The sequence below is a fragment of the Heptranchias perlo genome, unplaced genomic scaffold, assembly GCF_035084215.1.
Source record: "Heptranchias perlo isolate sHepPer1 unplaced genomic scaffold, sHepPer1.hap1 HAP1_SCAFFOLD_50, whole genome shotgun sequence".
In the NCBI taxonomy this organism is placed as follows: Eukaryota; Metazoa; Chordata; class Chondrichthyes; order Hexanchiformes; family Hexanchidae; genus Heptranchias; species Heptranchias perlo.
This window is the reverse complement of record NW_027139516.1, coordinates 3,055,916-3,128,004: the sequence shown is the minus strand read 5'-3', so window position 1 is coordinate 3,128,004 and position 72,089 is coordinate 3,055,916. Positions and strand designations below refer to the sequence as shown.

The 72,089-nt window shown below is 43.8% G+C and overlaps 7 non-coding genes across 7 annotated transcripts; 5 read left to right on the top strand and 2 right to left on the bottom strand.

Annotated features, from left to right (window-relative positions):
• The first annotated feature begins 47,097 nt into the window (after positions 1-47,097).
• On the top strand, positions 47,098-47,171 carry trnav-uac (transfer RNA valine (anticodon UAC)). The gene has a single exon. It is a non-coding gene; the product is annotated as a tRNA-Val (tRNA).
• Positions 47,172-47,808: 637 nt separating this feature from the next.
• On the top strand, positions 47,809-47,891 carry trnal-cag (transfer RNA leucine (anticodon CAG)). The gene has a single exon. It is a non-coding gene; the product is annotated as a tRNA-Leu (tRNA).
• Positions 47,892-50,386: 2,495 nt separating this feature from the next.
• On the top strand, positions 50,387-50,469 carry trnal-cag (transfer RNA leucine (anticodon CAG)). The gene has a single exon. It is a non-coding gene; the product is annotated as a tRNA-Leu (tRNA).
• A 1,375-nt stretch (positions 50,470-51,844) lies between these two features.
• Positions 51,845-51,917, top strand: trnak-uuu (transfer RNA lysine (anticodon UUU)). The gene has a single exon. It is a non-coding gene; the product is annotated as a tRNA-Lys (tRNA).
• A 2,152-nt stretch (positions 51,918-54,069) lies between these two features.
• On the bottom strand, positions 54,070-54,141 carry trnae-cuc (transfer RNA glutamic acid (anticodon CUC)). The gene has a single exon. It is a non-coding gene; the product is annotated as a tRNA-Glu (tRNA).
• A 2,668-nt stretch (positions 54,142-56,809) lies between these two features.
• On the top strand, positions 56,810-56,892 carry trnal-cag (transfer RNA leucine (anticodon CAG)). The gene has a single exon. It is a non-coding gene; the product is annotated as a tRNA-Leu (tRNA).
• Positions 56,893-59,763: 2,871 nt separating this feature from the next.
• trnan-guu (transfer RNA asparagine (anticodon GUU)) lies at positions 59,764-59,837 on the bottom strand. The gene has a single exon. It is a non-coding gene; the product is annotated as a tRNA-Asn (tRNA).
• Positions 59,838-72,089: the final 12,252 nt, after the last annotated feature.

Below are 72,089 nucleotides of genomic sequence, written 5' to 3'. Positions count from 1 at the left end.
AGACCCTCGGTACAAGATTCTGTGAGATCGTTATCCCATAACCTGGAGATCAGAGAGAGAGAGAGACAGATATGAGCAGAGATAATAGGAATCAGAGTAAATTCTCAGTATTTATTGAATTATTATTGCTTATACTGACATTCATGTATCCTGTTCAGCATCCAGTTATTATAAACACAATCTCACACAGTCTGGTACTCACCACAGTTTCTGTATTTTACAGTCCGGGTTCCTCAGAGCCGCAGACAGTAGTTTCCCTCCGAAATCTCCCAGTTCATTGCCCCCCAGTCTGAATACAAACGGACAGAGAGTGAGAAACAAACTGAATCCAATCCCCGATCTGACAATTTTTCTCTGATATTACAGGAAACACTGAAAAATCTTCAGGAAATCAATATCCAGATTTCCGTGTCACTGACAATGAATCTTACTCTGCCCAACTCCCCATAATTCAGGGACTGTCAGTAAATGTAATCATTAAATAAACTGCTGTTTGTGTGAAGCCTTTAAATGTCCCTCAGTCCGGTCTCATTCCCTGATGATCAGAATTACCCTCCTGGAGGTCAGTGACCTGTCCCTTCATGTTTGGGGAAACTTGTCTCATTTCTGCTGCTCCTTGAATCCCAGATTTGAAGGGAATGGGGCAATTTTCCCTCAATTAAATGATAAAGCGGTGATTACCTTTACTTTATGCAGTATTATATTAATCTGTATAATAACTCGGGGTGAGTTATATTGTGAAACGGCGCTAACGGCTGCTGTAAAGTCCATCCCACAGGATTTCATGTAACAAGGAGAGTTTATTCTGTCCTGTTACAAGTTTTAAATGTCCCTGTACTCCGAGTTTATAGGGGAGGGGAGTCTCTCTCTTTATTCCCATTAAACTGACTCTACATTTATTTCAGGTGTAACGGGCTAGTCAGTTTTTGGGGGATTTTATGAAGTTCCCTCCCCGAGCGGGACCTCACACACAGGGGGCAGATTATGGGAAATTCCCGGGTTCACTGCCCCTGGTTAACCCAGGAGCCTCCCGCTGTGTGTGGGTCCCCACCGCTGGCCGGTGTGTGTCTGTACTCCTGGCTAATACCCCACAACCCGTCAGATTGGAACATTTTTACCGGCAGATTTTCGTTCCCAAATCCCACTGAAATGTCGGCCTGGATTAATGAGCGAGGGGCCTGAATCCACGACCTTCTGACTCAGAGGCACGAGTGCTGCGAGCTGGGTGAAGAGATGGTGGATGTATTGGAGAGTGTGAAGGGCTGTGTCATTGATGAGTTAAGGTAACTTACTGACGTCCTGCGGGGAAAGCTCAGCTCGCCCACTGACGGTTGACTGCCCGAAAGCTGTGTTTTGCTCTTTGTTACTGAATGTTTGGTGTTTCTGCTTCCCTCTCCAACACACATTGACAGTCCGGTGACTGTCACTTGTCCCCACACCTCGGTAAGAGGGTGGGATGCTCCGACACACAGACTGCTGCAGTTAGTGTCGGTCTCCGTGTCAGGAAAAGTGAGAAGGAGTCTCTTCAATGGACATATCTCAGGCAGTGAGAAAAACAGCAATAAATATCATTTATTGCAATTAAATTATCAGACTCTTTCAGTGACCTGTATTTACTGATCCGATAAAGACTGTAAAATCCCCACTTGTTCACAACGATCCATTTTAGATTCTCCAGTCCTCAGGGAATTACTAACCGATCCTCTTATAATTTGTCATATTTGTGTTGAATCTGCTTCTCTCTGGTTTAACTGAACTGTTTGTTTCCCTTCATGACGGAGCAACAATTCAATCCTTGACTATTCCACAATTGGCCGAACAGATAGAGACAAATAAACAGTTACCTCAACACCTGACATTTGTGCAGTGCGGGTCCCAGCCGTTGGAGTCCTTCACTCTGAATGGAGCAGTTCTCCAGATCGAGGACTTTTATTGTATCACAGAGTCCAATGACATGAGACAGGACCGCATTGTCAATCGGGGTCAGTCGCAATCCACTAAATGTAAGTGTTTCCACAGATCCCACTGTGACCCGAGCCAGTGTTTGATTCTGAGACTCAAACAGGTAGTGGAATGTGTTCAGGAGGTTCCTTTTACCAGTTTCACTCCCTGTGTTTCTAATCTCTCCTTCAACCTTCTCCTTAACCCAGTCAATCACTCCGCAGATTATTTGATGAAGAAATGGACCCAGAAACTCCTCCAGAGGCCGAGCTGACTGTGAGGAGGAGAGACCAACAACGAAACGGAGAAATATCTCAAATCGCCCATCTTCCTTGCTGTCGGCTTCACTGACGAGTTTCCGGATGTCCCCTGGATCTGGAGTCAGGAATTGTGCGAGTGCGGCTACAAACTCTTGGATGGTGAGGTGTGGGAATGTGTAAACCACACTCTGGGCAGAATCATCTCTCTCCAATAGTTCCATCATGAACCCAGACAGGAACTGGGAAGGATGCAGATTGTACTTGATCAAATCTCCATTTCTAAACACAATCTTCTTCTCGGAGACTCCAGTGAAGGCCATCTCACCGATCTTCAGTAACACATCACGGGGGGATTCAGTCTCTCGGCCATGGTTTTTCAGAATGTTGTAAATATAGTAGGAATATAGTTGGGTGATGGTCTTGGGAACTTGCTGCTGTTTCCTGTCTCTTTGTGTGAAAAAGGGACCCAGAGACAGACCGAGGATCCAGCAGTAGGAAGGGTTGTAACACATGGTGTACAGGAGCTCGTTCTCCTTCACATGTTTGAAAACAGCTGCTGCCACCGCCTGATCTTCAAAATACTTGTTGAAATATTCCTTCCGTTCTTCACCAACAAATCCCAGGATTTCAGCCCAGACACTGATCTCAGCCTTTTCCAATACATGAAGTGCAGTGGGGCGGCTGGTCACTAGCACTGAACATCCTGGGAGCAGCTTGTGCTGTATTAAACTGTACACAATGTCAGACACTTCACACCAGTCTTCAGGATCTGTGCAGATGTAATCAGCCTCTGTATTTCTCCGATTGTCAGCAAAATCGATACTGTCCTTGAATTCATCCAAACCATCGAATATAAACAGTAATCCCTCTGGGTTCTTCCAGAGCTCTCCCAGAATATTCCCAAAGTAAGAATACAGATCCAGTATCAGATTCCTCAGGTTTATTCTGCAGTTAATCGCGTTCAAATCCCGGAATTTAAAACTGAAAACAAATTGAAAGTGTGGGTATATTTTCCCAGTGGCCCAGTCATAAACAATCTTTTGTACCATTGTTGTTTTTCCAATCCCCGCGACTCCGCTCACTGCTGCTGAACTCCCAGATCTGGATTTTCTCTGGGAAAAACTGCTCTGGAACAATTGATCAGTTCGGATTTTTTCCAGTTCTCTCCGGAGATGTTTCTCTCTCCACTCTTCATGGTCTCGGCCTCTTGCCAGCAGTTCATGTTCGACAAGTTTCCGATCTCGAACAGTAGAAATGACCGTTAGCTCAGTGTATAGAGTGACCAGCTGGAATATCTTAACCTTCTCCTTTATTAGGATCGTGTTCACTCTCAGTGTTTCAGTTTGGACCCGGAGTGTTTCCTTGTGTTTCTGTTGAACATCTTCAATTAGAACAGACAGAAAGTGGTTCTCAATGTCAGTTGCATTGACATAAAAACAAATTCTCAATCTCACTTTACTATTCAGTGAAATGTTCCGAGATTGAATTCCCAGCTACAAACGAGGTGTGAGCAGGAAATTAAACTCAGTTGCTGTAAACCTCGCTTGAAGGTGAACAAGGGCTCGGAGAAGTTTCAAATCCTCACCTGATTCTAATACTTACTGAACATGGAGATTTCTATGAAGGTGATATTTTCCCTCTGATGGTTAATACGATCAGCCCTGCCCTGTACTATAGAAATCTCATTACAAATCATCACATCATCCTGGTTATCCGACAGTGCAGGTTCTAATGGATCAATCATTGAAACTGTCAGTGTTGCTGACCTTTTGTGGAAATGGGAAATGCGGTTTTGGGTATCAGTGGGAGAGGGACAGACTGTGAATGAACAGAAGTTCCACTGTTATTGTATCAGACCTCGGGCAGGTTATCTGGGATATTTTGGGCACTGGGAGAGGGACAGACTGTGAATGGACAGAAGTTCCACTGTTATTGTATCAGACCTCGGGCAGGTTAACTGGGATATTTTGGGCACTGGGAGAGGCATAGACTGTGAATGGACAGAAGTTCCACTGTTATTGTATCAGACCTCGGGCAGTTTATCTGGGCATTGTGGGCACAGGGAGAGGGACAGACTGTGAATGGACAGAAGTCCCAATGTTATTGTATCAGACCTCGGGGAGGTTATCCGGGATATTGTGGGCACTGGGAGAGGGACAGACTGTGAATGGACAGAAGTTCCACTGTTATTGCATCAGACCTCGGGCAGGTTATCTGGGATATTGTGGGCACTGGGAGGAAGACAGACAGTGAATCGACAGAAGTTCCACTGTTACTGTATCAGACCTCGGGCAGGTTATCTGGGATATTGTGGGCACGGGGAGAGGGACAGACTGTGAATGGACAGAAGTTCCACTGTTATTGTATCAGACCTCGGGCAGTTTATCTGGGCATTGTGGGCACAGGGAGAGGGACAGACTGTGAATGGACAGAAGTCCCAATGTTATTGTATAAGACTTCGGGGAGGTTATATGGAATATTGTGGGCACTGGGAGAGGGACAGACTGTGAATGGACAGAAGTTCCACTGTTATTGCATCAGACCTCGGGCAGGTTATCTGGGTTATTTTGGGCACTGGGAGAGGGACAGACTGTGAATGGACAGAAGTTCCACTGTTATTGTATCAGACCTCGGGCAGGTTATCTTGGATATTGTGGGCACGGGGAGAGGGACAGAAAGTGAATGGACAGAAGTCCCACTGTTATTGTATCAGACCTCGGGCAGGTTATCTGGGATATTGTGGGCATTGGGAGATGGAAAGACTGTGAATGGACATAAGTACCATTGATATTGTATCAGACCTCGGGCAGGTTATCTGGGTTATTGTGGGCACTGGGAGAGGAAAAGACTGTTAATGCACAGAAGTTCCACGCTGATTGTATTGGACCTCTGGCAGGTTATCTGGGTTTTTGTGGGCACTGGGAGAGGGACAGACTGCGAATGGGCAGAAGTTCCAATGTTATTGTATCAGACCTCGGTCAGGTTATCTGTGATATTGTGGGCACTGAGAGAGGGACAGACTGTGAATGGACATAAGTTCCACTGTTATTATGTCATACATCGGGCAGGTTATCTGGGATATTGTGGGCACTGGGAGAGGGACAGACTGCGAATGAACAGAAGTTTCACTTCAATTGCATCAGACCTCGGTCAGGTTATCTGGGATATTGTGGGCACTGGGAGAGGGACAGACTGTGAATGGACAGAAGTCCCACTGTTATTGTATCAGACCTCGGGCAGGTTATCTGGGATATTGTGGGCACTGGGAGAAAGACAGACAGTGAATGGACAGAAGTTCCACTGTTATTGTATCAGACCTCGGGCAGGTTATCTTGGATATTGTGGGCACGGGGAGAGGGACAGACTGTGAATGGACAGAAGTTCCACTGTTATTGTATCAGACCTCGGGCAGGTTATCTTGGATATTGTGGGCACGGGGAGAGGGACAGACTGTGAATGGACAGAAGTACCACAGTTATTGTATCAGACCTCGGGCAGGTTATCTTGTATATTGTGGGCACGGGGAGAGGGACAGACTGTGAATGGACAGAAGTTCCACTGTTATTGTATCAGACCTCGGGCAGGTTAACTGGAATATTTTGGGCACTGGGAGAGGCATAGACTGTGAATGGACAGAAATTCCACCGTTATTGTATCAGACTTCGGGCAGTTTATCTGGGCATTGTGGGCACAAGGAGAGGGACAGACTGTGAATGGACAGAAGTCCCAATGTTATTGTATCAGACTTCGGGGAGGTTATCTGGAATATTGTGGGCACTGGGAGAGTGACAGACTGTGCATGGACAGAAGTCCCACTGCTTTGTATCAGACCTCGGGCAGGTTATCTGGGACATTGTGGGCACTGGGAGAGGGACAGACTGTGAATGGACAGAAGTTCCACTGATATTGTATCAGACCTCGGGCAGGTTATCTGGGACATTGTTGGCACTGGGAGAGGGACAGACAGTGAATGGACAGACATTCCACTGTAATTGTATCAGAACTTGGACAGGTTATCTGGGATATTGTGGGCATTGGGAGAGAGACAGACTGTGAATGGACAGAAGTCCCACTGTTATTGTATTAGATCTCGGACAGGTGATCTGGGATATTGTGGGCACTGGGAGATGGACAGACTGTGAATGGACAGAAGTTCCACTGTTATTGTATCAGACCTTTGACAGGTTGTCTGGGATATTGTGGGCTTTGGGAGAGGGACAGACTGTGAATGGAGAGAAGTTCCACTGTTATTGTATCAGACCTCGTGCAGGTTATCTGGGATATTGTGGGCACTGGGAGAGGGACAGACTGCGAATGAACAGAAGTCCCACTGTTATTGTATCAGACCTCGGGCAGGTTATCTGGGATATTGTGGGGACTGGGAGAGGGACAGACTGTGAATGGACAGAAGTTCCACTGATATTGTATCAGACCTTGGACAGGTTATCTTGGATATTGTGGGCATTGGGAGAGGGACAGACTGTGAATGGACAGAAATTCCACTGTTATTGTATCAGACCTTGGACAGGTTATCTTGGATATTGTGGGCATTGGGAGAGGGACAGACTGTGAATGGACAGAAGTTCCACTGCTTTGTATCAGACCTCGGGCAGGTTATCTGCGATATTGTGGGCACTGGGAGAGGGACAGAGTGTGAATGAACAGAAGTCCCACTGTTATTGTATCAGAACTCGGGTAGGTTACGTGGGATATAATGGGCATTGGGAGAGAGACAGACTGTGAATGGACAGAAGTACCACTGTTATTGTCTCACACCTCGGGCAAGTTATCTTGGATATTGTGGGCACTGTGAGAGGAAAAGACTGTTCATGCACAGAAGTTCCACTGTTATTGTATTGTCCGCGGGCAGGTTATCAAGGTTTTTGTGGGCACTGGGAGAGTGATAGACTGTGAATGGACAGAAGTCCCACTGTTTGTGTATGTGACTTTGGTCAGGTTATCTGGGGTATGGTGGGCATTGGGAGACGGACAGACTGTGAATGGACAGAAGTTCCACTGTTGTTGGATCATGATGTGGAGATGCCGGTGATGGACTGGGGTTGTCAATTGTAAACAATTTTACAACACCAACTTATAGTCCAACAAATTTATTTTAAATTTCACAAGCTTTCGGAGGCTTCCTCCTTCCTCAGGTGAATTGTTGTGGAAATGAAGTTTTCGAATCCTTCGCATTTGTGAATCGCAGAACAATGCCTGGTGATTGCTGCCCGTTGCCAAGGCAATCACCGTGAGCAGACAGAGAGGTGGTCACCTAAATGGCCACCGAATATACAAACCCCCCCAAAAAAAAAAGAGAGAGAAAGAAGGAAGGCAGCCAATGACCCGTTATATTATAAACAGATAACATTTGTTCGCTGGTGGGGTTACGTGTCGTGTGACATGAACCCAAGATCCCGGTTATCTGGGATGTTGTTTCCAATGGGAATGGGACAGCCTGTGAATGGACAGAATTCCCACTGTTATTGAATCAGACCTCGGGCTGGTTATCTGGGATATTGTGGGCATTGGGAGAGGGACAGACTGTGAACGGACATATATTAGACTGCTTAACCTCAGCGTTGGGGAAGCTTTTAGAAACGGGACTCGGGTCGGTTATCTGGGGTATGACCGGCAGTTCTTTCGTCACCTAAGCACAGGTAAAGATTACAGCAATTCTGAAGGTACAGAGGGGAATCAGAAAGATGATCCAAATAATTCGATTTCGGATTGAGGGAAGGGAGAAGGGGTTTATGTATTTTTGTTGGGCAAGAAACTTCGGTATTGAAATGTTTCAATGGAATTCCCAACATTCGTGCAGGAAACAGGCTCACAATCAATGAAATAATTGATAACGAAGAAAATTGAAAGTCAGAAATACGAAGGGAATTCAGGGAAGAACACTAAAGGGCAGTGTAAGTTGGGTCAAGAGATAATTGAACGTGTTCCGATGGATACACTGAGAGGAGGGGTCGGTGGGGTCATCTCTCGAACAGGGACAGGTAGAATTGGGCCAAATGGCCTTTTCCTGTCCCTCATCAGTCTCCTGTTATATTGTGTTTCAGAAATTGTGAAAATGTTTTCACCAATTTACATCTCGATTGAATGTGTTTTTAGAACAGCCCTGTCATATCACCGATTAGTATTAGGATTCGAAATACTGCCCACATCACTCAGTTTAAAGTTTCAGCAGAAAACATTCACAGTTCATTTCAACTGTTCTCCCAATAATTATACTCCTTTGTTTTATTTTGGTCTGAATTTCCTCTAATGAAGGTTTGGGAAATTTAAATATATTTCCATTAGTCATTACATCGGGTCTAAAAAGAATCTTGAGTTAAAGGACTATTCTTTGAGTCGATAAGGTTCTCTCTTTCATTGACATTAGGAAGCTAGCCCATTACTTCCTAATTACCCTGAACATTGTCTTTCCCTCACATTTCTCCATGGCACTGCTGTTTACTTGTGAGCGCTGAAAATCTGGGCAGCACGTCGGAGGTGTGTTTGTAGGCTCAAAGTGTCGGGATCCTGCCAGGTGTGTTTGGGGATTCACAGTGCATCCGGATCCTGTCAGGTGTGTATGGGGATTCACAGTGTATCAGGATCCTGTCAGGTGTGTATGGGGATTCGCAGTGTATCAGGATCCTGTCAGGTGTGTATGGGGATTCACAGTGGATCAGGATCCTACCAGGTGTGTATGGGGATTCACAGTATATCAGGATCCTGCCAGGTGTGTGTGGGGATTCACAGTGTATCAGGATCCTGCCAGCTGTGTATGGGGATTCACAGTGTGTCAGGATCCTGCCAGTTGTATTTGGGGTTCTCAGTGCATCAGGATCCTCCCAGGTGTGAACGCTTTTTCACAACTGTTAGCAATCAGCACCTGGATTAGCTGGAGTAATAAAACATCTGCAAATTTACAAATAATTGAGAACAGCGAATAGTAGCGGATCGCGCAGATGATTTGAAGATTATTAGCAAATCAAAATCTAACTTCATTCTGTTTCCTCCACCCTTTGAACTTGATTCCCAGATTCTGACAATCTCTAAATAAAATGCTACAATCAAACATTCTGATTCTCAGAAGTGAAATAAACGGTTTGAAATCTCCATTTCATCACTTACCTTTCAGGTGACTGGGTATTTCAGATAAACCTCGTCCGATGTTCATATAATCAAATGGATCAGGACCTGTTTAAATCAATGAGCTTTCATGAAATCAGATCTGTGTAATATTATAATAAATTCTGCAGTGTTTCAATCTGAAATTGAACTCAGTGTGTGATTTTAACGTACCAAGTTCCTGCATCTCTTTCAGTATTTTGTCCAATTTGGGTAACCTGTGGTGCATTTTCACAAAGGATTCCCACATCACCCTTCGGGCCCGAGAGCCTTTCTCCATCACCAGATTTAGGAGAAGTTTGGAACTGTCCGCCCTGTTTCCCTCCTTCGCGAGCTCAGTGATTTTCTGTAAAGAAAATTAATGAATATATTGAGGATTGGAGTGAAAGACAAAGACTGAGAATGAGAAGGAAAGGAGCTGCTCCGTGATGTGATCTCCCAGTTTATTTTGAGTGGAGTGGAGTGAAAGACAAAGACTGAGAATGAGAAGGATAGGAACTGCTCCGTGATGGGATCTCCCAGATTATATTGAGGAGTGGAGTGAAAGACAAAGACTGAGAATGAGAAGGAAAGGAGCTGCTCCGTGATGGGATCACCCACTTTATATTGAGGATTGGAGTGAAAGACAAAGACTGAGAATGAGACGGAAAGGAGCTGCTCCGTGATGGGATCTCCCAGTTTATATTGAGGAGTGGAGTGAAAGACAAAGACTGAGAATGAGAAGGAAAGGAGCTGCTCTGCGATGGGATCGCCCAGTTTATGTTGAGGAGTGGAGTGAAAGACAAAGACTGAGAATGAGAAGGAAAGGAGCTGCTCCGTGATGGGATCACCCACTTTATATTGAGGATTGGAGTGAAAGACAAAGACTGAGAATGAGACGGAAAGGAGCTGCTCCGTGATGGGATCTCCCAGTTTATATTGAGGAGTGGAGTGAAAGACAAAGACTGAGAATGAGAAGGAAAGGAGCTGCTCTGCGATGGGATCACCCACTTTATATTGAGGATTGGAGTGAAAGACAAAGACTGAGAATGAGACGGAAAGGAGCTGCTCCGTGATGGGATCTCCCAGTTTATATTGAGGAGTGGAGTGAAAGACAAAGACTGAGAATGAGAAGGAAAGGAGCTGCTCTGCGATGGGATCTCCCAGTTTATGTTGAGGAGTGGAGTGAAAGACAAAGACTGAGAATGAGAAGGAAAGGAGCTGCTCTGTGATGGGATCTCACAGTTCATATTGAACACAGAAAGTAATCACTTGGCCGGGTATAGATCCATTCTGTAAACATCTTGCTTCAATCGTTAACTGCAGAAAAAAGTGATGAAATTAAAAGAGAAATCAGCAATATCGCTCTCAGACAGTGAGGAATCACTGAGAATCTATAATAGTTTTAATGGCACTCATTTTCTCTGTCCTTCAGTGTCCAACATGACATGAGATTACTGATTGACAATATGATACTCTTGTTTCTCGCACTTACTTCCTGCTCTCATAATTTGTTGATTTGCCTAAAAATAAAACAGCAGCGAATCAGAACTGAAGTGACAGAGAAGGGACGATCCGAAAGTGAGGGAATCAGCTGGGAAACTGTCTGAGAAATTACCACTCCTGATTTACCAGTGAGGAGAGCCGACCAATAAATCAGTCACTTTTCAGTTCGTAATTAAATGTCTGACACCCAGTTTTCTGCACATCCGCTGTTGGTATGAAACCTCGGGAACCGGGAGCACATATCCAGCAATGGGGCTCGTGTAGTCAGGACTGTCATCAGTAACAACGTATATTTATATAATGCCTTTAATGCAGAAAGATTTCCCAACACTGGACCACTACTGCTTGGATGATGATGAGATGTACAAGATGCGAGAGCCAGAGTAATAAAGAATTCTAGGGGCGCAGGAGGGCTGTAAGGCTGGAGGAGGTTACAGAGATAGGGGGGGACGAGGCTCTGGTGTGGCTTAAACAGGAGGATGGGAATTCAAAACTGAAGGCATTTGAAAACTGTGAAGCAATAGGTGAGCTATCACCGGAGTGGGAGGTGAGCGGGACCTACGGAGGGACAGGGTACAGGCAGCAGCGTTTTGGATGAGCTGAAGTTTTCCGAAGGCAGAGGATGTGAAGCCGGCCAGGAACGCATTGGAATAGTTGAGTCTAGAGGAAATTTCCTCCAATGAAATATTGGAAAGACTAAATCCATCCCTTTGTCACCTGTAAACTCCACTGTTCCAATGCTTTCCTGGCCGGCATCCCATCTTCCACCATCCATAAACTTGAGCTCACCCAAAACTCTGTTGCCTGTATCCTAATTCGCACCACGTCCGATCACCCATCACCCCTGTACTCGCTGACCGACATTGGCTCCCGGTCCGACAAAGCCTCCATTTTAAAATGTCACCGTTGTTTTCAAATCACTCCTTGGCCCTCGCTCCTCCCGATCTCTGTAACCTCCTCCAGCCCCACAACCCTCTGAGATCTCTGCACTTCTCCAATTTTTGCCTTTTGCGCATCTCCAACGGGAATCGCTCCAAAATTGGCAGCCGTGCCTTTAGCTACCTTGCCCAAACTCTGGAAATCCCTCCCTCAACCTCTCTACCTCTCTCTCCTTTCCTTTAAAGACACTCCTTATAACCGACCTCTTTGACCAAGCTCTCCTAATATGTCTTCATGTGGCTTGGTAACAAAATTTATTTGATAATCGCTCCTGTGAAGCGCCTTGGGACGTTTCACTATGTAAAAAGCGCTGAACAAATGCAAGTTGTTGTTCCCCTGTCCGTTCTCTGTACAGATACTGACCGATCCGCTGGGTATTTCCATCTCATCGTATCATTGGTTCAGATTCAAAATATTTGTAGTTTCATCCATTTCTTCCCTATTTGGCCTGTTTCTGTTCTGTAACATTCTATGATTCTAAGATGTGATATTCTGTCAGTTCTGTTATGTTATGTTTAAATAATCCAAACTCATTCGGTGTCTCTCCCACTTACGTGGTACTCTTGTCCACTGAAATGTTTCTCATGCGTCAATACGAAGCTGAGTCCCTCCACCCCCTCTTCAATCGCCTGTTCCAGTCTGTCCCGGTAGAATTTTGTCAACTGGAACAGCTGGTAATCGTCGCACTTTGTCAGGAACTCAGTGATTGCAGTGTTCGGATCTGTGAACAAAAATGGAGAAAACTAAACACATTATCGACATTCTATCCGGGCGGTTACGTTTCCTCTTAAACCAAACGGCTGAAGCCTCCTGTGAGGCACATTATCAAACACCTTCTGAAAACCCATATACACCGCATGTGCTACATTCCATTGATCTGCACAGAAAATTCTTTAAAAAATAATGTTAAAATATGTCAAATACGAATTGTCCACAGCGAATCCGTCCCAGCCTCCCCCGATCATCCCCTGCACCTTTAAATGTTCACTAATTAGACCTGGAATTACAGATTCGAGGAGTTTGCCCACTGCTGACAGAGACTAATTGGTCTCCAGTTACCCGGTTTACCTTCTCTCTTTCTTGAACAGAGACATTACTTTGGCTCTTTTTAATCCATCAGCACAGTTTTTATATCCAAAGCTTCCTCCCTGACTTCATTTAACTGCATTAGTTGTGGGTCCAGACGCTTCTCCAATTTGGCTATTTGCGTCAGATCCAAATCCTTGTCCAGTTATCGAAAACTCTGGTCCCACATCCTCCTCCAGGACACTTACATTCCCACTAACACCATCAATGTAAGAATCTTCATTAATCGCTCATCTCAATGTTATAACCAGGAAGATTTTGCTCTGAGTCCCTCGTAAACCAAAACCATATGGTCTCATAGATACTGGATCATATCTCTTATGCTTCTGAATTTCCAAATGTGTTTGGAATTATTTGCACATTCACAGACATAACATTTAATCACACCTCCGATTTTGTCGGAAATTTAATCATTCTTCGTTTTCATTTCGACACCAATTACTATCTCTTACTACTTCAAAATAATAACTTTATCTCTCACTACATCAAAATAATAACTTTATCTCTCACTACTTCAAAACAATAATTTTATCTCTCACTACTTCAAAACAATAACTTTATCTCTCACTACTTCAAAACAATAACTTTATCTCTCACTACTTCTAAATAATAACATTATCTCTCACTACTTCAAAACAATAACTTTATCTCTCACTACTTCAAAACAATAATTTTATCTCTCACTACTTCAAAATAATAACTTTATCTCTCACTACTTCAAAATAATAACTTTATCTCTCACTAATTCAAAACAATATCTTTATCTCTCACTACTTCAAAACAATAACTTTATCTCTCACTACTTCAAAATAATAACTTTATCTCTCACTACTTCAAAACAATAACTTTATCTCTCACTACTTCAAAACAATAATTTTATCTCTCACTACTTCAAAACAATAACTTTATCTCTCACTACTTCAAAACAATAACTTTATCACTCACTACTTCAAAACAATAACTTTATCTCTCACTGCCTCAAAACAATAACTTTATCTCTCACTGCCTCAAAACAATAACTTTACCTCTCACGACATCAAAATAATAACTTTACCTCTCACTACATGAAAACAATAACTTTTATCTCTCATGACTTCAAAACAATAACTTTATCACCAACTCGGTAAAAACAATAACTTTATCTCTCACTATCTCAATACAACAAACTTATCTCTCACTACTTCAAAACAATAACTTTATCTCTCACTACATCAAAACAATAACTTTATCTCTCACTACTTCAAAACATTAACTTTATCTCTCACTACATCAAAACAATAACTTTATCTCTCACTACTTCAAAACAATAACTTTATCTCTCACTACATCAAAACAATAACTTTATCTCTCACTACTTTAAAACACTAACTTTATCTTTCACTACTTCAAAACAATAACTTTATCTCTCACGACTAAAAAACAATAACTTTATCACTAACTAGATAAAAACAATAACTTTAACTCACTATCTCAATACAACAACCTTATCTCTCACTACTTCAAAACAATAACCTTATCTCTCACTACTTCAAAACAATAACTTTATCTCTCACAACTTCAAAACAATAACTTTATCACTAACTAAATAAAAACAATAACTTTATCTCTCAATAATTCAAAACAATAAATTTATCTCTCAATACTTCAAAACAATAACTTTATCTCTCAATACTTCAAACAATAGATTTATCTCTCATTAATTTAAAACAATAACTTTATCACTCTCTACTTAAAAACAATAACTTTATCTCTCAATACATCAAAACTATAAATTTATCTCTCAATACCTAAAACAATAACTTTATCTGTCACTACTTCAAAACAATAAATGTATCTCTCAATACTTCAAAACAATAATTTTCTCGCTCACTACTTAAAAACAATAACTTTATCTCTCAATAATTCAAAACAATAACTTTATCTCTCATGCTTCAAAACAAAACTATCTCTCACTACTTCAAATCAATAACTTTATATCTCACTGCTTCAAAACAATAACTTTATATCTCAATACTTCAAAACAATAAATTTATCTCTCATTTCATCAAAACAATAACTTTGTCTCTCACTACTTCAAAACAATAACATTATCTCTCAATACTTCAAAAGAATAACTTTAATTCTCAATACTTCAAAACATTAACTTTATCACTCACTACTTAAAAACAATAACTTTAATTCTCAATACTTCAAAACATTAACTTTATCACTCACTACTTCAAAACAATAACTTTATCTCTCAATACTTCAAAACAATAACTTTATCTCCCAATACTTCAAAACAATAACTTTATCTCTCAATACTTCAAAACAATAACTTTATCTCTCAATACTTCAAAACAATAACTTTATCTCTCACTACTTCAGAACAATAACTTTATCTCTCAATACTTCAAAACAATAACTTCATCTCTCAATACTTCAAAACAATAACTTTATCTCTCAATGCTTCAAACCAGTAACTACATCTCTCAATACTTCAAAACGATAACTTTATTTTTCACGACTTCAAATCAATAACTTTATATCTCAATGCTTCGAAACAATAACTTCTTCTCTCACTGTGTCATACAATAACCTTATCTCTCACTACTTCAAAACAATAACTTTATTTCTCACTACTTCAAAACAATAACTTTATCTCTCACTACTTCAAAACAATAACTTTATCTCTCAATACTTCAAAACAATAACTTTATCTCTCACTACTTCAAAACAATAACTTTATCTCTCAATACTTCAAAACAATAACTTTATCTCTCAATACTTCAAAACAATAACTTTATCTCTCACTACTTCAAAACAATAACTTTATCTCTCAATACTTCAAACCAATAACTTTATCTCTCAATACTTCAAACCAATAACTTTATCTCTCACTCCTTCAAAACAATAACTTTATCGCTCACTCCTTCAAAACAATAACTTTATCGCTCACTCCTTCAAAACAATAACTTTATCGCTCACTCCTTCAAACCAATAACTTTATCGCTCACTCCTTCAAAACAATAACTCTATCGCTCACTCCTTCAAAACAATAACTTCATCGCTCACTCCTTCAAAACAATAACTTTATCGCTCACTCCTTCAAAACAATAACTTCATCGCTCACTCCTTCAAAACAATAACTTTATCTCTCACTACTTCAACACCTCCTTCCTTTCTTCTTGCTCATAACTTTTCATTATTTCATAATTCTTCTGTTTCTGCTCCAACAATTTTATTAATTCCACTCTCGCGCCTCTGAATATTCCCCACCCTCCAGTCATATCAGCTGAAACCCTTGCCTCCTGCTCCATTCATCCAGTCTGTAAAACAATTGTTGGTCGGTTCAGATTGTGACCGTCCCTTCCCTTCTCCCTGAACTCACTCAGTCCCCAAAACCGTGAACCCTTCCCTCCTGCTCCATTCACCCATTCTGTAAAACCATTGTTGGTCAGTTCAGACCGTGACCGTCCCTTCCCTTCTCCCTGAACTCACTCAGTCCCCAAAACCGTGAATCCTTCCCTCCTGCTCCATTCACCCAGTCTGTAAAACCATTGTTGGTCGGTTCAGACCGTGACCGTCCCTTCCCTTCTCCCTGAACTCACTCTGTCCTCAAAACCGTGAATCCTTCCCTCCTGCTCCATTCACCCATTCTGTAAAACCATTCTTGGTCGGTTCAGACCGTGACCATCCCTTCCATTCTCCCTGAACTCACTCTAGATCCCCAAGACCGTGAACCCTTCTCTGCTGCTCCATTCACCCAGTCTGTAAAACCATTTTTGGTCGGGTCAGATCGTGACCGTCCCTTCCCTTCTCCCTGAACTCACTCCAGTGTCCTAAAACCGTGAACCCTTCCCTCCTGCTCCAGCCCTGCAGCCACACATTGACCTGTCTCATATTTCCCTCCTTAAGCGGCCCAGTGTAAATCTATCCGTAGTTCACAACCTGGAGGCCTTGTTTTTTAATCTACTGCCTCGGTCTTAATGTTCACTCCATAATCGTATTTCTAAGCTTGTTATTGGTTCCGACCTTGGCTATTCTCTGCTCTCCTTTTCTTCCCAGAGATGGTCCCGACCCGTTCCTGTGAATTCTTCCCTCTGGCACCAGGGAGGCAACTTGCCATTCGGGCCATGTTCAAGACTGCAGAAGAGCCTGTCTATTCCCCTGACGATAGAATCTTGCACCACTATCGCTCTCTTATTCCTGTGCGCACCTGCCTCTCAGCCCCGCCCCACTCGGGTTAGGGTTAGGGTTAGGGTCCCCCTGCTCCCCGGTCTCACACTGTTACTCAGGAAGACCATCCTCTGAGTCACTGCCTCTATCCACCTTACAGTCTCCAACACCAGGAGTCTATTGGACAGTTCCAGTATTCAGGAGATGCCTCCACCTGTGACTGCACTGCCCCATTAGATGGTCACTCACTTCCCTCTATCCACACAGCATTTGTGCTGTTACCTCTTCCTGTCTGAGCTGATGTTTCCTGTTCGTGATCTGAACTCTTTATAAGGACAGAAAGTCAATTTTGAAGAATTTTCTGAACCTACCTGTGTCAATTCTCATTCTTGTTGAAGATGTTGGATCTTCTCCCCTGTTTGGAGCTTCAGCCATGGAGGTGACAGACGTTCCCAGATTATAATACTCTGTATTAAATATAATATTAATCGGAGGCTTAGACAGAAATATTAAAATGAGCAAGAGAACATTGCCTTGTTAAACATGATAGCAATTACCCCCTCTCCCATCAGTACAACAGCTGTTAGCTCTGAGATGGAGCATTTCCCGAGTGTAATGATCAACACTCCACATCAAGTGTGACACAGACAGCTGCCCAGTGAAATCCAGTGAGCCCTTCTGATCTCCACATCCCAGTTCCAGTCGGGCTCCCGTCGGCCGAGACTCTGCACTGGGAGCGCCCATTGGTAAGATTTGCTTACAGTGCAGGCTAGAACCAGCCTTATTCCTGAGGTAGTGAATATTCTGGAGGAAATTCTGGAGCGGGATCAACATTGATGAACTAAATGACTCGTCACTCGGTTTGACACAGTTTGGGGCAATTGTGTTACTTTCATTCACAAAATTGTGTTGAATATTTTAGATTTGTTGGGTTTCGTTATTAAATTCAGATACTTTATGAATATGATATCTATCAACATACACAATATATAGCTGGGTGTGATTCCTCTGGTCTCTATGGGAAGTGACATTGTCCGTCTGTTCATGGAGATATGTCCTGGTTGGTGCATTTATTAGAATATATTTACCACATCGCTCATGGTGTCAGCACCTGACTAATGAGCACTGTGGGAGGTGAGGAAATTTACCATTGATCTAATATTAACACTAATGAGCACTGTAGGAGGTAAGGAGATTTATCACTGTTCTAATATTAACACTATTGTGCACTGTAGGAGTTGAGGAGATTTACCACTGTTCCAATATTAACACTAATGAGCACTGTGGGAGGTGAGGAAATTTACCATTGATCTAATATTAACACTAATGAGCACTGTAGGAGGTAAGGAGATTTATCACTGTTCTAATATTAACACTATTGTGCACTGTAGGAGTTGAGGAGATTTACCACTGTTCCAATATTAACACTAATGAGCACTGTGGGAGGTGAGGAAATTTACCATTGATCTAATATTAACACTAATGAGCACTGTAGGAGGTAAGGAGATTTATCACTGTTCTAATATTAACACTATTGTGCACTGTAGGAGTTGAGGAGATTTACCACTGTTCCAATATTAACACTAATGAGCACTGTGGGAGGTGAGGAAATTTACCATTGATCTAATATTATCACTAATGAGCACTGTAGGAGGTAAGGAGATTTATCACTGTTCTAATATTAACACTATTGTGCACTGTAGGAGTTGAGGAGATTTACCACTGTTCCAATATTAACACTAATGAGCACTGTGGGAGGTGAGGAAATTTACCATTGATCTAATATTAACACTAATGAGCACTGTAGGAGGTAAGGAGATTTATCACTGTTGTAATATTAACACTATTGTGCACTGTAGGAGTTGAGGAGATTTACCACTGTTCCAATATTAACACTAATGAGCACTGTAGGAGGTGAGGAGTGTTGTCAGTGTACATGTGAAAGCTGACCCCTTGTCTTCGAATAATGTCTCCAAGGGGCAGCATGTAGATGAGAAATAGACGGGCGAGGTTAGATCCACGGGGGGATTCCAGAGGTAACAGTGCGGGGGCGGCAAGAAAAGCCATTGATGGAGATTCTCCTGCAATGACTGAACAGGTAAAAGTGGAACCAAGTGAGGGCAGTCCCACTGAGCTGGACAATGGAGGAGAGGCGTTGGAGGAGGATAAAGTGATCGACCGTGTCAAAGACTGCAAAGGTGGTGAAGAATGAGGAGGGATAGTTTACCACGTTCACAGAAGGTGTTATTTGTGACATTGAGCATTGCCATTTCAGTGCTGTGACAGGAGGGGAAACCTGATTGTAGAGATTCAAACATGATGTTTTGAGAAAGATGAGCAGAGATTCGGGAGGCGACAAAACATTGAGAGGAAAGAGAGGCTGGAGCTGGAGATACACGTGTCTAACTATTCACCGACGGGTCAAACTGGGCGCCTCTCTTTGGCCAAACCCTCTCCCTCTGTAATACACAAATATCATTTGTGGTTTCATGTTATAGAACAAGTTAAACTCAGTCCACTTTTACATAACATTCCATGCTCTGGCTGGGAAACTGGAATTTTCCAGTTCCACCGGAGAAGTTCACTTATTGAAGGATAAAGAATTAGAGAAAAGATTCCGATATTCTCATTTTACAAAACTGATTCATAAAATGCAGCCTTGTCACATCCCTTTTCTACATCGAATTACACAGGATGTACAGCACAGAAATAGGCCATTCGGCCCGTCTGGTCCATGTGGAGTTGATGGTCCACTTGAGTCTCCTTCAAACTCTCTTCATGTAATCAGGATACCAGTCTATTCCTTACTCGCTCATGTGTTTATCTCGTTCCGCTAAAATACATCTTTTTTGTTCTGAGGGTCTGTATCCTACAGATTGCCGTCTCGCTGACGTGTTGTTGTTCCTCCGTCCCACAAACAGAATTCTGCGCCGACACCCCACCGACCCGGCCCCGCACCCACAGCCCACCGACCCGGCCCCGGGCCGACACCCCACCGCCACGGCCCCGCGCCGACACCCCACCGACCCGGCCCCGCGCCCACAGCCAACCGACACGGCCCCGCTCCGATACCCCACCGACACGGCCCCGGGCCGACACCCCACCGACACGGCCCCGCGCCGACACCCCACCGACACGGCCCCGGGCCGACACCCCACCGACACGGCCCCGCGCCGACACCCCACCGACCCCGCCCCGCTCCCACAGCCCACCGACCCGGCCCCGCGCCCTTAGCCCACCGACCCGGCCCCGCGCCCACAGCCCACCGACGCAGTCCCACACCGACACCCCACTTACCCAGTCCCACACCCATACCCCACTGACCCAGTCCCACACCCCACTGACCATTCCAACCACTAGATTACTGAACAAAGGCTCCCTACAGGCGGCTCTTTCAATTGACCACTTTCCTTACACAGATGTTCTTTCCTCCCGGTCTTACCGCTATCGCGGGTGCCTGTCTGCAGCCAATTCTGTTCACACCACGTGTGAATTAACAGGAGACAGTGAATACCTTGGGCCCTGACTGCATCTCACCATCGTGCTGAAGAACGAGCCGTCGCTCAAACTCTGGCAGTGCACCAATGTACAAGGTGGACGTGCTGTGTCCAGTGCACAGAATCAGGGTCTAATTGGACCCGGACAATCATCGCCCTATCAGTCACCTCTCAATCATCAGCAAAGTGATGAAGGGAGTTGGTCCATCAAGTAACACTTACTCATCAATAATCTGCTCGCCAGCGCTCACAAACCGATTCCGCCAGAACCACTCGGTTTCAGACTTCTTGAAAGTGTCAAATCACAAATGGATGCGAGAGTGGAGAACCAGGGGAGAAGTGAGGGGAACTCAACAAGCAGCGTTTGACAGGGTGCGGCACCAAAGAGCTCCAGCAAACTGAGGTCAACGGGAGTCAAAGGGAAAACCTCCAGTGGCTGGAATCAGACGGGCCACCACATTGGGTTATGTTGGTGGTTGGGGGCTGTGTTGTATGTTGCAAAGTGTCGACCTCCAACTGTTTGTTCATAAGCGATGTAATAATTCAGAAATATTTTCCAATAATATTTTAAACAATAGGATTTTAGCGGGAGAAAATAGATTGAGGTTTTATTCTCTAAAATGACGCTGCCACGAAGGTTAATTAAGGAAATAATCAACCTTTACACTCTGATCCGTGAGTAACTCCCCGACTTTCAATATAATTGAATTACTTCACAAGTAAACGGTGAAAGCCCCATTGGTCTACTTTAAAACACAATCATTGTGCTCAGTATATTCGGGGTCCTTACATTGTGCTGTGGCTCCTGATTCTGGTTCCACAGTGTACGGGTATGTTAGTGGGGTCTTCAGGTTAATGAACACACCCTGGGTAAAGATCAGTTACAAATCACCGTCATAAACACGACCTTCAGCCTGATCAGTACAATCCCTCCCCGCCCTGTTCTCTGGTGTGGGGCTCGGTCTGAATCAGACACGGCCTCATTCAAATTGAAATGGTCTAATAAATTACTGATATTTTAACCAAAGTCATTAATTCTTTGTGTGTAAATAAATACCAACCCCCCCCCCCCACCCCAACTCTTCGATCTGCGGTTCAGAAGGCCAGGCAGTGAAACTGTATTCTGTAGCCGGATTCAGTTCCATGTCCTCAATTCTATTTTAATACTCACCATAAAATCCTGTTTATTATCGAACCATAAAAGGACACAGATAGCAAGGGGCAAAGCTCGCTGTTAGTTTATTGGGATCAAACACCAGAGGGAAGGACACAGTGAACTCTCTGAGATGAAACGTTAAGTGTTTGGAATTATCTCCCCTTTCGATAATTGACTGTTTCATTGTCCCGATTCTAACTCTGTATAAATGTAACACATTCCGATCCCGGCTCTATTAATCTCAGTATTGGGTCTATTATAATGTTAATCTGATCCTATTGCCCTGAATTTGTACCATTCCTGTCACATGACTGGTTACAGTTTATCTTCCAATCATGTCCATTTGTTAACAACAGAACAATGATTATAATCTCCAGCAGAAAGTCTCCAGTTAATGAGTAACAGTCTCGGCCTTGATCAGGATATTCACACCCTTCAGTATCAGGCTCCAGGTTTCACTCACTGGAACTGAATCAACAAATGTGTGCGGGAAACAAGTGACTTTTCAGTTCATCGGCCTGTTAATCTTTATTGAGGGTGATGGAATTTCACCCTTTCATTTAATATTTGTTACAAAAGTTTAGCAGCGGATTCAATTTATTGTGAGGCTGAGAAACTCTGAACATTAAATTCATTTCCAAATTAGCATTTGTATTTAATAGAAATATTAAAAGTCCATGCTACCCATTGCGTCTCCTCCATGTCTGATTCCCCTTCCTGCTTCTCTGTCCTCCCACTCCATTTACGGCTCCCCCTGCTTCGTGTGTGAAATCCCTGCCTTTTACCTGTTTACTTCCCCCCACCGATTCTGTACCTGACCGCTAATGTTTGCTGCACCCCCTCCACCGGTTCCATATCTGTTTCTCCCCTTGTTTCCATTCCCTCAGCTCTATGTCTGATTCAGTTCTAACTTGCCTTCCCCAGATGCACTTTCCATTCCACACGCTCCGTGACTGAATGCCCCCCTGCACCTGTAACCGCCTCCAGTTCGACGGCCTTCCCCCACTCCTATCTCTCCCCTAACCCTATATTCCATCCCCACCTGCTGCAATCCTAATTCTCCCCTTGCCCTTCCTTTCCTCCTGTTCGGTGCCTGATCTTCCTCACATCATTTCGCCCTCCTGCTCTGCATTTGATTCTCCCCCTCCTTTCCATTCCACCTGCCCCATGCCTGATTACCTTTCCTGCTTCCTTGCCCATCCAGCTGATTTCCCACCCACCACAAAGGATGCATCAAAGCTATTCTAAATACTCCAGCGTCACACTAAGTACGGGCAGAATCCAACATTAACTGCACAGCCCATCCCGTTTTATTTTCACTCAATGCAGTTACAGACTCGGGAAATAATCCCTACAATAATGAATCAACATCACGCTAATGTTTCTCTTCAATATTCTTTTCTGTTTGGTCACACATCTCCATGTAAAAGATTCCACTTGTGGTATTTTGCCTATTTTCTAGTCTCACTGGGTTAAGGCCTCATTCTTAGGTTCAATTATGCTGTTTTTCTCGTTCGCTTCTATTTCCACATTGAATGGACAGTTCACATCTGGATTTTTTAGTGATGCGTTATGTTCCAGGGCAGCAAGTCATCGATTGTCATGAAACATAGGAACAGGAGTAAACCATTCCGAACCTGGAGCCGGCTGCACTATTTTTTGACACCTTTATTTATCACAAAATCAAACGGAACCAGAATCAAATCCAAACCTTATTCTCAGTGTCGATGACGCACTCGAGTCCCTGCGGCGCCCACCGGTGGCGGAAAGCCTCAAGTGCATCCCTGCTCCAATATTGAGTGAGATGATGGCTGGTGTGTGTCTCAACTCCATTCACCCGCCTGAACTCCACATCCATTGAAACACTGACCGAACAAATATCAACCGATCTCAGTATTGAAAGCTCTAATTGTTCGACCTTCCGAAGACTCCGGCGGAAGAGAATTCCAGATTTCTACTACCCTTTGTGTGAAAAAGTGATTCCTGATTTCCCTTCCAAATGGTCTAACTTTAATTTAAGGTTATGTCCCCTCGTTATTGGTTCCACATCAGAGGAAATAGTTTCTCTGCAACTACGCTATCGAACCCTTTTAACATTTTAAACATCCCGATCAGATCATTTCTCAATCTTCCAGACTCAAGGGAATAGAGGCCAATTTGATGCAACCTCTCAATCTGAGAACAGACCATTTATCCCCACGGCCTCCCATCTCCCCAACCTGTCAATCTGAGGACATACGATTTACCCCACGGTCTCCCATCTACCCAACCTGTCAATCTGAGGACATACCATTTATCCCCACTGTATCCCAACTCCCTAACCTGTCAATCTGAGTACATACCATTTATCCCCACTGTCTCCCAACTCCCTAACCTCTCAATCTGAGTACATACCATTTATCCCCACTGTCTCCCAACTCCCTAACCTCTCAATCTGAGAACATACCATTTATCCCCACTGACTCCCATCTCCCTAACCTGTCAATCTGAGGACATACCATTTATCCCCACTGACTCCCATCTCCCTAACCTGTCAATCTGAGGACATACCATTTATTCCCACTGTCTCCCAACTCCCTAACCTGTCAATCTGAGAACATACCATTTATTCCCACTGTATCCCAACTCCCTAACCTCTCAACCTAAGTACATACCATTTATCCCCACTGTCTCCCAACTCCCTAACCTCTCAATCTGAGTACATACCATTTATCCCCACTGTCTCCCAACTCCCTAACCTCTCAATCTGAGAACATACCATTTATCCCCACTGTCTCCCAACTCCCTAAACTGTCAATCTGAGGACATACCATTTATCCCCACTGTCTCCCAACTCCCTAACCTCTCAATCTGAGGACATACCATTTATCCCCACTGTCTCCCAACTCCCTAACCTCTCAATCTGAGGACATACCATTTATCCCCACTGTCTCCCAACTCTCTAACCTGTCAATCTGAGTACATACCATTTATCCCCACTGTCTCTCAACTCCCTAAACTGTCAACCTGAGTACATACCATTTCTTCACACTGTTTCCCAACTCCCTAGCCTGTCAATCTGATTACAGACCATTTAACCCCACTGACTCCCAACTCCCTAAACTGTCAATCTGAGTACATACCATTTCTTCACACTGTTTCCCAACTCCCTAGCCTGTCAATCTGATTACAGACCATTTATCCCCACTGTCTCCCAACTCCCTAACCTCTCAATCTGAGGACATACCATTTATCCCCACTGTCTCCCAACTCCATAACCTCTCAATCAGAGAATATACCATTTATCCCCACTGTCTCCCAACTCCCTAACCTGTCAATCTGAGAACATACCATTTATTCCCACTGTATCCCAACTCCCTAACCTCTCAACCTGAGTACATACCATTTATCCCCACTGTCTCCCAACTCCCTAACCTCTCAATCTGAGTACATATCATTTATCCCCACTGTCTCCCAACTCCCTAACCTCTCAATCTGAGAACATACCATTTAACCCCACTGACTCCCAACTCCCTAAACTGTCAATCTGAGTACATACCATTTCTTCACACTGTTTCCCAACTCCCTAGCCTGTCAATCTGATTACAGACCATTTAACCCCACTGACTCCCAACACCCTAACAATTTCTAACACAAGTCGAAAGACTGCGTCCAATTCCAAGCCCTCTCGTTTTTGCCAATTATCTTTTGTGTGGAACCTTATCGAATGCCTCCTGGAAGTCCACATAGATAAAATCTATAGACACTCTTTTTCTACCTTATTAGTGATATCCCCAAAAAATTCAACTGAATCAGTCAGACATGAGATCGCTTTAACAGAGCCATGCGATCGCTCTCTGATCAGCTCATATTTGCTCAAGTGCTCAGTCACACTCTCATTAATCACCAATTCTGGTAACATCCCCGCAAACCGACGTTAAACTGACAGGCCTACAGTTACGTGGTTTCTCTATCTCACCCTAAATAATGCAATGACAACAGCAATTTTGCGGCACAGTCTAGCGGCACAATTCCCGAATCAAGAGAACTTTGTAAGATTATGACTGACACTTCTGCAATTTCAACACCTCCTTGTTTTAATACCCTGGGCTGGATACCATTCGCCTTTATATTACTTGCAAGTCTTGTTTCCGGATTCCCTTTTTGCATCTCTTAATATTTTCTTCGTGTCCCTTTGTTGTTTCCTATATTTCTCCCAGTCCCCTGGATTGCTGCTTTACTTGGCATGTGTGCAAGTCACTTCCTTCATCCCCTCCCCTTCCCCCCGCCCTTTCCCTGACTCAGTACTTGCTTAAAAACTGTTAAATCTTTAGTTCTTCCAGTTATGATGAAAGCTACTTCAACCTGAAGCATTAAATCTTTCCTTCTACCCACAGATGCTGCCTGACCTGCTGAGTATTTCCAGCATTTTTCAGATTTGCAGCATCCGCATTATTTCATCAATAATCTGTTCAGATCCGCTCAGTTCGGATGGTGCCTCAAATCACCGGACCCTGACTTGTTCACAGATACAAGAGTTGAATACGAGAGAAGAAATGACAATAACTCGCCTGGACAGCAAGGCAGTGTTTGTCTGGGTTTGTCACGTAGGAGCCCCAGCATCCTGAGGTCAATGCGGGTCAAAGGCTAAACATTGGATTTCGGTGATGGTTCGGGGCTGTGATTTACATTCAAAAGTCTCAACCTCTAACCGTGTCGTAAACGAAAATTATCTTTGAAAATTATTTACAACAGCATGATTTTAGTGCGTGAGTTTACATTTGGAAATTTTATTCTGTTATTTGCGCTTCTTCCAGTAAGTTAACTTTTGTAAAAAAAAAATCGTTTCTTACCTGATCCAATATGGATACAACTTTTCAATCTCATTGAACTAATACACAAATACACTGCGATGGGTCAGTTCTGCTGCATTAAAACACTGTAATTGTGCTCAGTATATTCGGGGTCCTTACCTTGTGCTGCGGCTCCTGGTTCTGTTTCCACAGTGTCGGGCTATGATAGGGTTGTGGGGTCTGCAGGTTAACTAACACACCCTGGGTAAAGATCAGTTCCATACCACAGTCATAAACACGACCTTCAGCCTGATCAGTGCAATCCCTCCCCGCCCTGTTCTCCGGTGTGGGTCTCGGTCTGAATCACAAACAGTCTCATTCGGATTGAATAGTTCTGATAAATTACTGATCTTTTAGCCAAAGTCATTAATTCTTTGTGTGGTAACAATGATTAAATTGTCCCCCAGCTCTTCCATCTGTGGTTCAGGAGACCTCACAGAGAAACTGTGTTCTGTCGCCGGATTCAATTCTGTGTCCTAAATTCGATTTTATTGCTCATCATCAAACTTATTTATTATCGGAAAATAAAAGTGCAGAGACAGCAAGGGCAAAGCTCGCTGTTAGTTTATTGGCGTTAAAAACCAAAGGGAAGGACACAGTGAACTCTCTGAGTTGAAACGTTAAGTGTTTGGAATTATCTTGCCTTTCGATTAGTAGCTGTTTCTTTATCACTAGTCTAATTCTGTGCAAATGAATTGCATTCGGATCCCGGCTTGATTAATCTCAGTATCAGGCCCTTTATAATGCCAATCTGATACAATTGCCCTCACAGGTTATTTTCCTATTAATAACAGAGCAATGATTACGCAGGCAGAAAGGAAATGGGTGACCGCCAGACAGAGGAAAAGGACTAGGCATGGAGAGCAGGAGTCCCGTGGGGCCATCTCCCTCTCGAACAGATATTCTGCTTTGGATACTTTTGGGGGAGATGGCTTAACAGGGGAAAGCAGCAAGAGCCAAGTTCGTGGCACCACGAGTGGCTCTGCTGCACAGGAGGGGAGGAAAGAAGTGGCAGGGCTATATTGATAGAGCATTCAGTTGTAAGGGGAACAGATAAGCGTGTCTGTGGCGGCAAACGCGACGCCAGGATGGTATGTTGCCCCCCTGGTGCTCGGGTCAAGGATGTCACGAAGCGGGGCTGCAGGGCATTCTGGAGGGGGAGGGTGAACAGCCAGTTATCGTGGGCCATATCGGTACCAACGACATAGGTAAAAAGGGATGAGGTAAATTTAAGGAGTTAGGAGAAAAATTAAAAAGCAGGACCTCAAAGGTATTGATCTCAGGATTACTACCAGTGCCACGTGCTAGTGAGTATAGCAACAGGAAAATAGACCGGATGAATGCGGGATGGTGTAGGAGGGAGGGATTTAGGTTCCTGGGACATTGGGACCGGTTCTGGGGGAGGTGGGCCCTGTACAAGCGGGAGAGGTTACAGCCGAGCAGGACCGGGACCAATGTCCTCGCGGATGGTTTTGCTAGTGCTGTTGGAGAAGGTTTAAACTGGAGTGGCAGGGGGATGGGAACCTGAAGGGGAGTCAGAAAAGAATAAAGTTGAGAGCAGCAAGAGAGGGGAAGACCCAGGGGAAATTTTCAATACAAATAGTACAAACAGTTGTTCAAGAACAAGTGAAAGGGAAAAGCAGAGAGCAGCAGAAAGAAAGTGTACTTTAGGCATTACAGATAAAGTGAAAACTCGAAGGCGTAAAACGATTAACCCAGCATCAAAGCTGAAGGTCAGGATAGGGTGTGTGGCCCAACTAAGAGTTCCAAATACAAATGCACGGAGTATATGGAATAATTTAAATGAACAACAGGTTCAGATTCAAATTGGAGGGTATGACATGATAGCTATTACTGAGACATGGCTGCAGATTGGTCAGGATTGGGAACTAAATATACTGGATTATAAGGTCCACAGGAGAGATAGGGAAAATGGAAGAGGGGGAGGAGTAGCCTCAGTGATAAGAGATGAAATCGCTTTAATGATAAAGGAGGATATAACGAGAGGTAAGCAGCCAACAGAGACCTTATGGGTTGAATTGAGAAATAAGAAAGGATCTAAGACCATAGTGGGAGTTTTGTATCGGACCCCTGGAAGCAGCTCTGAAGTGCTAGATTGGATAAATGCAGAGATTAGACAAGCGGGTAAGAAAGGCATAGTGGTCTTAATGGGGGTCTTTAACCTTCACATAGTTTGGGAAAAGCAGACTAGCAACTGTCAGAAAGATAGTGAATTTCTTGAGTGTGTCCGGGATAGTTTTCTACAGCAGTATGTCCTAGAGGCAACAAAGGGACAAACCATACTCGATTAGTAATGATTAATGAACCAGATTTAGTTTACAGCTTAACTGTGCGTGGACATCTATCCAAAAGCGATCATAACATGACCGAGTTCAAGGTAGTGTTTTAAAGGGATAATAGCCAAGATTCTGGACTTGGGTAAGGCCGACTTCGATGGGATGAGACTGAGACTGTCCAGAGTAAACTGGGCAAATCTGTTCATGGGTAAAACGACCGATTATCAGTGCGAAATGTTTTAAGGAACATTTAACGTGATACAGAATCGGTTTATACCCCTGAGGGGCAACAACTCTACTTGCCAAAAAAAAACAGCCATGGACAACTAAAGAGGTAAGGGACAGTACAAGACATAAGGATTTTTATCGTTACATTAGGAAAAGGAGGGAGTTCTGGAGCAGTGTTGGCCCCTTAAAAACTGAAAGTGGGGATATTGTCATTGACAATGCGGAAATGGCAGACGTGTTGAATAATTACCTTGCGTCAGTATTTACAGTAGAAAAAGAGGATAGCATGCCGGAAATCCCAAGAAAACTAATAATGAATCGGGGACAGGGACTAAATAAAATTAACATAAGTAAAATAACAGCAATAAAGAAAATAATAGCACTAAAGTGTGAGAAATCCCCAGGACCAGATGGTTTCCATCCCAGGATTTTAAGGGAAGTAGGTGAGCACATTGCAGATGATCTAACTATAATCTTTCAAAGTTCTCTAGATTCAGGAACTGTCCCACTAGATTGCAAAATTGCACATGTCCCTCTGCTTTTTAAGAAAGGAGAGAGAGGGAAACCAAGGAATTATAGACCAGTAAGCCTAACATCTGTTGTGGGGAAAATGCTGGAGTCTATAATTAGGGTGACTGAACACCTCGAGAATTTTCAGTTAATCAGAGAGAGCCAGCATGAATTTCTGAAAGGTAGGTCGTGCCTGACAAACCTGATTGATTTTTTTGAAAAGGTGACTAAAGTATTGGACAGGGGAATGTCAATGGATGTTATCTATTGGACTTCCAGAAAGCATTTGATAAAGTCCCACACAATAGACTGTTAGCTAAGATGGAATCGAGGGAAAAGTACAGACTTGTTAGGAAGTTTTTCTGAGCGAAAGGCGACAGAGAGTAGGGATAATGGGTAGGTACTCATATTGGCGGGCTGTGACTAGTGGAGTCCCGCAGGTATCTGTCTTGAGGCCTCAATTATTCACAATATTTATTAACGGCTGAGATGAAGGCATAGAAAGTCTCATATCTAAGTTTGCCGATGACACAAAGATTGGTGGCATTGTAAGCAGTGTAGATGAAAACATAAAATTACAAAGCGATATTGATAGATTCGGTGAATGGGCAAAACTGTGGCAAATGGAATTCAATGTAGACAAATGTGAGGTCATCAACTTTGGATCAAAAAAGGATCGAACAGGGTGCTTTCTAAATGGTAAAAGGTTAAAAACAGTGGATGCCCAAATGGACTTCGGGTTACAGGTACATCGATCATTGAAGTGTCATGAACATGTGCAGAAAATAATCAATAAGGCTAATGGAATGCTGGCCTTTATATCGAGAGGACTAGAGTACAAGGAGGCAGAAGTTATGCTGCAGCTATACAAAACCCTGGTTAGACCGTACCTGCAGTACTGTGAGCAGTTCTGGGCACCGCGCCTTCGGAAGGACATATTGGCCTTGGAGGGAGTGCAGCATAGGTTAACTAGAATGATACCCGGACTTCAAGGGTTAAGTTACGAGGAGAGATTACACAAATTGGGGTTGTATTCTCTAGAGTTTAAAAGGTTAAGGAATCATCTGATCGAACTTTATTAGATATTAAGGGGAATAGGTAGGGTGGATAGAGAGAGACTATTTCCGCCGGTTGGGGATTCTGGGAGTAGGGGGCACAGTCTAAAAATTAGAGCCAGACCTTTCAGGAGTGAGATTAGAAATAATTTCTACGCACAAAGTGTGCTAGAAGTTTGGAACTCTCTTCTGCTAACGGCAATTGTTACGAGCTCAAATGCTAAATTTAAATGTGAGATGGATAGCTTTTTGGTGTCCAAAGGTATTAAGGGAAATGGGCCAAAGGCACGTATATGGAGCTAAATTACAAATCAGCCATGATCTTTAACGAATGGCATAAAGGCACGAGAGGCTGAATTGCCTTCTCCTGTTCCTATGTTCCTAAGAACATTTGGACTCTGAAGGAATCAAGGGATATGTTGATTGGCCTGGAAAGTGGAGTGGAGGTCGAACATCAGCCATGATCTGATTGAATTGTGGAGCCGGCTCGAGGGCCCGTATGGCCTACTCCTGCTCCTTATTCTTTATGTTCTTATGACCATCCGACAGCATAGTGCTCCCTCAGTATTGACCATTCGACCGCACAGTGCTCCCTCAGTACTGACCATCTAACAGCCCTGTGCACCCTCAGTACTCACCATCCGACAGCACAGTGCTCCCTCAGGACTGACCATCCGACAGAACAGTGCTCCCTCAGTACTGCACTGCAGTGTCAGCTTGAATTATGTGTTTATGTCTCTGGAGTGGCATTTGAACTCAGAACCTTCTGACTCAGAGGTGAGAGTGCTACCACTGAGCCACGGCTGGCACCTGAAATGGGGAGAGGGAGATGGAGGGGCTTACGGAGACCACACTGGACCGTGGATGTGGCTGAAGGCACGGCTGTCAAAAGAAGGACAAATGAACTGTGGATGCACAAGTTGCCAGAAGTGGAGGACTGGAGTGGTGAGCGACTCACCAATCAAAAAGCCAGGGGTGTGATGGAGTCCGTCGCTTGGACTTCCCAATTTTTAACTGAAGGAAATTGTGTCTCATCTAAAACAGAATGTTGGTCTGACAAACTCAAGGACATTGGAGTCATAGAATCATGGAAGGTTACTGCACAGAAGGAGGTCATTCGGCCCATCGAGCACGTGCCGGCTCTATGCAAGAGCAGTCCAGCCCGTCCCTCTCCTCTACCCTTTCCCCGTTGTCCTGTATTTTTTTCCTTTCAAGTATTTATCCCGTTCCGTTTTGAAGGCCATGATTGAATCTGCCTCCACCACCCTCTCTGACAGTGCATTCCGGACACTAACCACTCGCTGTGTAAAAACGTTTTTCCTCATGTCACCTTTTGTTCTTTTGCCAATCCCCTTGAAGTGAAGTCCTCGGATTCTTGACCCTTCCGCCAATGGGAACAGTATCTCTCTATCTGCTCTGTCCAGACTCTTCGTGACTTTGAACAACTCTATCAAATCTCCTCTCAACCTTCTCTGTTGAAGGAGAATAACCCCAGCTTCTCCAATCTATCCACGTAACTAAAGTGCCTCATCCCGGCAATCATTCTGGTAAATCTCCTCTGTACGTTCTCTCAGGCCTTCACATTTTTCCTAAAGTACGTGTCCCAGAACTGGACACAATACTCCAATTGTGGCAGAACCAGTGTTTTATGAAGGTTCATCATTACATCCTTGCTTTTGGGCTCCATGCCTCTATTTATAAACCTGATGTGGAGATGCACACTCGCTCACCTGACGAAGGAGATAATCTCCGAAAGCTTGTGATTTTCAAATAAAACTGTTGGACTATAACCTGGTGTTGGAATGTTCCTTACATCTATTTATTAAGCCCAGGATCTCGTATGCTTTTTTAACTGCGAACTGAACCAACCCTGCCACCTTCAACGATTTGTGCAACACATAACCCCTGCACGAAGGGTCAAGAGAGGCGGTGGTTTTGTAAGCGTCCATCTGAAAGCTGGTCCGTGTGTGTGTGGATTATGCAATGAAAGGGCAGCATGTAGATGAGGACGAGGAGGGAGCCAAGGATTGAACCTTTAGATACATCAGAGATAACGGTGATAGGGTGGGAAGAGAAGCTTCTTCTGGCTATGATCAGATAGGTGAGTGGAACCAAGCGAGGGTCGGCCCACCAAAAGTGGCCAGTAACCCATTGAAGAGGAAATGATGGGTGGGTTTGCTGTAGGTGTGCAAATGGGTTGGGCAGGGCCATGGAGGGATTTAAACCGAAGGATGAGAACTTTAAATTTAAGGTATATGGATCTGGGAGCCAGTGAGGGTCAGTGAGGCCGAGCAGGACCTGTTGCTGGTTGGATACGGACAACACAGTTTTGGATGAGCTCGCGTTTATGGAAGATGGAGGTTGGTTGTCCAGCCAGGAGTGCATTGGAGGAATGGAGTCTGGAGGGGACAGAGGCATTGATGAGGGTTTCAATGGCAATGTGCTGAGCAAGGAATGGAGGCGGGTGAGGGAATAACGGGGCCTTTGTGATGGAGGTCAAATCGGGTCATGCGCTCAGCTCGGTGTGACATGGGACCAATTTTACTGGAGCCGATAACCAATATAGAATGAACGGGTAAACATCTGCAGTAAAATAGCGGAGAGAGGAATGTCAATGGGACACGTTCAGTGTTCGTCCCCGAATATCACCCAGGCATTTCGAGGCTGCAATCTTCAACCTGCCCTTTAACTGTCCCCGTGTCAGAGGCTCACAATTCATATTTTAACTGGGAAACTGCAGGAACAGAGTGAAACGGTTCTGCTTGTGTCCCTGGATTCAGTCAACACTGCGGAGAATCGGTAACATTTATAAATGAATCACCAGGAGTGAACATGGTCAATACAATTATATAAAAACTGTAAATGGAGCTGTTCATTATAATTGGATCAGTCCTGTATGAGAACAGATTTAACCTTTATTCCTGAGAGAGGTGTGATCAAGATAATCACATGGACTTTTTATTCACCACATTATTTACATCGGAGTCAAAGCTGTAGATATAATGTGTTTGTTAAACTGACTGTAACGAACAGCAATGGTCAGGGGTATAACCGTGTCAGTGGAGACTTATCCCCTGTATAAATCAGGGCTTGTTGGAATAGATCAGCTCAGAGTGTCTGCTGGAGCTGTGGTTTCCAGGCCAACAGAAGTCGCTGCTTCTCACTGAAATGGGATCTCCAGTAATAATTAAGATACAACGCATGTATTATCATGTTCTTGCAGCCGTTGGAGTTCCAGGTAAGCCATTATCCCAGCTGTTAATGGTTTAAATCAGTGTTAAGTCTAATGCTATACTTGGCAAATTACTTTTTTCTCCCTACATCTATTGCACAGTGACCTGTCCTGTTCTATTGGTTGAATGATGGAATGTGTTAAGTCTCTGCTCTTTCGGTCTTGTAGGAGCTGCATTATATCCGGAATGAACTTTGTATATCCAACCCTGGCATTGTTACTGGATTATTCTCTGTATTAATATATTGTTGAATAATGCTATCTCCTTAACTTCTGAACGCTCGAACTTGTAGGAGTTATATTATATCTGTCGTGACCTTTGTATATACAACCCTGACATTATTACTGGATTATTCCCTGTACTGAATGTATTGGAATCAGACGCTGTCAGGGCTAAGAGCTGGTATCAGACCACCAGGAGCTGTTAATATTTCCATCGTGTGGAACTTTTCTGCATATGTTTTCATCAATGTGTTTTCAGTGATTGATAATGAGACAGCTCACGGTCTCAGTGTTTATAAGGAGGCAGTGCAGTGTCCTCCCTCCCCAATAACATGCTTCAGTTTAACTGGGATGTCAGTGTATTTATTGGTGATGACTGTTATGAAATATTATTTCATTACGTGTGTATCTGACGCCGCTTCAGATATCTGGCTACTGAACTGAGTTTGCTATTGACTCTTTCACATCTCCTTCTCTGCTTCACTGTGGATGAATTCACTGACTGTCACTGGACTTCATTGTAAAATGAAAAGTTTTGATGTTATGTTGTCTCAGTTCACACTCTATCTGTTGGAATCAGGAGCCCTTCTGTGTATCTGCAGATTATAAGTGTGATTTTGGGGTTTTGTTAATTGAACAATCCCGCCATCCATCACTTTACTTTATAATTACAGGAGAATGAATCTCAATTATTGTGAGATCTGCCTGGGAGAGGGATTTGATTCTGTTTATTCCATGATTTGTAGATGAAGTGAACAGTGTACGTGAACAGGTGGAGACTTGAATGATCTGTAGAAACATTAAACTATTCCACAAAGGCTTCACTATTTAACAAACTGACACTGAGAATAGGATCGATGAAACACGGGGCTGGTGAGCAGAATGCAGGCACAGGATGATAGGAATTAATCGGATATGAAAATGGACTTGAGAAAGAGAGCGAATGAGAGGGAAAGCGAGATGCTGTGGTGTGAATAATTCATCAGAATGAACTGCTGAAACTTCCAGTACAATTAAACATAGAAAATTTGACTTATGGTATGGTCAGATTGGGGGAGTTTTTATTGTGGGACTCGCTCCTCGTTTTTATATCCCTGTCAGGTCCTCAGTCTGTTTTTGTGAATGTTCCTTGTTTTCCAACGTAGCACTAAACATAATGAAAATTTACTTCAAGAATAGAATCAGAATTTTCTTGATCGTAATGAATTATTCATATACTGTATTTTTAAAGCTAGGCTGAATTCAATAAACAACGAGGTCGATTTAATTAATACTTATCAATTTAATTTTAATTGAATGCACAAAGTAAATTTATTGAACATATTTGATACACAACACAGGTTCCCTGACAGCAATAACCACAGAAATGAATTGTAGAATGTATTAGTTGGATTGTGTTAGTGGGACCTATAGATTAGATTTCCTCTAACACTCTGCTGCAGTCTCTCCCTGTGAATCCCAGCCTCTCCTCCCACTGCATTGAATCATCTGTCTCCTCATCCGTTGCCTCAGTTTATTCGTTTTCCCAAACCATCTGTTCCTGACTCCCCTCCAGCTCCTACATGTCCTTTTCCGTGTATCCCTCCCAATCTCACTCACTGGCTCGCTCTCCAGCTGACTTACCCGTTGAGGGCCAGCCCCTGTCGGTATTCTGAGCCCAGACCAACAAAGAGGCTCCACGTCCCCCTGTCCCCTCACCTTCCTGACCCTTTGCTCTCTTTCCCTCGCCATCTGGAGCCCAAATCTGGCTTTAACCCGCTGGATTCCCGGTGTGTAAAACCCCTTCTTCCTTCCCCACCGGCACTGCGCCCTCACTCAGCCCTTCCAGTGGATCCGGTGCTCACTTTATTCACTTTCTGTATCCATCTCCCAATTCATTATTGATCATTGTGTTTAAAAAAACATCTCTCTGCCCGAAAGCGCTGCCCAGGTCAATCAATCACTTTCCACCCTTCGATGCAGCAACAAAGCTGGAAATTTCACCTCAGATCCTCTCAAACTGCTGCTTTGGCTCCAGGTCTGATCAGTAATTTCTCTGCTTCCTTTTCTCTCTGTTACAGTTAACTTGGTGGCGATTGTGATCCTGTCCCGAGGAAAGTGCGGTCTCTCCAAATGCATCAGTCGATACCTGGTGGGAATGGTAGTGGCCGATCTCCTGGTCGTTATAGCGGATCCGATATTGAGAGATATTCCTTTGATGTATCTCCCAATGTCATTCGTGAACATTACTCCCGTGTGTAGTTTTATTACATTCTTGGGTTTTGCAACCGCGAATGTTTCTGTCTGGCTCACAGTCATTTTCACCTTTGGTCGATTTGTGGCCATTTGTTGTGAGAAGCTGAAAACTAAATATTGCACCGAGAGAACAGCGGCTGTGGTTCTGGGAACAGTGAGTGTGCTGGGCTGTTTGGTGAATGTCCCCTGGTTCTTTACAAATGAACCTGGCTACATAATTGATAATGTTCCCTGGTTTTGTGGGACCAAATTGATCTTCAGTACTTCCCCCGCATGGGCCGCATTTGACATGTTTCACCTCATTTTAACCCCTTGTGTCCCGTTCTGTCTGATTTTGCTGCTCAATTTTAGTGTCCAGTCGAGTCCGCAGGGGACTCCGGGGCCGCAGCAATGGAGAGAATCAGAGTGATCCAGAGATGGAGAACCGAAAGAATTACATCATTTTACTCTTCAGTATTTCGGGCAGTTTTATACTGTTGTGGCTGACACAGGTTGTATTTTACATTTATGTGCGAATTGCAGACATCCGGTATTTTTACTTCTATTCTGACCCTGTTTATCTCACAGAACACACAGTAAAGATGCTGCAGCTCCTCAGTTCCTGCACAAACACGTGTATTTACGTCCTGACCCAGACTAAATTCAGAGAGGAGCTTAAGAACGCGGTGAAATGCCCATTCAATCTAATTGTTAAATTCGTGAAATTATAGAAAGAGCTGAAGGGTTTCAAGCACTAGAACTAAATCCCATTTCATACTCCATCCCCTACATTTCCCGGGGGATGGAAATTACATTTTATGTTAGCAGCACATAATCCTGAAATGATCTTAAATCTGATTCTGATATATTTTATTGACAATATTTCCTATTGAGGCAGGATTTACTGTGCAGACGACACATGAATTGTTGATCGAAATGGCGGCACTAAAGAGCTCCGCTGGACTTCAACCAATTGGCCACCGGGCAAATTTTGAAAAGCTGGTAATAAAAGTAGTTGCTGCGAGCCTGATCAGAATGGATGCAGTCCTCATAAATGGAAAAGGAGAGAGCGAGGGAGGGTGAGGGAGAGAGAAAGAGAGATGATGACAGAGAGTTAGAGAAAGAGGGAGAAAGAGACAGAGATAGGGGGAGAGGAAGAGAGGGAGAGGGAGAGCGAGACAGGGGAGGGAGAGAGAGAGAGAGAGCGAGCGGGATAAAGAAACAGAGAGAAGGGGAAAAAGAGAGAGATATTTAGACAGATGGGGAGAGCACACATGGACAAAAGAAATATATAATGATTTAAAAAGCGCAGAAAATTTCAGACAGATTCACGTGAAAGCGAGGGTGTGTATGTGTGCGTGTGTGTGTGTGTGTGAGAGAGAGAGAGAGAGAGAGAAAAACAAAGAGGGAGAAAGACAGTGCTACTCGGAGAAGGATAGAAATAACGACAGTTTGTAAGAAAGGAGAAAAAAACAAAGAGAGAAAGAAAGAGTGAAAGAAATCATCTATATATATATAATGAGCGAGCAGACATGGACGGAACGACAGAGAGACACTGAAAAAAAGTTACAAACGATGGAAGTAAAAGTGGAAAGAACAAGATAGAAAAACACACAGAAAATAAATAGAGACAAACGACATAAACAGAGAACAGATACAATGAACGACAGACAAACACATAAAGAGATAGGAGGATAGAGAGAGGAGTGAGAATAGAACACAGAAAGCATTAAATAACCAAACAAACTGTGTAATCAGCCTGGAGTGTGTGAGAGTGCTGACCAGCAGAACAGCAGCAGATGAAGCAGGCCAGACAGTTCATGTTTGTTCTGTGGTAACACTCTTGTGGATTTAATTTTGACATTTATAAGGGTGATGCCTGGAGGCTGCACAATAAAGTCACTCAGCCTTGTGTACCTGACCCTGACCATTACTTACTGCAGGAGTTTCCCAGCTGCTCTGTGTAGTAAACATTCATCCGATAAACGAAAGCCTGAGGAAAAGGACTGTTAAAAGGTGGAAGGGTTGTTAAAATGATTGAAAATGACACATTGTAAAAGATCACACAGCAACAAGAACGATTCCAGGAGGGCTAGAGGTGGTTTGAAAATCTGCCGAATTAACTTGCTTACGTTGTGGACACTGAGGGAAAACAAGTGAAGTGTCAATCAATCGTGGGTTGTATTTGTAGGAACCTTTTGTTGATAAGCCATCGTCCCAGAGATGTGATTCTCTGTTGAAAAGGTCATTTAAAGCTGGGCAGAAGTTGAGTGGGGAGAGACACAGATCCACCACTCGGGCTCCAACCTCACCTTTCGCTTCCTGTCAGCACCACCTCACCTCGAATTTTCCTGACTGCTCGCTACCTCCCAGCTTGATGCCTCGATGCTGGTTTACCGATTGCCTGTGAAGCAAATGACCTGGATACAAGAGAAAGCCACGCTACACTGCAACATTATCCATCAAAATACCTGGAGACTTGCCCCAAGTTTGAGCCAACCACAAGGAAATAAATTTCGTTACGGACTTAGCCTAAGATCGACATTGGATTTCCAAACGGTTACGTATTTTGGGAATTCAGAATGTGTTGTTTTATTGTTGTTAAAGCAATTTTAATCGGGCATAAACCCAAGATGTTATTTAAATTCGAATCTCATTTTTTCTAGTTTATTAATATTAATAAATTATTGTTTTCTTCATAAAGCCATGGTTTGTGCCTGAAGTTTCTTTAGGGTAAAGAGCCCGTTATTTTAATATAAAACTAAACCTTGTGGAGATAAACAGTCATTGCCCCAAATTAAAGTGTAAAATCACTTTGTCCCTTTTTGCTCCTCCATCTGTACCATGTGTAACTTTCCCAGTGAGCTGCTGGATTCTGTAATAAATCACAATGTACTCTTACCTCTTCTGCTGTGTTACTAAACTGCTCTGTTACTGTTACAAATACTGTTCTTGTTTCAGATTAAAGAAAAAATATGAATAATGGAGAAATTAACCAAATCCCAGATCAGAACTACATTCAGATTGAGTCCAATTTTTTACTGATTTATTTGGTAGAAACTAGAATTGCAAACTCTATTCAAAATGGCTCATTTGACCTTTCCTCCGAATGTCTGGTCTCTCCTTCTCTTTAAGAATTAAGGCCAAATAACCAAATGTTAATCCATTTTTTGCAGAAGTTCACATTTTGGTCTTTATTTCCCTCACTGCACCGCTGTCTTTGTGTTAAACACCAGCTAGTGCCAGTCTCACTCAGTTTGTATTGTTCACTATAGTGCAGCTGTGATTTAACAGGAACCACAAATGAACCCTCTCCGTGTCTCTCACCATAACAAGCTCCACCTTGCCCCTCAGTAAGATGGCTGCCTTATTGGCGGCCATTAGATTTCAGGATCATGGCGGCCATTTTGTTTAAGCTTCATGGCGGCTATTTTGTTCAAAATATCCATCTTGCCCCCCAGTAAGTTGGCCGCCTTGCCCCTCACTTAAATATCTGCCTTGCCCCTCAGTAAGATGTCCAGCTTGCCCCTCAGTAAGATGACTGCCTTACTGGTGTCCATTTTGTTTCAGGTTCATGGCATTGAAGTTGTTGTTCATAAATTCATAGTTCCATGGAAAGTATGGGAGAAGAGGAGGCCATTCAGCCCACTGTGCATTTGCCTGCTCTTTGAAAGGGATGTCGAATTAATCCCATTTCCCCCTCTGCTCTTTCCCCACAGCCTTTATGGAGGCTTTGTAATAGCAGTTGTATTATGGAAATACATATATATGTCTATATGCAAATTGATGTTCTAGCAGTTGCTGTAATATATAAATACAAGTTGTTGTAGTCGATAAAGATTGTCTCTCAATCTTTTACTCTTTAGATTCTTCTCCTTTATAAACTGAACTTTGTTTCTGTGTAAATGAATGTTGCTGAGAGATTGTCCCTGTAACTGAGTGAGGGATCATGCTGTGTATTAGGTTTTTCAAAAAAACTTTTTAACCTTGGCTGTTTTAAACGTCATGAATTTGTTTGAACTCTTTGGCTAATTGGAAAAAGCCACAAACTGTAAGTTGACCACAAACTACAGGCTTTTTGTCCACTGCTCATTAAAACAAGAGAAAAGAGCAAAGGTAAAGTTCGTTCACCTTTGCAAACTGCAACATAAAGGTTGAAGTCGCAAAAAATGCCCAGGGTTTGTGTCCCCTGCTCCAGGGACAGAAGTGAAAATGAGCACGGGAGCAATTTGGACCAGGCAGCAAACACTAACTAGAACAAGCAGACAGACCAGCACCATTTAGGGGAGGGGTGGGGAGGGGGGAGTTGGTGGGTGAGGGATTGAGTGGCAAAACAGGAGATAAAACCCTGCAACTTGTATTAGAGAGAGAGAAGCAACTTGTGCTCTTCAGTCTGCCCTGAGTGCCTTTCTGTCTCTCTCCATCTCCCAACTTTTCTCACTTTTCTTTCGATTCTCTGCTTTCTAACTAAGGATTTTGTTTGTCAGTGGTGTATGCTGAGAGATTGCCTGCCTGTGTAATGGAATGAGTGAGTGAGTGAGTGTGAATGTGAGTGAGTGAGTGAGTGAGTGAGTGTGAGGGAGCTCTGGGCTCTTGCTGTGCCTTTTTAATCGCTTACTTTGTTTTTAATCAATTTATTTTCACTCTCTCTCTCTCCCTCCAGAGGATATTTTTGTAGAAATGCTGTAACATGAAGATGTGGAAAGTGAATTTTTGGGAGGAGGAGGATTCTTTGGGAAGAAGTTTGCTCTCCACAGGGGACTGGTCGAGGCCTTCACCACAGGCTGCACGCAATGGGGCTCACATGAGTTGTGTCTGGGTCACTGTTGGATAACTAGGAGCACTGTGGGTTCACGGGTTGCTGTGGCATCACTAAGATACTGCAGGTTCACTGGGACATTGTGGGACCACTGGGACACTGTGTGATCAGTGGGACACTGGGACCATTAGGTTACTCTGGGATCACTTGGTCACTGCAAGTTCACTGGGACACTGTGGGATCACTGGAACAACGTGGGATCACTGGAACAACGTGGGGTCACTGGAACACTGTGGGATCAGTGGAACACTGGGATCACTGGAACCACTGTGGGATCACTGGTTTACTGTGGGATCACTGGGTTACTCTGCGATCACTGTGGAATCACTGGGTGAACTGTAGATCATTGGGACACTGTGCATGAGTGGGGCCCTGTCACTGGGTGCACTGTAAGAACATAAGAACATAAGAAATTGGAGCAGGAGTAGGCCAATCGGCCCCTCGAGCCTGCTTCGCCATTCAATAAGATCACTGGGTCACTCTGCGATCACTGTGTAATCACTGGGTGCACTGTAAGATCACTGGGTCACTCTGCGATCACTGTGGAATCACTGAGTGCACTGTAAGATCACTGGGTCACTCTGCGATCACTGTGGAATCACTGGGTGCACTGTGAATCACTGGGACACTGTTGATTAATGGGGCACTAACACTGGGTGGACTCGATGATCACTTGGTCACTGCCGGAACACTGTGGGATATTTACTTACCCAGTTGGGCCGAAAGGCACCTTTTTCCCTGCAGTTCATTCGATGTAATTCTATGCATATAAAAATAGATATAATGCCGTTGTTGTTGTAGTAAAACAGGGAATCCCGGAGAGACTTCTTTACCCAGATGGGCCGAATGACCTCATTCTGTGCCGTGCTGTATTCTACGCAGTATATGTCTAAACATAAATATATTATGTATACAAGAAGATGTTGTAAAATCGAAATAGCTGTTGGGCCGAATGGCCTCTGTGATATATGTGCTGTACTGTACATTCAAAGTAAAAGATATAAATATATTATATTATAAAACATATTCAAGATTTTGTTGTTGTTGTCAAATGAGGAATTCAAGGGAAAATCTTTACCCAGATGGGCCGAGTGGCCTGTTTCTGTGACGTGGTGCATTCTATGTAATATTTATGTAAAGATATATTACATTGTATTATACATACAAGAAGTAGTTGTTGTAAAATAGAAATAGCAGTCGGGTCGAATGGCCTCTCTACTGTGCTGTGCATTCGATGTTAAATATATATAAACGTATTATTAGATTATATATTGTATCATATCTTCCACTCCAGAAGTTGTTGTTGACAAATAAGAAATTCAGAGGAATTTCTTTACCCAGATGGGCTGAATGGCCTGTTTCTGTGCCGTGCTGTATTCTATGTAAAATATATATAAAGATATGCACGAGGTTAAATTCGATAACGCCCGAATCTGGGGGCGGAAACGATTAACCCCCACGTGATTAACCTGCACCCGGTCGTTGAGATTGGTGCTGCCTGGTAATTTACCTGATTCCTGCGAGCAGTCAGGCCTGGCTGCGCTGTTGAGCGGCTTCTCACCAGCAGGGGGTCCCCGATATAGCGTGAGTGGTCAGCACCTCTCAAAGGCAGCCTGCACCTCTTAAAGTCAGGCTGCAATTCACAAAGTCAAACACTTGATTCAGATACAAACCTCCGGGGTCATTTCTTCTCGTACACTTTTGATTGGCAGCTTCTTTTGAATTAAACAGACCATTGCTTAAAAAGACTGGCTCCCAGTCACTGTTTTGAAGGCATTTATCAGCCTGTCTTTTTCAAACTGGTGAGTCTGTTTGGAATCTCTGAGAATGTTAATCAAGTCGACAGCTTCCATAGTTTGTGAGAAAAAGACAACAAAGAACCAGGATGTTCGAAAGTTCGGTCACAGTTTCGTATAGTATTTGTGAATTATTCATTATTTTCTTTTCCAATCAGGATCAGGTTGAGCTTTACAGTAAAACTGTTGCCTTACTGCTACTATTTCTTTATTCTCTTATTGTTTCATCAATTTGTTTGGCAGTTAAAGTCTAAAACAAGGCCTAGTGTAGTGTGAATCTGTCACCCTCGGAAGAGCAGGCACTATTAGGCACTGGATAGAACGAGTGGGCTGAGATAATCTGAAGGGGTTTCACTGTTCATTACCTGGAGCCCTTCAAATGTTACACTGATATCAGGACAAGCGGAAACACTGAGACATTGGGAGTGAAGCCTCACCTAACAGAGGAGCTGCTTTTTCAAGCTTAGAAATACAGCTGATTTTAAATCTGCAAAATTTCACTTCATTAAAGTTGACAAAAAGGCAACTATCTCTGAACTGTCTCCACTATCTGAAAAACACGGACATTTTACTGATCGGGGAATAATGATCTTGTTCAAACTGTACAAAATAAAACTCAATTGTAATCTTTTTACAATAACGATCTGATATAAAGCATTCTCCAAACAAACAAAAGCTCCAAGCATCCCCGGGACATTGAGAGATTATGTGAGTGGGCAAAACTGTGGCAAATGGAGTTTAATGAGGGGAAATGTGAGGTCATCCACTTCGGATCTAAGAAAGATAGATCAGAGAATTTTCTAAATGGTGAGGAGCTCGGAACTGTGGAGGAGCAGAGAGATTTAGGGTCCAAGCACAGAAATCATTAAAAGCTAGTGGACAAAAATAATTCAAAAGGCGAATAGAATGTTGGCCTTTATTTCAAGAGGGCTGGAATATAAAGGGGTGGAAGTTATGTTCCCGCTGTACAGAGCTCTGGTTGGAGCCCATCTGGAGGACTGCATTCAGTTCTGGGCACTGCACCTCAGGAAGGATATATTGGCCTTGGAAGGGCTGCAGCGCAGATTCACCAGAATGATATCGGGGTTAAAAGGGTTAAATTATGAGGACAGGTTGAATAGACAAGGCTTGTATTCCCCTGAATATAGAAGATTAAGTCTTGATTGAATTGAGGTGTTTAAGATGATGAAAGGAGTTTTTAGGGTAGATAGAGAGAAACTACTTCCTCTGTCGGGGGAGTCTCGAACAAAGGGGCATAACCTTAAAATTAGATCTAGGCCGTCCAAGGGTGATGTCAGGAAGCACTTCTTCACAAAAGGGTAGTGGAAATCTGGAACTCTTCCCCACCAAAGTCTGTTGAAGCTGGGGGTCAATCCGAAATTTCAAAACGGAGATTGATAGACATTTGTTAGGCAAGGGTATTAAGGATTAAGGAACCAAGGCGGGTAGATGGATTTAAGATACAGATCAGCCATGATCTAATTGAATGGCGGAACAGGTTGAGGAGCTGAATTGTCTACTCCTGTTCCTATGTAACAGGCTCGTGTGGCTTAATGGACTCCCCTTGTTCCTATGTAACATGCGCGAGGGGCTGAATTGCGTCCAGATCCTGTTTAACAGTCTCGAAGGGCTGAATGGCCTCCTCCTGTTCCAATGCCACAAGCTCAAGGGGCTTAATGGCCGAGTCCTATTCCAGTGTAATAGGCTCGAGGTGCTGAATGGCCTTCAGTTCCCGTATAACACGCTCGAGGGGCTGAATGTCCTGCTGCTGTTCCTATGTAACAGGCTTGAGGGGCTGATTGGCCTCCAGGGCTGGTGTAACGGGCTCGGGGGCTGAATGACCTCCTCCTGTTGCTATCTGACAAGCTTGAAGGGTTGATTGGCGGCAAGTTCCTGTATAACTGGCTCGAAGGGTTGAATGGCCTCCTCCTGTTCCTATATAACAGGCTGGAGGGTCTGTCTGGCCTCCAGTTCCGGTGTAATGGGCTCGAAGGGCTGAATGGCCTTCAGTTCCCGTATAACACGCTCGAGGGACTGAGTGGCCTCCTCCTGTTCCTATGTAACAGGATTGAGGGGCTTTTTGGCCACCAGATCTGGTGTAAGGGGCTCCAGGGCCTGAATGGCCTCCTCCTTTTGCTATCTGACAGGCTTGAAGGGTTGATTGGCGTCCAGTTCCTGAATAAAAGGCGCGAAGTGCTGAATGGCCTTCAGATCCCATATAAGAGGCTCGAGGGGCTGAATGGCCTCCTCCTTTTGCTATTTGACAGGCTTGAGGGGTTGATTGGCCTCAAGTTACTGTATAACAGGCTCGAAGGGCTGAATGGCCTCCTCCTGATTCTATGTAACAGGCTTGAGGGGATGATCGGCCTCCAGTAACGTTGTAATGGGCTTGAGGGGCTGAATGGCCTCCTCCTTTCCCTGTGCAACAGCCTTCAGAGGCTGAATGACCTTCAGTTCCGATATAAGAGGCTTGAGGAGTTCAATGGCCTCCTTCTGTTCCTGTGGAACAGCCGTGAACGACTTGCCGCCAATTTGTCCAAGATGGCCACCGTACTTACAGCCATTTTGTCCAACATGTCCGGCGAACTTGCCTCCATTTTGTCTCAAAATTAGAGCCGGACCTTTCAGGAGCGAGATTAGAAAACATTTCTGCACACAAAGTGTGGTGGAAGTTTGGAACTCTCTTCGACAAACGGCAATTGATACGAGCTCAATTGTTAAATTTAGGTCTGAGATAGATAGCTTTTTGGCAATCAAAGGTATTAAGGGATATGGGCCAAAGGCGGGTATATGGAGTTAGATCACAGATCAGCCATGATCATATCAAATGACGGAGCAGGAACGAGGGGCGTGATTGGCCGACTCCTGTTCCTATGTTCCTATGATATTATTTACATAGAATTCCGACAGGCATTTGATAAGGTTCCACACAAGAGACTGTTGGCAAAAATGAAAGTGCATGAAACTTGAGGCAATGCATTGACATGGGTAGAGAATTGGTTCGGAGATAGGAGGCCGAGAGTAGGGATAATGGGTACATACTCCAATGGGCAGCATGGGACTAGTGGTGTCCCCCAGGGATCTGTAACTGGGGTCTCAGCTTGTCTCCATATTTATTAATGACTTAGATGAAGGAACAGAGAGTCGTATATCCAAGTTTGCTGATGAAACTAATTCAGGTGGTACAGTGAGTAGTGTGGAATGCGATTGGAAAGTTGCAAAGGGACATTGATAGATTAAGTGAGTGGGCAAAACAATGGCAGATGGAGTTCAATGTGGGGTAATCCACTTTGGACCTATGGTCAGGATATTTTCCAAAAGGTAAGAAGCTAGGAACTGTGGAGAAGCAGAGAGAATTAACGGTTCATTTCCATAAATCAGTAAAAGCTAACGGATGGGTCCAAAAATAATTTAAAAGGCTAACGGAGTGTGAGCCTTTATCTCAGGGGCTGGAATATAAAGAAGTGGAAGTTATGTTCCAGTTATATAAAGCTCTGGTTAGACTGCGTCTGGAGTAACTGCGTTCAGTTTTGGACACTGCACCTCAGGAAGGATAGATTGGCCTTGGAGGGGGTGCAGAGCAGATTCACCAGAATGTTACCGGGGCTGAAAAGGTTAAATTATGAGGACAGGCTGCATGGACTCGGCTCGTATTCCCCCGAGTATAGAAGATTGAGGGGCAGTCTGAGCGAGGTGTTTCACATCTTTAAATGATTCGATAGAATAGAGAGAGAGAGAATCAATTTCCTCTGGGGAATCAAGAACGAGGGGGACATAACCTTAAAATTAGAACCATGCCATTCAGGTTCGAAATCAGGAAGCACTTTTTTACACAATGGGCAGTAGAAGTCGGGAACTCTGTCCCCCAAAAGCCTGTGGATGCTGGGGCCAATTGAAGCTTTCAAGACTGAGATCGATCGATTTTTGTTGGGTCAGGGTATCGAGGGATCGGGAGCAAAGGCAGGAAAATGGATTTGAGGTTCAGATCATCTCTGATCCAATTGAAGGGCGGAAGAGGTTCAAGGGGCGAAATGGCCTCCTCCTGTTCCCAATGGAAATGTTGAGAATATGCTTTGTTGAGGCTGTGACGTCAGGGTCATCCCCTGTCCAAACAAAGCAGGCCACATTTGGGAGTTTAATAACTTTGAAATGAACATTTTTCTTTTGTGACTTGTGCAACTTCGATCAATTGAATTGTTATGAAAGATAATCAATGCAGTCATTCGAACTTCTGGCTGATAATTGAACAGAGGTTTCTGTAGTGTAGTGGTTATCACGTTTGCTTTACACGCGAAAAGTCCCCGGTTCAATCCCGGGCAGAATCATTATGTTGGGGCAAATTTATTTTCTCATTGTGAAATAGCCGGTCCTGTTAAATTGAACACAAATTCGTGGTCTCACGAGCACTGAACATTTTAAACCGAGCCCTTAAAAATACAGTGTGTAAAATGAGAAGGGATAAAAAGTTCATCGCATAAAAGAAATTATTAAAGTTTTCCAAATTCCCTCAGTGGCCTTTCATTCTGCAAAATAACCTTATCGGTTCATTAATGGTGATTGAAACAATGATTGTCTTTTTTTTCTCTTCCATGCGATTAACATAACAAGTGTTCAAAAGTTGCATTCCCTGACCGGGAATCGCACCCAGGCTACAAAGGTAACAGCGCCAAATCCTAACCACTAGACCACCAGAGAACTCTGTTGGTTGTATTATCAGATTTAACATGGAATTCCCTTTCTCTGTGATTCAGCTTTTAATTCTTTTTAGCTCCTGATTGCGGATATTCCCGTGTTTCAATAGGAATAAAGTGCAATCGGCTCAGGAAAACCCGGGGAGGTGGCATCCCGCTCACCGAGCCTTTCCAGCAGCATTTATCTTACCAAGCACTGGAGTGAGTGAAACTGTCTCCTGGCGGGGGGTCTCAATGTGGAAAGGGTGGCGAATGAGGGAATCATTTGTCAGTGAGGGTGGCCGAGCGGACTAAGGCGCTGCGTTCAGATCGCAGTTTCATTTGGAGGCGTGGGTTCGAATCCCACTTCTGACATCTACTGTTTTATTTGTCGCTTGAGCTGCAGTTGATTTTTCGGCCCAGTTGATTTGCTCTTCCCGCAACAACCAACCCGGTCTCGATCCACGGCACGTTTTGACGCCCACCGTCTCGTCCCTTAACCGAGCTTTGAACGAAAATATGCTGGAAGCACAAGGCGGTCATTCAACAACTGTGGAGAGAACAGACACTTGGGGAAATGTACCATAGGAACAGGAGTCGGCCATTCAGCACCTCGAGCCCGCTCATCCATTTGATAAGATCATGGCTGATCTGTGATCTAACTCCATATACCTGCCTTTGGCCCATATCCCTTAATACCTTTGGTTGCCAAAAAGCTGTCTATCTCAGATTTAAAATTAACAATTAAGCTAGCATCAATTGCCCTTTGCGGAAGAGAGCTCTAAACTTCTACCATCCTTTGTTTGTAGAAGTGTTTTCTAATCTCACTCCTGAAAGGTCTGGCTCTAATTTTTGTACTGTGCCCCCGAGTCCTAGAATCCCCAACCAGAGGAAATAGTTTCTCTCTATCCAGAAAACGTCAATGACACAGTCAATGAAAGGTGCAGTTCACGAAGGTGGCTCACCAGCACCTTCTCAAGAGCTATTAGGGATGGTCAATAAATGCTGACCTTGCCATTGACACCCACATCCCATGAATGAAGACAAAAAAAGTCGCCTGCATGGCCGAGTAATTTCCTGCTGCTAAACGACGGGAAGAATGAAACCATCGGCTTCAGTCCTTTGAACGAACTGTATACACTTGCCGTCGAGCTCAATCCCCACTTGGTCCTCTGCCCCGAATATCCACTGCATCAGAAAATCCTCCATAACATAGAATCACAGCATGGAAACATCATAGAAGGAGGCCATTCGGCCCATCGTGCCCGTGCCAACTCTTTGAAAGAGCTATCCAATTGGACCCGCTCCCCTTCCCTTTCCCCATCGCCCTGCAACATTTTCCCCTTCAAGTATTTATCCAGTTCCCCTTTGAATGTTATTATTGAATCTTTTTCCACCATCCTTTCAGGCAGTGCATTCCAGATCATGACAACTCGCTGCGTAAAAACATTCTCCCCGTCTCACCTCTGTTGCCAATTACCTTAAATCTGTGTCCTCTGGTCACCATCCTTTCTGGCACTGGAAATAGTTTCACCTGATTTATTCTATCAAAACCGTTCATGATTTTGAACACCTCTGTTAAATCTCCCCTTAACCGTCTCTGCTCAAAGGAGAATAACCCCAGCTTCTCCAGTCTCTCCACCTCACTGAAATCCCTCATCCCTGGCACCATTCTAGTAAATCACCTCTGCACCCTCTCCAAGGCCTTGACATCCTTCCTAAAGTGTGGTGGGCAGAATTGTGTGATGGCCAGCTGGGGCCTAACCAGTATTTATAAATGTTTATCATAAGTTCCTTGCTTTTGTACTCTATGCCTCTATTAATGAAGTCAACGATTCCGGACATGTGTTTGTACAATCTATTCAACTTGTCCTGCCACCTTCAAAGATTTGTGTACGTATGCCCCCAGGTCTCTCTGTTCCTGCAACCCCTTTAAAATTGCACTATTTAGTTTAAAGAGCTGGCACAGGCACGATGGGCCGAATGGCCTCCTGTGATTCTATGATTCTATGTTTTTGATTACACCTCTATGAAGCGCTTTGGGATATCCCCCAGAAGTGGGAGTCAGCAGTTCACTTTCTCCCTTAACACTTCCATCTGACGTAGGCTGGACTAAATCGATATTTTCGCGGTGCACTTGTTATCATGTTGGCGTCACACACGAAAAACTCCCGGTTTAATCCCGGGTCAGAAACAATTTGATGGAACTTGCTCCTCACAAACTTCCAGGCGCGAGCTTTCTATCGTGCAAATTGGGCTGCAATCCTTTCACATTCAACAATGGCTGCACCAGATTCCTGGTCTCAAAACCAGTGAACAGTTTTAAGCATTGCGTAAAATGAGAAGGGATGAAAGTTAAAAAAGTTAGCGTAGTTTCGACAGTCACTCGGCAAACTTGTTAGCATTTCATTCAGTGCGAAACAGAAAGTTGTGGGTTTATTAATGGTGATTAAAAGAATCATCTGAGATACTTGAATTATTTTGTGTAATTCAGTGAACTGTTTGGTAAAAATAGATTCCCTGATCGGAAAACGAACCCGAGCCGAGGTGATAAAAGCGCCGAATCTTAACCACGAGACCACCAGCGAGTTTTGCTTACAGTATTATTAGATTTAACGTGGATTTCCCTTTCTCTGTGATTCAGCTTTTAACCCTTTTTAGCTGCTAATTGCGGATATTCCCATGATTAAATAGGAATAAAGTATATTAGGCTCAGGAAAACCCGGGGAGGTGGCATCCCGCTCACCGAGCCTTTCCAGCAACATTTATCTTACCAAGCACTGGAGTGAGTGAAACTTCCTCCGGGATGGGGTGGGGGGGGGGTGGGGTTTCAATGTGGAAAAGGTGGCAAATGAAGGAATCATTTATCAGTCAGGATGGCCGAGCGGACTAAGGCGCTGCGTTCAGGTTGCAGTTTCCTTTGGAGGCGTGGGTTCGAATCCCACTTCTGGTATCGGTTATTTTGACTCCTATTTTATTTGTCGCTTGAGCTGCAGTTGATTTTTCGGCCCAGTTGATTTGATCTTCCCGCAACAACCAACCCGGTCTCCGTCCACGGCACGTTTTGACGCCCACCGGCTCATCCCCAAGCCATTAGAAGTAAATGCCTTTCATGACTGCTGCTTACAAATGTATTTACATGTATCTGTATTATTTATTCATTTATTGGGGTGTATATATTGTAAATGTATTTTCTGGATATTTATTTCTCCATGTCTTAATTTTTATTACACACAAATACATAACACAGGTACACAGCGATATAATGATAACCACCACACAGTTACACCCAAATGTATTTATAAGTGTCACAGATGCAATCATATATATTTATGACAAGATATATCATATTGTAAAAATAATCAAAATAAATTTATAAATGGCACACATAACATGAACACTTACTTTACAAAGAAGCATGACATCCATTTGTACACATCCATTGTTTAAATTTTCACACCGTCCTGTTTGCAGTCCTGAACAAAGTCCACACACAGAAAGTCTCAGCGTTTTATCAGATGCTGCCCGTCCTGTTGTGCATTTTGAGCAGTTCCTTTTCTGTGATGTGATGATTCTGGGTGCCGGGTGTGTGTAATTGGATTTGCTGCAGTCGTGCTGCCGCGGACAGGTGAAGGCTGCTTCTGAGGCTGCCTGACTCCCGGTGGGAGTGGGCGGGGATTTGATCATCTGAAATAAATGAAATGGTGTATGAGAAACTTTCATAAAGGTAAACATCCAAATCTTTGCTATCAGACATTGTGGCGCAGCGGTAACGCGTCTGACTCCGGATTAGAAGGTTGTTTGTTTAAATCACGTCGGGGTCACAGTTGTCCTTATTGTTGTTAGGAGGCTGGATAATTCCCGCTTCCTTATTGCAATCCCTTTTTCACAATAAACAGAATCCTGCTCTGAATTCTGCCTCACGAGTTCCCCAGTGTCAGGGAGAGAAGCGTCTGATTCCCTCATTTATTTATTGCAAGAAACATACACAAACACACTTATTAATTCAAACTCAGCCTGCTGCTCCACACGCTCAGAGATAAACACAGCCAGAGAGACAGACAAACACCGGGAAATAGACAAACCGGTTTCTCAGAGAATTGCCTGTACCTCCACTGTCGAATGCAAGGGCTTTTGTTGTTCGCTTTAGTTCCATACCTTGGAATTCAGGAGAATCTGGTACATGGTTTAGAGGACAAGGCACGGGCGCGATGGCCCGAATGGCCTGCTTCTGAGCTGTCTCCTTCTCCGATTCTGAACTCAGCGCCTCGGGCGGAGCCAGCAGCTGCCTCACTGCAATAACAGACCAAATGAAGGCAGTTCAACCAGCCCAGCTAGCTCAGTCGGTAGAGTATGAGACTTTTAATCTCAGGGTCGTGGGTTCGAGCCACACGTTAGGCGAGTTTTGTTTTAAGCTTTCGTGTGTGAACCCTCCGCTTGCTTGACTGTCAGTGCAATAGACGAGTCTGGAAGTGCCGCGCAGTGTGCAACAGTCAAAACTTTAAAAGGAGCAGAAGGTTATTCGGGATTCAGATACACAAACCTCTCTGATGAGCCTGATATTTTGTCAGAGGTTGCTGCCTCCCCTACATCTCTTGCTCTCTGACGAGGCACTTGCTCCGGTTTCAATTTACAAACTGGGTGAGTTGGTGATCGGGTGTAGGAGAGCTGGTTTGTGATCTGAGTTGGAGACTCAGCGGCCCCGGGTGAGACAGAGAAAAAAAATCAGTCCAGGCCCGGCCCCAATCTGGGATGTGGAAGAAAACACGGGAGGAGTGTCCGGTGTGAGGTCCCTGTCAAACCAACTGCCCGAACAAAGCTGGCCACAGTCACAGAATCAGAATGGCGATTTCCTGAGGGGGGTGGGCGTGGCCGGTTCATGTGGAAAAGGATCCGGACGAGAATGATCTGATTCATAATGTTAGGGGAGGGAAATTAGGGAGCTCCTTCGGAACGTTAATTGCTTGAAAATGAAGCCTTTTTCCTGTGTAACCTGTGTGGTTTTGATGAATGAAATGTTTGTAAAAAGGCATCCGTAGATAAGGATTGAGAGCTTTTAGGACAAGAGGGGAAATGAGGAGTTTTTTTTCACACAGAGGGTTGTTCCGATCTGGTAGCCATTTGCTGAAAGAGTGGTGGAAGCAGCTTTCATAGGAACTTTCAAAAGGCAATTGGACAGGTACTTGAAGAGGACTGATTTGCAAGGCTACGGGGAAAAGGCTGGTTTTTTTGGACGAAATTGGACAGCTCTTTCAAAGAGTACGCAAGGCAACATGGCCGAATGGCCTCCTTCTGTGCTGTAAAATTGTATGGTTCTCTTGCATGATTTTAGTGTGGGACAGGAGAGATGTTGTTTAAAGAGAAATAAAAGTGTCCCAATCCGAGCAGAGAGAGGTGACTGGTCAGTTCCCCTCTGTCCAGTATAAATCACCAGCGGTTTTCTGTGGTGTAGTGGTTATCAGTTCGCATTGCAAGCGAACAGCCCTGCTTTCGATCCTGGGCGGACAATTTATGTTGCAATTGCTGTTCACATTCTATATTAATGACTTGGATGGGGGACCGAGTGTAATGTATCCAAGGTTGCTGATGATAAAAAGGTAGGTGGGAAAGTAACCCGTGAGGAGGACGCAAAGGGAGGTGGACCGGTTAAGTGATTGGGTAAGAAGGTGGCAGTTGGAGTAAAAGGTGGGAAAATGTGAAATTGTCCACTTTGGTAGGAAGAATAGAAAATCAGAATATTTTTTAAAAGGTGAGAGTCCAATAAATGTTGTTATTCATAGTTGGGTGTACTTGTAAACAAATCACAAAAAGTTAACATGCAGGTACAGTAAGCAATTAGGAAGAAAAATGGTATGTTGGCCTTTTTGCAAGGAGGTTGGAGTATAAGAGTAAGGAAGTCTTGCTGCAATTAAATAGGGCTTTGGTGAGAACACACCTGGAGTACTTTGATGTAGTCTACTTGGATTTTAGCAAGGCTTTTGACAAGGTCCCAATTGGCAGACTGGTCAAAAAAGATGTGATTGCACTAGAGAGGGTACAGAGGAGATTTACGAGGAGGTTGCCAGGGCTGGAGATTTTTGGCTGTGAGGAAAGATTGGAGAGGCTGGGGTTGTTTTCTTTGGAACAGAGGAATCTGAGGAGTGATTTAATTGAGGTGTACAAAATTATGAAGGGCCGAGATAGAGTGGATGGGAAGGACCTATTCACCATAGCAGGGAGGTCAATAACGAGGGGGCAGAGATTTAAAGTGATTGGTGGAAGGATTAGAGGGGAGCTGAGGAGAAATATTTTCACCCAGAGGGTGGTGGGGGTATGGAACTTACTGCCTGAAAGGGTGGGAGAGACATAATCCCTCGTTACATTTAAAAAATACTTGCATTTGCACCTGAAGTGGTGTAATCTGCAAGGCGACGGACCGATTGCTGGAAAGAGAGATTCGGCTGGTTGGCTCATTTTCGGCCGACGCGGACGCGATGGGCCGAATGGCCTCCTTGCATGCCGTCAATTTGGGATGATTCTGCAAAAGTGGCAAGTGTTTTTTTGTAACAGCAAATTCCCTGACTGGGAATCGAACCCGGGCCGCGGCGGTGAGAGCCCCGAATCCTAACCACTAGACCACCAGGGAAGGCATGAAAAGTTTCTAAATATATCTGGGAGTGTTTGTATTAGGTTCAAATAAAATTTATGGTTTCGTGACTCTGTTCGTTGCAAATGTATTCACATGAATCTGTATTATTTATTTATTTATTGGGGTGTATATATTGTAAATCTATCTCTGGCGCTGATAAGAGTCCATATAATTCCGCAATTAATGTTTCATTTGCGTTTTCACAATAACAGGTCTGTCTCACTGGTTCCCCTGTGTCAGGGAGGGAAGTGTCTGATGCCCTCTTTTATTTAATGTTACAAACGGAAGACAAACACTCGTATTCGTTCAAAATCAACCTGAAGGTGGACACACACACAGAGATAAACACAGCCAGTGATATGGTCGTTATGTTGGGATTGCTGCACATGCATACCCAGTGGTGAGTTTACTGCAATGATAGACAAGAGCGGCAGAGTTTTTCAGGCCCGGTTACCTCAGTCGATAGAGTGTGCGACTCCAAATCCCAGGGGCATGAGCTCAAGCCTCATGTTAGGCACATTGTGGTTCAAACTTTTTTATGTTGCTTTCAGGGGTGAACCCAAGCTCTGATTCCCCCCGACCTCCCGTGCAGTGTCACCGCGCACATTGTGGCCGCGCCCGGGCTGATTTCTCTCTCTCTCACCCGGGACCGCTGAGTCTGATGCACCGTGATCACCAACTCATCCAGTTTGTGAATTTAAACCGGAACAGGTGTCTCGCAAAGGGCAAGAGAAGTAGGGAAGGCTGCAACATCTGACAAAATCTCATTCCAATTAAAGGTTTGTGAAACTGAATCCCTAACACTTTCTGCAACGTTTAAAAGTTTTGGCATTCACTGTACAGGACGCGGCACACAGAGTCTCGTCTCTGACACACACAGTGATGCGTTGTGCTGTTTTCACTCGTAAAACAGCTTTTGTGATATTGTGATATTGTCTTTGACTCCCTCACCAGCGGAAAGGGTTTGCCTATCTCCCTTTCAAAATCCTAAAAAGCCTTCTATATTCCAGGGAATACAAGTATGTAACCGCTCCTCATAATTTAACCCTTCGAGCCCTGCTAACATTCTGGTAAATCTGGGCTGCGCTCCTTCCAAGGCAAAAAAACCCTTTTGGAGTAAAAGGGAATAAAATTTAAAATGAGCGTCACTGAGGATCAGTTTTCTATCACTCAAAGTTATCTGCTCAATGAAGTAAAAAATGCAGTTTACGAAGAATAAGGGAGCAGCCACTGTCTCCCTTATTGGCAGGAGAAGAAAATCAACCTGGATGTTTATGGAGACCAAGTTCCAACATAACGTTTCTGCCCGGGATCGAACCGGGGACTTTTCGCGTGTGAAGCAAATGTGAGAACCACTACACGACAGAAACCGATGGCATCTTGCTCAAAGCAATGGGCAACTGAATGGTGTCCTCTCTCTGCTCGTACTTGGAATGTGTTCTTTCAAGTATAGCAAGAGATTCAGACAGTGGCTGCTCCACTTTTTCTTTAAAAAATCTCAGGGTAGTGGGTTTAAGCCTCACGTTGGGCGAGTACCGTTTTAAACTTTTTTGCTGCTTTCACCGGTGAGCCCCAGCTCTGACACTTACCCCACCCCCCTCCATCTCACCGCGCACGATGGGGCCGCGCCCAGGCTGAATATCTCCAATTCGGTTTCCGCCCCAGTTGCAGCATGAAATGGTCCTTATCAAAGTCACAAATTACACTCCATGTGACTACCACCATGATAAACTATCCCTCCTCATCCTTCTCAAATACAATATCTCACCGTGCTGTTATGCTGTTAGACGAGTTTCCTCTCTCTGCTCTTATTTGCAATGTGTTGCTTTTCCGACTGATAACACTTAGTATCATCGTATTATGTTAGTCCACAAGAGGAGACCATTCGGCCCATCGTGCCTGTGCTGGGTCAAACACACGTATTCGTTCAAAATTCGTTCAGAGATGGATTGAGTGCCTTGTTGTCAGAAAATTGCCGAAACCCCCACAGTCTGCAGCTTTCCTCCTCGCTATCAACCACATGGCCTATTTTTGTGTCACCCGCAAATTTCTTAATCATGTCCCCTAAGTTTCGGTCCAAATCTTTAATGTAGAGCACAAAAAGCAAAGGACCAAGTACCGAGCCCTGCGGCACCCCACTGGAAACAGCCTTCCAGCCACAAAAACACCCGTCGACCATTACACTTTCCTTCCTGCCACTGAGCTAATTTTGGATCCAACAAGCCACATTCCCTTGGATCCCATGGTGCTTTACTTTTTGGACCAATCTGCCATGTGGGAACTTTTCAAAAGCCTTGCTAAAATCCATGTAGACGACATCAATTGCGCTACCCTCATCCATCCTTCTTATCACCTCCTCGAAAAATTCAATCAGGTTCGTCAGACACAACTTCCCCTTAACAAATCCATGCTGACTGTTCTTGATTAGTCCGTGCCTTTCGAAGTGACAGTTCATCCTGTCCCTCAGAATTGATTCCAATAATTTGAAATGGAGTCTTTCTCCTGCTTGCTGCAATAACAAATAAGGTGATTCAAAGAAACAAGCCCGGCAAGCTCAGTCGGTAGAGCATGAGCCCCACGTTGGGCGAGTATCATTTTAAACTTTTATGTTGCGTTCACTGGCCAACGGTGCAGAATTGATGCAGAATGAAGCGTTCAATTTGTAGTCAGGATGGCCGAGCGGTCAAAGGCGCTGCGTTCAGGTCGCAGTCTCTTCTGGAGGCGTGGGTTCGAATCCCACTTCCGACAATGCTTATTTTTACGAAGACGTGAAAATATTTTATTTGTGGATTGGGCTGCAGCTGATTTTTCGACCAAGTGGATTTGCTCCTCCCACAAAAGCAACTGGCTTTGTGATGGAAATGTGACTTGAGAAGTTTCAAACGGTGAAATGTTTGACATATTAATGACCTGAACAAAGAAATAGAACAGCACTGGGAAACATTTAAAACGGTGATCAATAGAGTTCAGGAGAAATATATCCCACTAAAAAGCAAGAACAAACTCACCAGAAATGACACACCAGGGATGAATAAAGAAACAAGGGCAAAATTGAAACTGAAGAAAAAGGCACACACTGGACAATAAAGGAGAGAGGGGAATGTGATAACACTGGGAAAGAAGTCTAAAGAACTATTAGAAAGGCAAAAAGGAATATCAAAAAAAGCTAAGTATTCTGGACACATCAACAGCCAAAGAAAGTTTAGGATAGGAATAGGGCCACTAAGGGATACACACGACAAATTCACAGGCAATGACAGCGAAATGGCAGAAATATTAAATAATCACTTTGTTTCAGTATTTACCAGGGAGACAAGTATTTTGGGCATGACAGTGGAAGAAGAGATGAAAAAAATATGTAAAGACATTTAAGATCGAAAGGGTGGAGATAATTGATAAACTCATCAAACTTAGAGAGGAAATTTCCTGTTGGGAGCATAACCAGAGTTTCAAACCGCTCAGCCACGCTAATTTCTGTATTACTGTTCAGGAGCTCATTTTACGGGGACGCGATTACTGCGCTCCATTTAGGGAGGCTCAGTGAAAGGCGGAAATTGATCTATTAATAGAATCATAGAATAAGATAGCGCCATTTGGCCCATCGTGCCTGTGCCAGCTCTCTGAAAGAGCTGTCCAGTTCGTCCCACTCGCCTGCTGTTTCCCCATAGCCCTGAAAATGTTTCCATCCAAGCGTTTATCCAATTCCCTTTTGAAAACTGTGAGTTAAGAAAAACAATATTGAAAGGGGTGCTGGGGCCTCTGCAGCGTCGATGTAGAGTGTGTGATGATTGAAGTTATCAAGATGGTTGCTTTACACATGGTATGTTGTGCAATCATCCTGAAATATCTTCAATATCCAATACAAATTGAATTGCAAACCTGACGGACCAACACTGGAAAACAAGTCACGAGTGAACGCAAATCATCTGGGACCCGTTTTTAGCCTCACGGCACTTTAAATAAAGTGAAATAATTTTGCATTGAAAAGATTTGGAACTTGCATCTGTGCCTTTATTTGTTCCATTTCTGAAAGTTGCTGGCGTCTGATGATGTACACGCCTCTGCTCCCTCTATTAAACAAGAAAGGAGGTGTTTGACGTTGACGGGACCTGTTGGTTCTGAGCTCATCCTTTGCATTGAGTGGGTTCGCGTCTTTTAAACAGCGTCAACTTTCGCCCAGCGGTGAACTTCACAACAAACAAGTTCATCACCGTCTCACCGCGGGCACTGACTGACACGTTTATCGTTATTTCTTTCAGACCGAAATAAATAGGAACCGTGATTTTAAATTTGCACGAAGTGATTTTTAGGTCGTCGCCTTTAAATGTTTCAAAGGCGACTCCGAATTTATGATCGTCTGGCCATTTCACCAGCCGTGTTGAAAACCAAACATGTCTCTAACTTTCGCGTCTTTTTTCGAAAGGCAAAAAACGTATTTCCCATGACCTCTGAAGGATGGACTAGTACATTTCAGAAAGCTGAAGCAAGTTCACCAGCCTTTTAATCCGGAGTCACACCTTTGCGCCACGCACTCTGAAGACAGGATCCTGGATGTTATTATATTTTTTGAATGTTTCTCAAACACCGCTTCATATATTTGTTGAATGGATGCGGCTCATCAAATCTCCGCCAGATCCCACCGGTAATGAGACAGCATTGGAAGCAGCCTTCACCCCCAATATCACGCTGGCTTTCATCGCCTGCTCCCAGCGCACTGCATTAACAGGGCTGGGAGATCTGGACTTTGTTCACATTGAATCAGCAATGTGAATCGTTTAATATTGAATCATTTTTAATGGGGACAAGGTTTCAAAATATTTCAACGCAGTTTCGAACCGGGGATTTATTGCGTGCGAGGCAAACGTGATAACCACTACACTACGGAAACCTGCTGCCTCTAACTCCGTGTTAGGGATATAGAATCATAGAATCATAGAAGTTACAACATGGAAACAGGCCCTTCGGCCCAACATGTCCATGTCGCCCAGTTTATACCACTAAGCTGGTCCCAATTGCCTGCACTTGGCCCATATCCCTCTATACCCATCTTACCCATGTAACTGTCCAAATGCTTTTTAAAAGACAAAATTGTACCCGCCTCTACTGCTGCCTCTGGCAGCTCGTTCCAGACAAAAGTTGCTTCCCCGACCGGGAATCGAACCCGGGCCGCGGCGGTGAGAGCGCCGAATAATAACCACTCGATCACGAGGAACCTCTCAGCCAAACTAATTTCCGTATTACTGACCACGAGCTGATTTCACAGGGATACATTTACTGCGCTGTATTTAGGAAGGCTGCAGAGAAGGATAGGTGGCGCTGGTCAGGCAGGGAATCCCAGAGCATCGCGCCGACACAAACATTTAACTGTTTCTTTACATGTTCCTGATACCCGACGGCAGTGTAAATTATGGCGAATCAGGCATGTTCAGATGACATTGTTCACAGTGTGTTTTCTTGCAGCCAAATCACACATTAGAAAACTTGAAATGAGATGAAGAGATCGGAGCCATTCCAAGTGCTCCCAGTTGCTGCAGATCAGGAATGAAAACATGGCACCGGCTTCAGGGCGATCAGAATGAGGCAATGAATCCAAAAGTGGGAAGAAAAAGGTGCAACTTTCGTCCCTGGGTGGGCTCGTACCACCAACCTTTCGGTTAACAGCCGAACGCGCTAACCGATTGCGCCACAGAGACCGTCTGGTCCTTTTTTTGCAAGATACACCAAAGCAGCGTGTCACCTAGCCAAAGTTACATGTTGCAGCCACAGAAATGCAATTGACCACTATCAGTGTTACTTTTCCAGAAATAAAGGATGGGACATTGTTTGTGGAAACATGGAAACGGTCTGGTCTCGCTCACAGCGTCGATATCACCGCCAACCAGCTCTCCTGCAACCGACGCGCCCACCGGTGCTTTGTCTGTTACTCAGTCGCACTGTGGGAGAACCTTCACCACATGGACTGCAGCGCTTCAAGAAGGCGGCTCACCACCACCTTCTCAAGGGCATTTAGGGTTGGGCAATAAATGCCGGCCTAGCCAGCGACGCCCACATCCCATGAATGAATAAACAAGTATTCTGAGCGTCCTGACGCTGATGTCAGGTTTTGATCCCTGATCTGCAGTAACTGGGAGCGCTTTAAATGGCACCGACCGTTCAATTTCACCCACAACATCAGAGTAACTGTTCCAGGGGGACATGCCGACTCAGCTGCGTCTTGGCCGCCTGTCTGGTCAGTCCTTTATTCGTCTCCAATTCCGTTTCCCAAAGCGTTTCTACAGATTCACAAAGCTGTTTGTCATTTCGGTTCCTTTCGATTTGTCCAGCTCCCGACTGGCAATAATTTGCAAACCTGGTTGCAACCCTCCACCTTGCATCGTGTCCAGGGATGGGTTATTTGGAGAGACTGGAGAAGCTGGGATTGTTCTCCTTGGAGGAAAAAAAGATTAAGGGGAGATTTAATAGAGGTGTTCAAATTATATGGGGCTATTGATAGAATGGATTGGGAGAAGTTGTTTCCATTGGCAGGAGGATCGATAACCAGAGGACACAACCTGCATTTATAAAGTGCATTTAATGTAGTAAAACGTCACAAGGTGCTTCACTGGAGCGTTATTAAACAAAACTTGACACTAAACCACATAAGGAGATATTGGGATAGGTGACCAAAAGCTTAGTCGAAGAGGTAGGTTTTAAGGCATGTGTTAAAGGAGAGAGAGGCGGAGAGGCTTCGGGAGGGAATTCAAGATCTGAGGGACGAGGCAGCTGAAGACACAGCCGCCAATCGTGGAGCGATTAAAATCAGGGTTGCGCAAGAGGCCAGAATTGGAGGAGCACAGAAATTCCTTTTTCGTTTATGGGATGTGGACGTCGCGGGCGATGCCAGCATTTAATGCCCATCCCTAATTGCCCTTGCGAAGGTGGTGGTGAGCCGCCTTCTTGAACCGATGCAGTCCGTGGGCTGTTAGGAAGGGAGTTCCAGGATTTTGACCCAGCGATGATGAAGGAACGGCCGATATATTTCCAAGTATGGATGGTGTGTGACTTGGAGGGGAACGTGCAGTTGGTGTTGTTCCCATGTGCCTGCTGCTCTTGTCCTTCTGGGTGGTAGAGGTCGCGTGTTTGGGAGGTGCTGTCGAAGAAGCCTTAGCGAGTTGCTGCAGCTGCAGTGCGTCCTGTGGATGGGACACACTGCAGCCACAGTGCGCCAGTGGTGAAGGGAGTGAATGTTTAGGGTGGTGGATATGGTGGTGACCAAGCGGGCTGCTTTGTCTTGGATGGTGTCGAGCTTCTTGAGTGTTGCTGGAGCTGCACTCATCCAGGCAAGTGGAGAGTTTTCCATCACACTCCTGACTTGTGCCTTGTAGATGGTGGAAAGACTTTGGGGAGTCAGGAGGTGAGTCACTCGCCACAGAATACCCACCATCGGACCTGCTCTTGTAGCCACATGATCTCGAAGGGTTGTAGGGCTGGAGGAGGTTGCAGAGATAGGAAGGGGGCGAGGGCCATGGTGGGATTTGAAAGCAAGGATGAGAATTTTGAAATCGAGGCGTTCCTGGACAGGGGGTTTGGCTGGAACGTCACACCGCCCCTCCCGTGTTTACTTCCACAAACGTACATTGGGAGAGGGCTTGGGCGGATTTTTCTGTGTCTCACCCGGGGCCGCTGAGTCTCCTGCAGTCCCCCCGATCACCAACTCACCCAGTTTGTACATTTAAACCGGAACAAGTGCAAAAGGGCAAGAGATGAAGGCAAGGCTGGAACCTCTGACAAAAAAATCTCTTATCCACCAGCGAGGTCTGTGTCCCTGAATCGCTAACTCTTCTTTCACCTACCGATTTGTCTTTTGCACTCGCAGTGAAGCGGAGGGCCGTTTTCACTCGCACGCCAGCAATTATGATATCAAGAAAAAGGTGGCGGAGAAATTCTCCATTTCAGCGAAAATGGAGCGCTGGGGTCCGCTCATGAGTGCAGCGTAAAAGTTGAAACTAGCACCCACGGTCGTGAGGTGAATGCTTCTACCGACTGACCTCGCCAAACCTGAGGAAACTGCTACTTCCTTGTCTGTTGTTGCAGCGAGCCGGCTGTTGGCTCCGCTCCAAGGGTTCAGTGCAAACCATGAAACAGGTTCTCCTGAATTCCATGGTGTAGAAGGCAATCGAGTAACAAGTCGAGCAATGTATTCCGCTCAATCATTGATCATTCCATTCAGATCTTCTGCTTTTCAGCTGCACTTCCCCCCCCAAACATTGCGATTAATTTTGCTCAGTATTTGTTTCGCTTGTTTAATATTTTGTTCGCCGGCTTTGCCAGATTAACATTTCATTTCAATTATCAATGACAGGGAGCAATGAAGATCACTTGTAAAATTCCCTCGGGGCCATCAATGTGTCAGAATCAAACACCCGGGCGTTCAAGCACCAACCAACTGAACTAAGACGGTTCACTCACTTGTCCCAACACCTGCTGTGCCTTAACTTGCTCACCGCTACCAGTAGTTTATTTTTAAATGACGCCTCCCTCCCTGACACCGCAGAACTAGTGACCAAAGTTCCGTTTATTGTTAAGAAAGCATTAATTCCGAAATTATCCAGGCGCATATGAAATGTAAAATAAATAATGATTTCGACACGCAGCATTTTGCTTTGAATTCAACCGCACTACCGTTGGCCCACGAGGGCTACTAATAGCATAGATTATATATGTATATACACTTATTATATGCTTAAATATATATGTTTGATGCAGTGTTCCCCAGTGGTTGGGGATAGTTCATTGCACAAAAATAATTCAATTCTCTGAGACACTTAATGTTTTTTTTAAATCACCATTAATACGTTTTGTTGCACACTGAAGGAAATGCAAACTTGTTTGCCAAGTGACAATTAAAACGTTAATAAATCTTTGTGCTTTGCATGTCATGAACTTGTATCCCTTCCCATTTTGCATACTGTATTTTAGGAGTCTGCTTAAAAATCTTTAGTGCAGCCGCTGTTAAATTTTAAAAGGTTTGTAGCCCCTTTCACGCTTGAACAAAATCGACCCTGAAGGTTTATGGGGAGCAAGTCCCAACAAAATGCTTCCCTCCGAGGTCAAATCGGGGACTTTCTGCGTGTAACTGGTGAACATGATAACCGCTATACTACGGAAACGACAAACTTTTCGGTCTCAGGTCTGAAGGAAGTGCCGTGGGAAAACATGAACTGCTGACTCTCTTTACACTGACTCTTTTCACGAACATTTCATTGATCGAAACTATGCAAGTCACAGGGAAAAAGTGTCAAAATCACTAAACTCGCGAATTAGCCCCAAAATCTATCAATATCAGTTTTGAAATTTTCTATTGACCCCCAGCCTCAACAGCTTTTTGGGGGAGAGAGTTCCAGATTTCCACTCCCCTTTGTGTGAAGAAATTCTTCCTGACATCACCCCTGAATGGCCCAGCTCGAATTTTAAGGTTACGCACCCTTGTTCTGGGCTCTCCCCACCAGAGGAAATAGTCTCAATCTGCCCTGTCAAATCCTTTAATCATCTTAAACACCTCAATTAGATCACCCCTTAATATTCTATACTCAAGGCAATGCAAGTCGTCCATGCAACCTGTCCTCATAATTGCTTATCAAGGATAGCCACCAAAAAGGGTTTTACGATGGCTGGCTCTTGAGTGCACTGGTCTTTATCAATGGTTATCTAGGTCGAGGGGTATGATTCGCACTTCGTGGTTTTTAGTCCAAATATATGAGAGATCCGGGTTCAAATCCCGGATAAGCCCTTATTTTACTTTTGATCTTGAACTTCCAAAGACAGAAAAGTACCCAAATCACCCCACATGAATGAAACAATTCTTATGCTTCATACTATTACCTAACACAACTGCCCAACATGGTTCTGATGAAATGTCATTGACCTGAAACATTAACTCTGTTTTTCTCTCCACAGATGCTGCCTGACCTGCTGAGGGTTTCCAGCATTTTCGATGTTATCAGAGTATCACTTCCCTCATCACCTAACTACACTCCTCCACTAGATGTCGCCTTGTGGTGCAAACAGGCTCCTTCCACACAGCCAGGTGTTCTGCTTTAGGCAATAATTATAACTATAAATTTTGAACTTGTTGGTTAAAACATATGGCCTTGCCCATTGACCAGAAAGCAGAATGGTGTTTATCTCTCACCAGTACAGCCCTTTCCCGCTGCGTCAGTATGGAATGATACGGAGCAATCATACAGATGTCACACCTCTCCTGCTTCCCTGTGAAGCTGGTAAGACGAACAGCACACAATGCTGTCTGACACACATACACACCAGCTCTGAATGATTTAAAGGCCTTGTTATGATTGTCAGAGAATTGTTTATATCAAAAGGACAATTAACTTACGAGTATTATGATATCAGCTGCAATCCAAGAGTTTCTGGACTTCAGAATCTACTAGTCTCTATATTAAACATTTGCATGCATTTAAAATGAAGCAAATCTGTCTTATGATTGTAGTTTCATTCTCCCAACAGAGATTTATACTTCCTTACTTAAGAAGCAAAAGCTAAAGGTTAATATGACTTCAATATAAAGACTAACTCTTTCCTTACAATACAGATACCCCAAACTAATATAACACCTCAAATTGATGGAGATTCTCAAACTAAAGCAGTATCTCAAACTGATACAGTCCCTCAAACTAATACTGTACCTGGAATTAATACTGTACCTCAAACTAATACAGCACCTCAAACTAATAGTGTTCCTCAAACAAATACAGCACCTCAAACTAATACAATACCCCAAAACTAATCATTAACTGAAATGTTAAAGTCCGAACAGGACAAGCAGGTTGATCTTCACATGCGGCGGATCTGTTAAGAGGATATTAAGCTGCAGGAGAAAGTCCCGTTCAGGAACTGCAGTTGTATTCAATTAATTTCGAGTCTTTTCGCAACATTGGAGCAGAGAAACACGTGGTATGTAATATCACCGCAGGGCCTTCCATGGTCGGTCTAATTCAGTACAACATCCCCAGTACATTCAGTCTGAAGCTCATCACCAGATGCCTTTCAAGTTACCTTTGCTGATTTGTTGCAGTTCCGTTTCGGTTTGAACAGAGTTGTTTCTTGACCTGCAAAGCTTTATTGGGGCGAGGGGTAATGAGTTTGTACCGGGCAATCTGTAGCTGCCCATTCCTAATTGATCTTCAATTGACTCAATACATTTCAATTAAACTATCACAAAATGTCGGACTATTCCTGCACCCACTCCCCATCCCCACCACCACCAATGTTCCAACTTACTCCACTTCTCCATCGCTACTTCTACCAATCTCTAACTCTGTCTCCATTTATAAATCTGTCTATCGTGCTCTCTTTCTACCAATTTTATGTTCCTTTATCTCTTTCAACTGTATCCATTGTTATTTTCACATTATAAAATCAATATAAATCTCCTTCGACCGATTCGTATGTATCGTTGTCTCTCCACTGCTTTAAATGTATCCATCTATCTATCTATCTATCAATCTATCTTTCGTTCCATCTATCTATCTATCCATCCATCTATCTATCCATCTATCTATCTCTATCTATCCATCTAGCTATCTAAGTGTCTACCTTTATCTTCCTATTTCTCTATATCTGTTTCTCCCTTCACCTGTTTATTGCTCTGTTGTTGTTTCTCTATCGCTTTCAGTCTCTCCTCCTTCATTACTCAAGTTTATCAAATAACTTTCTAATCTTTATCAAATAATGCAATATTAAAGCATGAGCACGAAGTAAATTAGCAAATTCCAATTCTCTAAACTCTGACCAATTATTTGCAACCGAGATGTTAACGTTCAACGGGAAGGTAAAGGTCGATTCTAGTCGCCCAGCCGCCTGTTCATGAGAGAAAATATTAACTCACAGAGAAAGGTACATTTCATGAGCCCCGGTTTTTAATAAGCCAATCATTTGCTTTGTACAACTTTCGACGAAGAAAACATGTGGTAAGTTTGAAGGAAATCCCCAATGTAATGAATGCCTAATAATGTCAGTGGTGTGGTGTTTTATTCAAAAGAAAAGTTTATTTAAACGAAAATGTAGTTGTTATCTCAAGATCGTTAATAAATTAGCCGCATTCACAGCGAACTTTTAAATTGATAAAATACATTTTCACATAAAGTTTTGTCATGTATATTTTCTAATATTTCACCGGCTTGAATTTAGCTTTTATCGAACACAGAAAAATACTTCAACCAATGATTTATCACCTATTCAAGATTAATTTGCATTTTTTAATGTATTGGTTTGTTTTAAGGAAATAGTGCGGGCTGTATCAGCCTTGCAAGGAAACGAAATGAAAGTGAGCATCCGGACACACACACACACAGACCCATATATGTACACAGACACACACACACACACAAACCCACACAAATACACACACACAGGCACACACAGACCCTTGCAAATACACACACACACACACACACAGACAGACTCATACAAATACACAGAGACACAGGCACACAGACCCATACAAACACACAGAGACACACACACACACATACAAATACACAGACACACACAGACCCATACAAATACACAGACACAGACACACACACACACACAGCCAAAACAAATACACAGAGACACAGGCACACACACACACACACACAGATCCATACAAATACACAGAGACACAGGCACACACAGACCCATACAAATACACAGACACAGACACACACAGACCCATACAGATACACAGGGACACACACACACACACACACCCATACAAATACACAGAGACACAGGCACACAGACCCATACGAATACACAGAGACACACACACCCCCATACAAATACACAGACACACACACAGACCCATACAAATATACAGACACACACACACACACAGACCCGTACAAATACACAGACACACGAGTTATATTCAAAGGCTAAAAAGAAAAATAACTAATAAATCTTCATCCCAGTCATCAGTCCCAGAGAGCAGTAAAACGGGTTATAATCAAAGAGTAAAAAGGCAAATATCTAATAAATCTTCATCCTAGTCACCAGTCCCAGAGAGCAGTAAAATGGATTATAATCAAAGAGTAAAAAGACAAATAACTAATAAATCTTCATCACAGTCATCAGTCGCAGAGAGCAGTAAAACGGGTTATAATCAAAGAGTAAAAAGACAAATAACTAATAAATCTTCATCACAGTCATCAGTCCCAGAGAGCAGTAAAACGGGTTATAATCAAAGAGTAAAAAGACAAATAACTAATAAATCTTCATCCCAGTCATCAGTCCCAGAGAGCAGTAAAACGGGTTATAATCAAAGAGTAAAAAGACAAATTACTAATAAATCTTCATCCTAGTCATCAGTCCCAGAGAGCAATAAAACGGGTTATCATCAAAGAGTAAAAAGACAAATAACTAATAAATCTTCATCATAATCATCAGTCCCAGAGAGCAGTAAAACGGGTTAAAATCAAAGGGTAAAAAGACAAATAACTAATAAATCTTCATCCTAGTCATCAGTCCCAGAGAGCAGTAAAACGGGTTATAATCAAAGAGTAAAAACACAAATAACCAATAAATCTTCATCCTCGTCACCAGTCCCAGAGAGCAGTAAAACGGGTTATAATCAAAGAGTAAAAAGAAAAATAACTAATAAATCTTCATCCCAGTCATCAGTCCTAGAGAGCAGTAAAACGGGTTAAAATCAAAGAGTAAAAAGACAAATAACTAATAAATCTTCATCCTAGTCATCAGTCCTAGAGAGCAGTAAATCGGGTTATAATCAAAGAGTAAAAAGACAAATAACTAATAAATCTTCATCCCAGTCATCAGTCCTAGAGAGCAGTAAAACGGGTTAAAATCAAAGAGTAAAAAGACAAATAACTAATAAATCTTCATCCTAGTCATCAGTCCTAGAGAGCAGTAAATCGGGTTATAATCAAAGAGTAAAAAGACAAATAACTAATAAATCTTCATCCTAGTCAGTGTTGCTGGTCTCCTATTAGATTGAGGACTCCCTGAAGCTTCCCTCACGGTTGTACAAACCGATATCAATTCGATGTCTGCACATAAATCAAGGTATGTTGTTGTAACAAAACTGTGTCTACGACTAGTTTCCAGTGTTAATTTATCTCAACACGTAAGTGTATGATATAAATCTCTTTCTGGTACAAGAATATGATCCCAGAAAATACTTTTGCTCATTTGGTGGACAAATAATGAACATATTCCAATGAAAGTTAATAAAACTTGCATTCCCAGACCGCCTTTGACGTCATAAACATTCCCAATGGGATTCACTGAGAAGTAAAAGGAATAAGAAGATATCAGGAAGACTGGCGAAAACCTTGGTGAAAGAGTGGGTTTAAGGAGGGTTTAAAGGGAGGAGAAGTAAATGGAGAGTCGGAGGGGATAAGATGGGTTTTCAAGAGTAGAATTTCGATGTCTGCAGGACAAAAATCGATCCCCGGCCAAAGAAGGAGATATTAGGAGAGATGACAAACGCTTGGAGCAAGAGATGGGTTTCATGGAAGGTCTGAAAGAAGGAAATAACTTGCCTTTATATCGCACCTTTCAAGGCCTCAGGACGTCCCAAAATAGTCAATGAAGGACATTGTGTAGTGTAGTCACTGTGGTAATGTAGGAAAAGCGGCAGTCAATTTACACACAGCAAGATCCCACACACTGCAATGAGATAAATGGCCAGAAAATCTGCCTGAGTAATGTTGTTTCAGGGATAAATATTGGCTAGGACACCGGAAAGAAATACCCTGCTCTTTTTCGAATATGGCTGTGGGATTTCATACATCTACCTGAGAGGGCAGATGGGCCCTCAGCTTAACGTTTCCTATGTTGTCACCTCCGACAGTACACCACTCCCTCAGTACTGCCCCTTCAATAGTACTGTGCTCCCACAGCACTGACCATCCAACAGAATGCCAGTCACTCAGTACTGACCCTCCGACAGTGCAACACTTCCTCAGTACTGCGCCTCTGACAGTCCTGCGCTCCCTCAGTATTGACCCTACGTCAACATTGCACTCCCTCAGTACTGACCCTCTGAAACTATTGCACTCCATCAGTATTGCCAGTCTGACAGTGCACCACTCCCTTAGTACTGACCCTCCGACAGTGCACCACTTCCTCAGTACTGACCCTCCGACAGTGCACCACTCCCTCAATACTGACCCTCCGAATGTAATGTGCTCCCTCAGCACTGACCCTCCGATGGTAACGCGCTCCCTCAGTACTGACCCATCGACAGTGCACCACTCCCTCAGTACTGACGCCCTGACAGTATTACGCTCCCACAGTAGTGACCCTCCGACAGTGCCGCCCTCCCTCAGTACTGACCCTCTGACAGTACTGCACTCATTCAGTGGTGACCCTCCGAAAGTGCAGCCCTCCCTCAGTACTGACCCTCCGACAGTACAGTGCTCCTTCAGGACTGTAATGCATTTTCAGCCCCTGGTTTATTTGTTCAAGTCTCTGGAATTGGACGTCAATGCACAGCCTTCGAACGCACTGGTGAGACTGCTACCACTGAGCCACGCCTGACACCTGAAAGGGTGAGAAAGAGATGCAGGGGCTTCGGAAGGGAATTCAGGAGCGTGGATATGGCTGAAGTCACGGCTGTCAAAATAGGGCAAATGGACTCCGGATGCACAAGCGGCCAGAGGTGAAGTAGCAGAGTGTTTGGGAGGGGCTGTCGGACTGGAGGTCAGAGATAGGGAGGGGTGAGGGCCTGATGGATTTAAGTGTAGGAAAGAATCAAAATAAACTACAGGCTAAGGAGATTGGAATCCAACGCAGGTCAGTGAGGGCTTCGGTGATTGGTGAGCCACTCACCAATCAAAAAGCCAGGGGTGGGGATGGATTCCGTGGCTAAGATGTAGAAATTTTGTGGCCAAAGATCATGTGTACCAATTTTTACCTGTAGGAACTGGTGGGTCATCAAAAACAGAATGTGGGTCGAACAACACAGAGACATTGGAGAGGCGGTGGTTTTGTCAGCGTCCATCTGAAAGCTGCTCAGTGTCTGTGCACTGTGTCACCAAAGGGCAGCATGCAGATGAGGATGAGGAGCGAGCCAAGGATTGAACCTTTAGAAACATCAGAGATAACGGTGATAGGGTGGGAAGAGAAGCTTCTCCTGGCTCTGATCAGATAGGTGAGTGGAACCAAATCTTCATCCCAGTCATCAGTCCCAGAGAGCAGTAAAACGGGTTATAATCCAAGAGTAAAAAGTGAGGTAGCTCCAGCAAAGACGCCAGTGTCCTAGGATTGAGGAGGTGACGGGTGGGTTGTCGGTAGGTGTGGAGATGGGGGTGCGTGGGGGTTGGGCCATGGAAGGATCTAACACTAGGGATGAGAATTTTTAATGTACGCGATATGGAACTGGGAGCCTGTGAGGGTCAGTGAGTCCGAGCAGGACCTGGTGCTGGTTGGACACGGACTACACAGTTTTGGATGAGCTCACGTTTATGGAAGGTGGAGGTTGGGTGGCCGGTCAGGAGTGCATTTGAGGAATGGAGTCTGGAGGGACAGAGGCATTAATGAGGGTTTCAATGGGCAATGGGCTGAGGAAGGAATGGAGGCGGGTGAGGGAATCACGGGGCCTTTGTGATGGAGGTCAAATCGGGTCATGAGCTCAGCTCGGTGTTACACGGGACCAATTTTACTGGAGCCGTTAACCAATGTCGAATAAACGGGTAAACATCTGCAGTAAAATAGCGGAGAGAGGAATGTCAATGGGACACGTTCAGGGTCCGTCCCCTAATATCACTCACAGTCATTTCGAGGCTGCAATCCTCAACCTGCCCTTTAACTGTCCCCGTGTCAGAGACTCACAATTCATATTTTAACTGGGAAACTGCAGGAACAGAGTGAAACGGGTCTGCTTGTGTCCCTGGATTCAGTCTACACTGCGGACAATCGGTAACATTTAAAAATGAATCACCAGGAGTGAACATGGTCAATACAGTTAAATAAAAAACTGTAAATGGGCCCACTCATTATTATTGGATCAGTGCTTTCTGAGAACAGATTTAAACTTTATTCCTGAGAGAGGTCTGATTGAGATAATGACCTGGACTTTGAGATGTTTGTGTTATATCCACCACATTATTTACATCGGAGTCAAAGCTGCGGAGGTAATATGTTTGTTAAACTGATTGTAACTAATAGCAATGATCAGGAGTATAACCGTGTCAGTGGAGACTTATCCCCTGTATAAATCAGGGCTTGTTGCAATGGATCAGCTCAGAGTGCCTGCTGGAGTTGTGGTTTCCTGGCCGACAGAAGTCAGTGCTTCTCACAGAAATGGGATATCCAGTAATGTATCAGATAATGCGCATTTATTATCCTGTTCTTGCAGCATTTGGAGTTCCGGGTAAGCCGTTATCTCAGCTGTTAATAGTGTAAATTGGTGTTAACTCTGTTGCTGTACTTGGTAAATTATATTTTCTCCCTGCATGTTTTACAGTCGCCTGTTCTGTTCTATTGGTTGAATGATGGAATGTGTTAAGTCTCTTTAGGTCTTGTCGGAGCTGCATTATATCCGTAATGATTTTTGTGTGTCCAACCCTGGCATTGTTACTGAATTATTCCTTGTACTGAATGTAATGTTGAACAATGGTATGTCCTTAACTTCTAAAAGTTCGGTCTGAATGTGTTACATTATATCTGTCCAGCCCCGGCATTGTTCCTGGAATAATCACTGTACTGAATATATTGGGGTCAGGTCTCTGGGCGAAGAGCTGATGTCAGACCATCAGGAGCTGTTAATAGTTTCATCGTGTGGAACTAACCTGCCCTGGAGTATGTTTTCATCAATGTGTTTTCAGTGATTGATAATGAGACAGCTCACAGTGTCAGTGTTACAAGGAGGGAGCACAGTGTATTCCCTACACAATAATATGCTTCAGTTTAACTGGGATTTTAATTGGTTATCACTG